Consider the following 72,089-nt stretch of genomic DNA (forward strand, 5'->3'; position numbering starts at 1 on the left):
AATCCTGTGAAATGACATCAACACATACTGGAGGAGTTACTGGCTAGCTACAAGTGGCTAACTTAGCTGACGAACTAACTGCACAGGTAGCAGCTCACATGACCAGAATGACACATTGATGAACCACCAAAGGCACACGCCATTTCTGTTTGAAAATTGAGAATGTTTTTCTTGCCCAAAGTCGACCATTAAAGCGAATTAATTAATTATTTGGGGGGACAGTCTACCTTTTCTGAATATTGGGGGGGGGACATGTCCCCCCATCCCCTGTGGCAATTTCGCTATGCTACCAAGGCCAAAAGTTCTTGGTGTGGTGTTTTCTAAAATGATTTTACAGCTGTCATTTCAACATAAGCTGTAGTTGAGGAAGTGTTATAAAAACCTACCCCCTTCTCTCTCTGAGCACCTCTCTCGCCCTCTCCCTCGGTCATTGCGCGGGTTGTGCGTAGGAGTGAACCCACAGTCTAGTGCTGACTAGGGTTTACAGAACATCTGCCAGCAGCACCAGTGTACCAGAGCGCAGCTGTCACCATTACTTAATCTGCATTGGTTTGCAGCAAAAAGCAAATTGAGCAAGACAACTCAACAGCGCTGAACCCCAGCGCCCTGTCCATCGATTCAGAACGGTCAGGGTGGACTTTGCCCACCATTTTCTGACACTTTTGGGGAATGCACTAAGAGGATACGCTATTTGGAACATGTTACTGGGAAAATTGGTACGGTAAGATTGTTGCATAATTGTTGTATTCTGAAATGTAGTCTTGAAATTCTTTGGATTTCTTTTGGGCAACCTGACTAAATGCTAAATGCGTCCTTGCAACATATTGATCAGTGTAGGGAAGAAATTGTATTTTGAATCGTATTGGCAGGCGTCCAGATCTTGCAAGCGAGCTATAAGAAACCGTATGTAATTATTCATTCTATGCATTAACATATTATCTTCAACGAAAATAAACAACTGATGAATAGCCAAATTGTCGGTAGGCTACATACAGTCTATAAATAGTGGCACACGCACTTGTTTACCCGGGCAATTAAACATGCTAATTGGCTAATGATTAATATTTTGTATAGTCATGTAAGGCTCCGTTATGTTCTATGACACATTATTTTTAATTGTCTTAATTGATGCCAGCTTTTATTTGAGAGTAAATGTTTCAACTGAAACTGAATAGGCCTATGTGTCAGATGTATCAGTTTAAGTGCAGCAGTTCAGATGAACTTGAAACAATATTGATGCAATCAATGAGTGACAGGAATCGTCTGTTCAGACTGATTAGCTTATATAATGAATCACATTCATTTAAGTCTTCTCTTAATTGTCACAGATATCAGCATCTTACTGAGATTTTCTTTGTATATATATACACAGAGTGGTCTAATCAGGGATCAAATCACAAAGATTGTAAACATAAAGGGCTTGTTTGGACAAATGTAAAATATTGTCTATATAACGTTGAAAAAGACAATAAACAGGGGGGTCGTTTTTAAAAAGCGATATTTGTGTATTAAATATTTTACCATGATAATCAAGTTATACATAAATTCAGCTTTTCTGTCCTCCAATAGAAAAACAAACCTCTCTTCAAACTTGGGGCGGCAGGTAGCTTAGTGGTTAAGAGCGTTGTGCCAGTAACCGAAAGGTCGCTGGTTCTAATCCCCGAGCCGACTAGATGAAATATCTGTCGATGTGCCCTTGAGCAAGGCACTTAACCCTAATTGCTCCTGTAAGTCGCTCTGGATAAGAGCGTCTGCTAAATGACATAAATGTAAACTTCAAACTGTGCTGCTTATGGAATAACAAAAGGCAACCACTAGTTGTGATGATTTTAAAGGAGTACTTCAAGCTAAAAAGTATTATGTTCCTCTCTTCAAGGATACTCTGGTTTGTTTGATCATATTTCAAGCTCAACACATACACTAGTAATAACAGAATATTTATCAATATGATGGCGCTATCATCAGACCTGAGTCAAATATAGGCTATAGGTCAAGTACTTTCAACTAGCCTATTTAAGGTGCACTTGATTTTGGGACTATTCCATTGGTTCCATTGTACAGTGTAGGCTAAATAATGCTAAGCTTGAGTATTTGAATGTAGTTGACATCAACCAGTATACAAATATCTAAGTTGTCACAGTACCTACCTATAACTGGTATTTTTTTACCAGTAAAAAAAAAAAGGATTTGGGGATTTGTTTGAATTAATCAGGTAGATTACCTAATGTTCTAGGCTTGACTCCTTGATTCTGATGTTGCGTGAACAGCTTTAGGATGACATCTATCTCTTATTCTCAGGTAGTTGTTCTCTTCGCACTCCTTACGGGATCCAGTGTTAGTGTGGCATATGTCTTTCAAGCAAGTCGACCTGGAGAAGATGCGGGATCTCCGCCACAAACCAAAAGTGAGACATGGATTGATGTGTTGACATCAGGCCTTTCCTGCTCTGACACTCAGTTGGCTAATAAGGGTTTTATTACAGTATAATAAAATAGAGAGTAATATAACCGTTTTGTCAATCAAAGATTGAAATTGTTTGTTGGCATCACCACTGTACCTTTTCTTCCATATTGCACCATTTTCTTGTACAGTAGGCTAATAGACTTACAGCAGTAACCCAATATTTAAGATTGACGTTACATTTTCTGCAGCCTGGTCACCTTTAGCCTTGGTCATTTGTGTTGTCATGATGCCATAGCCTATAATGTGAAACACACAAACTGTGTTTACCAGGCTACATTTTCAGTGCACTGAAGTGTTTGCTAGTGAGTATGCTGTCCATATTAGGACATATCCATGGAAGTTGTGTCAGTCACATGTTGGTGTGTCTCGTTAGCATTGTGCTAATTGTGTTCTCTTGTCCCTGCTATCTCAGACTCCCTGTGGGTTAGCTCAGCAGGATCATGTAAGGGCAGATGTTTTGAATTGGAGGAAGCTTTACCGCCAGGTTGCAGATGTGACAACTTGTGCAAAACCTACTACAGCTGCTGCTCAGATTTCGATGAGCACTGTTTAAAAACAGGTTGGTGTACCAGCTTGTCTTTGAACTGTTTTCTCGTACTGTATCTCTTACTGTGGTGCTATGGTTCAATTAAGGAATAAGGCCCGAGGGGGTGTGGTATATGGCTAATATACCACAGCTAACCATCCACTACTGTTGAAAAGAATTTACACCAAATTAAACAATGGCTGATATTGAATTTGCTTTCTGATTGATTGTGTGTGCATGAGTCATGACTATGGTTTTGTAGTAGCTAGTTATTGATGCTGAATACAGACTCTTACTGTATGTCCCTTCCCTGGTGCAGCGGGTGGCTTTGAGTGCAGTGAAGATCGCTGTGGGGAGACGAGAAACGATGACCACGCTTGCCACTGCTCAGAAGACTGTCTGTTGAGAGGAGACTGCTGCACCAACTACAAAGCTCTCTGCAAAGGTACACACTCAAACTAGGGATGTGTGAAAGGCTGTTGAAGAAAGTGAATTTAGGTCAGTTCATTCCGTATTGGACACCGAAGGGACCCAAATGGGAAGGTAGTCGGTTAGAAGGTAAAGTAGAATGTGGGCTTTGGGTTCTTGTTGTGCATTTTTCTTTTGGACTGCAGAAGTGCATTACTTTCACCTATGTTGTTTGCTCTACAATGAACCGATAAAAAGTGCAAGTTGTGAGTCTCTTATATACATAGTAACTTTCACATTCTACATCAGGAGTATTCAACTCTTTCACTACGAGGTCCAGAGCCTGCTGGTTTTCTGTTCTACCTAATCATTAATTGCACCCACCTGGTGTCCCTGATTAAAAGGGCAACCATGAAAATATGCAGTGAATCTGGCTTCGAGGTCCAGAGTTGAGTTTGAGGGTTCTACATGGCATACATGTATTATATTCTTCTCACACTCTGACAACCTTTAATAATCCAAATACTTTCAAAATGAAGAAGTGAAACTATTTATTTTGAATCAAATTCCAATGCACCGGCAACAGACTTTTGTAGACTTGCGCTGACTTTAACTTACATTTTTTTCCTATTGCAGGAGACGCTAAATGGGTGGACGGTGAGTGTGAGGAGATCACAGGCCCTGAATGTCCTGCAGGGTAAGGCTGAATCAAAAACTCAATAAATGTTATGAATGATTTTATCCTCAGAAACAGTGACAGTGGCTTTATGGTCTGGGGAAAAGGGCAGAAGCTGAGCAGCCAGCTCCAACTTGGACTGGAACCAGTAGCCCTGCGGGCACCTTTTGACCTAACACTACAAGGCCATATGGTTCCCATATAATTTGTGTAAACTAAAGAAGTGACATCACATCAACAGTTAATTTTCCATGACAACTTTTGAGTATTTTGACCTTTTTTCACAGTTTTATCCGCCCTCCTCTGATCATGCTGTCGGTGGATGGGTTCCGGGCCTCCTACATGAAGAAGGGCAAAGCGGTGATCCCCAACATGGAGAAACTGAGTAAGTCACTTCCACTCACATCCTGACACTAGATAGGCCATACTGTAGCTATACTCTTGTTGAAGGCAGAAAAAGTCAAGAACCCAAGCAACTTAGTTACATTGGAGAAAAAAAGTATTTAGTCAGCCACCAATTGTGCAAGTTCTCCCACTTAAAAAGATGAGAGAGGCCTGTAATTTTCATCATAGGTACACGTCAACTATGACAGACAAATTGAGAAAAGAAATCCAGAAAATCACATTATAGGATATTTAATGAATTTATTTGCAAATTATGGTGGAAAATAAGTATTTGGTCACCTACAAACAAGCAAGATTTCTGGCTCTCACAGACCTGTAACTTCTTCTTTAAGAGGCTCCTCTGTCCTCCACTCGTTACCTGTATTAATGGCACCTGTTTGAACTTGTTATCAGTATAAAAGACACCTGTCCACAACCTCAAACAGTCACACTCCAAACTCCACTATGGCCAAGACCAAAGAGCTGTCAAAGGACACCAGAAACAAAATTGTAGACCTGCACCAGGCTGGGAAGACTGAATATGCAATAGGTAAGCAGCTTGGTTTGAAGAAATCAACTGTGGGAGCAATTATTAGGAAATGGAAGACATACAAGACCACTGATAATCTCCCTCGATCTGGGGCTCCACGCAAGATCTCACCCCGTGGGGTCAAAATGATCACAAGAACGGTGAGCAAAAATCCCAGAACCACACGGGGGGACCTAGTGAATGACCTGCAGAGAGCTGGGACCAAAGTAACAAAGCCTACCATCAGTAACACACTACGCCGCCAGGGACTCAAATCCTGCAGTGCCAGACGTGTCCCCCCTGCTTAAGCCAGTACATGTCCAGGCCCGTCTGAAGTTTGCTAGAGTGCATTTGGATGATCCAGAAGAGGATTGGGAGAATGTCATATGGTCAGATGAAACCAAAATAGAACTTTTTGGTAAAAACTCAACTCGTCGTGTTTGGAGGACAAAGAATGCTGAGTTGCATCCAAAGAACACCATACCTACTGTGAAGCATGGGGGTGGAAACATCATGCTTTGGGGCTGTTTTTCTGCAAAGGGACCAGGACGACTGATCCGTGTAAAGGAAAGAATGAATGGGGCCATGTATCGTGAGATTTTGAGTGAAAATCTCCTTATGGATTTTTTTTCCTCATTTTGTCTGTCATAGTTGACGTGTACCTATGATGAAAATTACAGGCCTCTCTCATCTTTTTAAGTGGGAGAACTTGCACAATTGGTGGTTGACTAAATACTTTTTTTCCCCACTGTACATATCAATCAAATGTATTTCATAAAGTCCTTTTTACATCAGCAGTTGTCACAAAGTGCCTTACAGATACCCAGCCTAAACCCCAAAGCGCAAGTAATGCAGAGGCAGAAGCACAGTGGCTAGGAAAAACTCCCTAGAAGGCATACGGGTCTCTAGGAATAAAACAACCTCCTGCTCTACTCTACGCTACTCTACTCTACTCTACTCTGCTCTACTCTGCTCTACGCTACTCTGCTCTACTCTACTCTGCTCTACTCTACTCTGCTCTACTCTATTCTGCTCTACGCTACTCTGCTCTACTCTACTCTACGCTACTATTATGTTTTAGACCAGAATGGATGTGTTGAAGGGAGGTGCTTTCACTTTAGATTTCATGCATTGTGATGAAAGATTCTAGGCTACTGATACTATATTGATAATTTGCTAATTTCTTCCCATATAGGAACATGTGGCACTCATGCACCCTACATGCGACCAGTGTACCCCTCCAAAACCTTCCCCAATTTGTATACTCTTGCCACGGTATGGTTACTTATTCCAATGCATGTCCATATGAATATACCACTATTTTATTGAAACTTGAAATAAAATATGTTTTCAATTAGATGGTTTCCAATTTCCAAGTCATATGCATTGTAACAACATGTAACAACATTATAATAACATTGTAACAACTTTTAAACAGATCTTCGTCAATTATGTTTCTCTGGTATATCTATGAGTTGTGATTTTTTTCAAGGGGCTTTATCCCGAGTCTCATGGAATAGTGGGCAATTCCATGCATGACCCAGTGTTTGACGCCAACTTCAACCTGAGGGGGAGGGAGAAACTGAACCACCGCTGGTGGGGTGGCCAACCTGTGAGTGTATAGATACTGTCCAATTCTTCACACTTACACAGTTTTTAAACTTAGGGAAATACACTAATATGTTTGCAGAATCACAATGACATTTATATAGTGTAAGATAGCAACTTGGAGCAGCATCAAGTTGTTAGTAATGGATAAGATAATAAGTGAATGTGTTTTTTGCATAATGTATGCCTCATGTTTTATATCTGAGCTTGGAACATTGCCTGTTTCCCTGTATGTCTGTAGATCTGGATCACTGCAGAGAAGCAAGGGGTGAAGGCTGGCACCTTCTTCTGGCCATGGTGAGTTAACTTGGTGTTATGATTTAACTGGATAAGAACCCAAATGCAGACAAGTACACCAAGCCAGAGAAGTTTTAACAGGTTTATTTACAATGTTCAAAGTCCAGGTTTCCAAATATATGGGAAGAGCAAGTCCAGGTACAGGGAGGGTAACAGATCCAGATCAGGGCAGGTGTGGTACCGTAATGTCCTAGTGTCCGTGGTGAGTCCAAAAGAGAGGTCCGGTAATGGAGAGCAGGATGGTGGTGGCAGGAGTGAAGCGGAGGCAGGAGTCAGGTTCCAAATATATGGTCGTCTTGACTATGATCTGACGATGAGTGGTAAGTTTGACCGGGTCTTAAAGGCTGAGGTGATATGGTGAATGAGCTGCAGCTGGAACCCTGACTCCCGCACACCAGACTTCACTCCTGCAATCAAGGACAGACAGAGGGGAGGGAGAGAGCAGAGAGAGCTACCTATCAGCAGTAGGCCTAACAGTACCCCCCCTCTACGGACGCCACCTGGCGGCCGACGGGGTTTATCGGGATGTAACCTATGAAACTCTCGGACCAGATCAGGATCCACAATGAAGCTCCTGGGCACCCAGGAACGTTCCTCGGGACCATAACCCTCCCAATCCACCAGGTACTGGAAACCACGACCTCGGCGGCGAACATCCAGAAGTCGCCGGACAGTGTAGACCGGACCCCCACCCACGATCTTGGGCGGAGGAGGGGGACGAGAGGGCGGGCACAAAGGGCTAACCGACACAGGCTTAATCTGGGAAACATGAAAGGTGGAATGAACCCGTAGGGAGGCAGGAAGCTGTAGCTTAACCGCGCAGGGGTTAACAATAGACAGTATCTTGAACGGTCCTATAAAACGAGGCGCCATCTTCTTAGACTCCACCTTCAATGGAAGGTCCCGTGACTTCAGCCATACCTCTTGACCAGGAGAGTAACCGGGAGCCTGGGACCGGTGACGGTTGGCTTGCCTCTGCATGTACGCCGAAGCTCGGGACAGAGCTACCCTGGCCTTCCTCCAGACCTTGAAGCAGCGGCGCATGTGGGACTGCACCGAGGGTACCGCAAGTTCCCTCTCTTGGGAAAGGAACAGGGGAGGTTGATAACCCAGAGCACACAGAAAAGGAGACAAACCAGAGGAAGCGTTAGTCAAGGTGTTATGAGCATATTCCACCCAGGGGAGCATGGAGCTCCATGACCCAGGGTTAGACCCAGTGACACAGCGAAGAGCGGTCTCCATCTCCTGGTTCGCTCTCTCGGCTTGCCCGTTGGTCTGGGGGTGATATCCAGAGGACAGGCTGGATGTAATGCCCAAAGCTTTACAGAAAGCTTTCCACACCTGGGAGACAAACTGGGGACCCCTGTCAGAGACAATATCCGTGGGTAGACCATGAGAGCGGAACACATGTTCAACCAAAATATCAGCCGTCTCTCTGGCAGTGGGCAGTTTAGGTAGGGCCAAAAAATGAGCGAACTTAGAAAAACGATCAATCACCGTAAGAATGACAGTCTTACCAGATGAGGGGGAAGTCCAGTGACAAAATCCATAGCGATATGCGACCAGGGCCGGCTGGGTATAGGTAGAGGTCGTAGATGACCAGCGCTGGCCTGGGTGGAGTTTTTACTTCGTGCACATACCGTACAAGCAGCAATGAAGGCTCGAGTGTCCGCCTCCATCGTGGCCCACCAGAACTTCCGTCGCACAAAGTCAAGGGTCCGCGAAACTCCAGGGTGACAGGTAAGGGGAGACGAGTGAGCCCACTGAAGTACCTGGGAGCGAGCAGACTCAGGGACAAACATCCGGTTAGGAGGACCCCTCCCAGGGTCAGCTTGATGATGTTGAGCCTGTCTAACAATCCCCTCGATGTCACATGTGATGACTGCAATACTGCAGGTAGGAGGCAAAATGGGTTCAGGGTTACTACCAGTATCAACAGCCGAATGAACACGAGACAGGGCGTCAGGCTTGACGTTGCGTGACCCAGGACGGTAAGACAGAGAAAAATTGAATCTCCCAAAAAATAGTGCCCACCTGGCTTGACGGGGTTGAGCTGCTTCGCTGACTGGAGGTAAGCCAGATTCTTATGATCCGTCCAAACGATGAAGGGTTGTTCCGCCCCCTCCAACCAATGTCGCCACTCCTCGAGAGCCAGCTTAACGGCGAGCAGTTCACGATTTCCAACATCATAATTCCTCTCTGCCTGAGAAAGTTTCCTTGAGAGAAAAGCACAGGGATGCAGTTTGTTATCTTCAGGAGAACGTTGTGACAACACTGCACCTACCCCAGTGTCGGATGCATCCACCTCCACGACAAACTGGCGGTCGGGGTCCGGCTGCATCAGAATGGGAGCCGAGGCGAGCGATGTTTCAGTTCTTCGAACGCTGATTCGGCCCCTTCATTCCAAGCGAACGGTCGTGAGATGGAGGTGAGAGCGGTGAGTGGCGCCGCAATGCGGCTGTAGTCCTTGATGAACCTCCTATAGAAGTTCGCAAACCCCAGGAATCGTTGAAGTTGTTTGCGGGTAGAGGGAGCTGGCCAGTCCGTGACAGCAGAGATCTTAGCTGGGTCCATCCGCAGCTCCCCCTGAGCTATGATGTAACCCAAAAAGAGGTCTCAGACACATGAAATTCACATTTCTCCATCTTCACAAACAGTCTGTTCTCCAACAACCTTTGCAACACCTGGCGCACATGCAGTTCATGTTCCTGGGAGGACTCTGAGAAAATCAAGATATCATCCAGATAGACAAAAACAAACCGATTCAACATGTCCCGAAGGACATCATTGACTAGTGCCTGAAAAACAGCAGGGGCATTAGACAACCCAAAAGGCATAACCCGATACTCAAAATGTCCCAAGGGTGTGTTGAAGGCAGTCTTCCATTCATCACCCTTACGAATGCGCACCAGGTGATACGCATTTCGTAGATCCAGTTTCGTAAAGATGGTAGCACCATGAAGGAGGGGAAAAGCAGAATTAATCAAAGGCAGAGAATACTTGTTCTTAATGGTGATGTTGTTAAGTCCACGGTAATCAATACAGGGTCTGAGGGTCTTATCCTTCTTAGCAACAAAAAGAATCCCGCTCCTACAGGTGACGAGGAAGGACGCATAATACCTGCCGCCAAGGAGTCCCGAATGTAGTTCTCCATAGCCTCCGTCTCCGGCCGGGAGAGATTGTACAGGCGACTGCTGGGGATCGGGGCTCCTGGCTGGAGGTCAATGGCGCAGTCGTAAGGCCGGTGAGGAGGAAGAGAAGTAGCTCTGTGTTTGCAGAAAACGGATGCCAGGTCATGATACACGTCAGGAACAGCAGAAAGATCCATGGACTCCAGTGGAGGTTGAGGCACAGTACTGGCAGGAGTCTGAGCAGAACACAAACAATTCACATGACAAAATGTGCTCCATGAAACAATGCTACCTGTCACCCAATCAATGTGTGGATTGTGTTTTATGAGCCAGGGGATACCAAGGACCAGGGGAGTCTGTGGGCAGTCGATAATATGGAATTGAATGTTCTCCTGATGATTTCCCGACACTCTAAGACAAACAGGAACAGTCTGATGGGTAATGCGGGTCAACAATTGTCCATTTAGACCCTTAGCCTGCAGCGGACAGTCCATAGGAACAGTCTCCAAATCCATTTGTTGAGCCCACTCTCTATCCAAAAAGCTTTCGTCGGCACCAGAGTCAATCAGCGCACTAACAGAGAAATTCTGGGACTGCCACTGGAGGGATGCCTGGAGCAGAATGCGGGGAGAAGAGGAAGAATCCGCTGCTCGGCTCACCAAAACTTCTCCCATTAATGATGAGCCGGCCCTTTTCCCCGGACGAACTGGGCAGGAAGGAACGAAATGACCAGCTTCTCCACAATACAGGCAGACCCGAGCCTGAATACGACGTGCACGCTCCTCTGAGGACAACCGTGCACGACCCACCTCCATGGCTTCGGGTTCAGTGCTCCTCGTATCGACTCGGGAAGACACGGCTCTCTCCGTAGGGACGATGCAAGGAGGAGTTTGTTGATGACAGACAGGTTGCTTGGAACTAACACTCCTCTCCCGGCGGGCGCTCCCGAATCCGATTATCCAACCTGATAGTGAGTGAAATAAGATTATCCAGCGTAGGCGATTCATCATATGACACCAATTCATCTTTTAAGGTCTCAGACAAAGCATTGATGAACACTCCTTGTAATGCCTCGTCATTCCAACCACTCACTGCTGCTAAAGTCCGAAACTCCACTGCCATCTCCGCCACACTACGAGCCCCCTGCCGAAGAGAAAACAGCCGTTTCGCAGCCTCCTTGCCTCGTACGGGGTGGTCAAAACCTTCCTCATCTCCGTGGTGAAGGCAACGTAAGCGTTGCAAATGTCCGACTGACTCTCCCAGACCGCGGATCCCCAGGCACGAGCGGAACCGCTAGTAGAGTTGATAAGGTAGGCAATACGGGCTCTTTCTGAGGCGTAGGTGAGGGGCTGTTGTTCAAACACTAACGAGCATTGAGTCAAAAAATCGCCACAGGTTCCCATGTTCCCGTCATAGCGCTCTGGAGCAGGAACAAAAGGCTCTCTGATCTGGGCTGAAGGGGTAGTAAGGGCAGATACTTGATTGGAGAGTAATTGAACCTGATTAAGCAGCACCTGACTGTCCTCAGCAATCGTTTTAAACAGGGTATCATGTTGGCCAAGTAAAATGCCCTGATTGGCTATGGCAGTCCAAATTTGAGTGCACTCTGGGGTGGTATCCGAGCTACTGTCTGCTGGGTTCATGTTGGTCAGATCATACTGTTATGATTTAACTGGATAAGAACCCAAATGCAGACAAGTACACCAAGCCAGAGAAGTTTTAACAGGTTTATTTACAATGTTCAAAGTCCAGGTTTCCAAATATATGGGAAGAGCAAGTCCAGGTACAGGGAGGGTAACAGATCCAGATCAGGGCAGGTGTGGTACCGTAATGTCCTAGTGTCCGTGGTGAGTCCAAAAGAGAGGTCCGGTAATGGAGAGCAGGATGGTGGTGGCAGGAGTGAAGCGGAGGCAGGAGTCAGGTTCCAAATATATGGTCGTCTTGACTATGATCTGACGATGAGTGGTAAGTTTGACCGGGTCTTAAAGGCTGAGGTGATATGGTGAATGAGCTGCAGCTGGAACCCTGACTCCCGCACACCAGACTTCACTCCTGCAATCAAGGACAGACAGAGGGGAGGGAGAGAGCAGAGAGAGCTACCTATCAGCAGTAGGCCTAACACTTGGTCTCTTTGTCAATGACTATTTTGACCTTCAACTACTGTGGCCTGTTAGAGCAAAATGACACAACAAATAATTGATCAGTTGATTCAAAAACCAAGACCATTAATTATTTATGAAACATTAATACTGAGTGGTGAAACTGAATATATAGATGATGATAAGGCACAACATAAACACAAATAAGTTCTGATTTTACTTGTGAAATAATGCAAATAACTTGCATATCTATGACCTAATAATCACAAGGGGGTCATTGCTGCGGCACATCCTTACAAACAATACCCCCCACACAAGCAGACACATTGGCCATTGAGCATGGTAGCGTAGAGCCCAGTTTGTTTTGCTGGCGAGTTTCACTAATTAGCATACACACGTCAGACTGCCAGTCAAACACTTTGGTTGATATTTCTACGTTTTGACACCCTTTTTGTTTTTTGTGAAAAAATGTACCCCCATAACATGTAGTTATTCTAGAACTAAGTCATGAGATACTTGCAAGTATACTTGACTGACATGTCTGTGTCGTTGCAGGGTGATTCCACTAGAGAGGAGAATCCTGACCATCCTGCGATGGCTTAGTCTTCCTGACGATGAGAGGTTAGATATTCATCCCCAATGCTCATTAAATATGAACATCAACATGTGCCAACCTCACTTCCACCAATTTTCCCAACCAAATTTCCACAAAAGACTCAGAGATGGACTAAGCTACTCAGCCTTATAAGAGCGTTAATAGATACTTAATAGAGAATCAAGCTACTGTACTGTACTGAGGTCAGTGGTTGAGCTGTGTGTCTGTGTGCTGTCTTTAGGCCCTATGTGTACGCTGTCCACTCAGAGCAGCCTGACACGTTCGGACACAGACTGGGACCCTTCAGCAACGAGGTGAGCTCCTCTGATTGTCCCCAGTCCCGAATTGGTTCGACAGATAGAGAGCCACTGGTGGAGGAGATTAGGCCAGAGATGGTTGATGGTTGCTATGGGGCGGGGTGGGTGTTGTGAGGGGGGGGTCAAGTAAGAGCAACTCATCTTAAGGTGATAAAGCGCTAAGTCATGTTGCGGTCTCTAACTTTGGTGATATTTACGCATTAATACTGTAAATACAGGTAAAATGTTATCATGAACCACAACTGATAAATTCCAGAGATTACTTACTGTAGTAACCTTTGTGTGTTTTGTGTCTTATAGTTGGACAACCCCCTGAGGGAGATTGATAATGTCATTGGTCAGCTGATGAACGGCCTGAAGCAGATGAACCTACACCGCTGTGTCAACATCATCGTCGTTGGAGACCATGGTATGGAAGAACGGACCACAAGGACCACCATTTTGAATTGTATCTGCACTAGCCTATGTCTACTCTGGTTAACTGACCTAATAACACCAAAACATATTTCCCTGATGTCTTGATAACATTGTGAAAAAATACATATTTACCTTGTTGTAATCTTGTTATTTTGTTCCATGAGAAATGTTTACTAACCTTGGCTTATGCATAACTTGTCTCTTTCTGCCCCTAGGAATGGAGGAGGCCCACTGTGATAGGACTGAGTTCCTCAGCACCTATCCTCTGAACGTGGATGAGATCAATCTGATCCCTGGATCTCTTGGGAGAATCCGGGCCCGGGATCCCAAATCAACCACCTGTGAGTTACACAGTACTGTAAGGGAATGGACATAGCAGGCTAGATTCATGAACTAGAATGTGTTCAAACATCTTTCTTTCTTTCTAGTTTATATTTTCCTATGTATCTGTTTTACTTTTTTATGTTAACTTTTTTCAGATGACCCAAAAGTAGTTGTGGCAAATCTTACAGTAAGTACACATGAAAAATGAACAAAACAAAACAATGATTATGTTTTTGTTAGATATTTTGCTGGCTGTGTAGAACTTTCTGTAAGTCATCTACATGTGTGATCACAGAGTCCATGTAATGACCTTGTTTTACAGTGTAAAATGCCAACCCAGCACTTTAAGCCTTACTTGAAACAACACCTCCCAAAACGGCTTCACTACGCCAACAACCGCAGAATTGAGGATGTCCACTTACTCATGGAGAGAAAGTGGCACATTGCCAGGTATTGCATTTTTCTACAGTACTAGTACTATCAACTCAACTAGATTAAGTTAAAAAGCATTGTATGGAATTTGGGGACTAATTGGCATTTGTCTAAAACTTTTTATTTTGTATATTCTATGTGATGCAGGAAAGTGCCTGAAAACAGGAGGCATCCTGGGAGATGTGGTTTCTTTGGTGACCACGGATTTGACAATAAGATCACCAGTATGCGGGTAAACCACTGAAATTAAAATAACGTTTTCCAGATATTGTATTCTTAGCTGCTTGTGTTTACCTTGTTTCCAATGTTTGTTCCCTGTATAGACTATCTTTTTGGGCTACGGACCAAGCTTTATGTTCCAGACAAAAGTGGCAGAATTTGAAAATATCGAGTTGTACAATGTCATGTGCGGTACGATTTCTTTCTGTACTTAAGTGCTATTACGAGTTTATTTGTTGGCACCACCAATTACTCTGAAAACGATATTTACAATAAATATTTCATAACTAGGAAATATAAAGTTTCTGTGGAAACTTTGTTCCATACAAAATCAATCTCATATGCCCTTCTTTCTCAGACCTCCTGGGCTTGACCCCTGCCCCTAACAATGGAACCCATGGGAGTCTGAATGACATGCTGAAAGCCCCTCCTTTCACACCCACCATGCCAGAGGAAGTGACTGCTCCCACCAGCTCTGACACTACCTCAGCCACGACCTACGACCTGGGATGTAGCTGTGACAATGAGGTCAGTGGTGAGGTCATGAGTGGAAACCAACTCAAAGAGTTTTATAGAGTAACAGGTTTGGGGTCCATTCCATTTTAAACCCCTAAGGTCGATGTCCGCGCCCTCGCGGAAATCAAATTAGCATTAAAAAAATAAATCCCCAGAAAAGTCTGCCAGTTTAAGCTAGAGATATCCGTTTTTTTTTACATTGGATGCGTCTCAATCCACCGCATCCGCCTATGTTGCACCTCCACATCTGCAGTGAAAGGTGACAGAGCTAGAGCGGTGTTTGTCAGACCATGAGACGTCCTGAAAATCGGTCTTCTCACAAATTCGTATGTAGCGTCCGAACATTTGGCCCAAAAAATTGTCAAAGACTCCAGTCACCCAAATCATAGACTGTTCTCTCTGCTACCGCACGGCAAGCGGTACCGGAGCGCCAAGGCTCCTTAACAGCTTCTACTCCCAAGCCATAAGACTGCTGAACAATTAATCAAATGGCCATCTGGACTATTTGCATTGACACTGCTGCTACTCGCTGTTTATTATCTATGCATAGTCACTTTACCCCTACCTACATGTACAAATGACCTCGACTAACCTGTACCCCCGCACATTGACTCGGTTCCGGTACCCCCTGTATATAGCCTCGTTATTGTTATTTTATTGTGTTATTATTATAATTTTTTTTTTGTTTACATTAGTTTATTTAGTAAATATTTTCTTAACTCTATTTTCTTAAAACGGCATTGTTGGTTAAGGGCTTGTAAGTAAGCATTTCACGGTAAGGTCTACACCTGTTGTATTCGGCGCATGTGACAAATAAAATGTGATTTGATTTGATAAACTAATATGACCCCTCTGTGGAAAGGTGAGGCTCTCACGAACACGTACATGTCGGTTGTTCTGAAAGTCCCCTGGTACCAGTTGAAAAAATTAATGGAAGTATATATGGAGACTGTTAAGTGCCAAAAATAAGGGGTTAAACACATGTAAAAATAAAATAAAACATGTTTCCTGATCTTTGTCTTGGGTGGCAGGTAACCTAGCAGTTAAGAGCATTGGGACAGTAGATGAAAGGTTGCTGGTTCAAACCCCTGAGCTGACTAGGTGAAAAATCTGTCAATGTGTGTCACGATCGTCATGGAGAGACCAAGGCGCAGCGTTGCGGGTGAACATATTATATTTATTAAATGATCACACGATCAAAACAACAAACGAAAAACGTGACGTCTATGGTTAAACACACACCAACACGACAGAAGAAACCACCTAAACCAGACCAAGCAGCGTGTCCGTGGCAGCCTCGACTGGGTCAAGCCTAGTGAGGAGCAGAGAGGGTGGACTTGGGACCAGTTGAGGAGGAGCTTCGACTGGGTCAAGCCCATTGAGGAGCTGAATGGCGAGAGTTGGAGACAGAGGAGCGAGAGTTGGGCGAGAACGATGGAGGCCTGGCCCACGGGGAGGAGAGACCCCCAGAAATTTTTTAGGGGGGGGCTCACGACGTCGGGGCAGCAGGAGGCCACGATAGAGCGGTCCAGCGGGTTGGCAGAGGAGGCCGCCAGGTTACGGGAGTCACTGGTCACCAGGGGGAAGGAGGTTGTAGAGGCACGGCGAGAGGTACTGGCGTGTGTTGCCAGTCCGGTCCGGCCTGTTCCTGATCCTCAAGTAGGGCCAGTGGTGTGTGTTCCCAGTACGGTCCGGCCTGTTCCTGCCACTCCCACCAAGTCAGTGGTGCGTTTCGTCAGCCCGGCGCGGCCCGTTCCTGCTCCCCGCCCCAAGTCAGTGGTGCGCGTCGTCAGCCCGGTCTGGCCCATTCCTGCTCCCCGCACCAAGTCAGTGGTGCGCGTCGTCAGCCCGGTTCGGCCCATTCCTGTTCCCCGCACCAAGTCAGTGGTGCGCGTCGTCAGCCCGGTCCGGCCCATTCCTGCTCCCCGCACCAAGTCAGTGGTGCGCGTTGTCAGCCCGGTCCGGCCCATTCCTGCTCCCGCGCACCAAGTCAGTGGTGCGCGTCGTCAGCCCGGTCCGGCCCATTCCTGCTCCCCGCACCAAGTCAGGGGTGCGCCCGTCAGCCCGGTCCGGTCCATTCCTGCTCCCGCACCAAGGCAGTGGTGCGCCCGTCAGCCCGGCTCGGCCCGTTCCTGCTCCCCGCACCAAGTCAGTGGTGTGCTTCGTCAGCCCAGTCCGGCCTGTCCCTGCTCCACGCACCAAGCCTACGGTGTGCGTCGTCAGCCTGGTAAGGCCCGTTCCTCCTCCACGCACCAAGCCAGGGGTGCGCGTCGTCAGTCCAGCACAACCCGTGCCTGGGTCATGTCCGGAGCCGAATCCGCCGCCTAGGCGGAGTGCCCACCCGGTCCCTCCCCTGTGGGATTTAGTTGGCGCGGTCGGAGTCCGCGCCTTTAGGGGGGGTACTGTCACGCCCTGGCTCTGGGGACAATGTTATGTTGAGCCAGGGTGTGTAATTCTATGTTTGATTTTTCTATGTTGGTCTGAGTGACTCCCAATCAGAGGCAACGAGTGTCAGCTGGGTGTCTCTGATTGGGAGCCATATTTAACTGTCTGTCTTTCACGTTGTGTTTGTGGTTTCTTGTTCGTGTTGGTGTGTGTTTAACCATAGACGTCACGTTTTTCGTTTGTTGTTTTGATCGTGTGATCATTTAATAAATATAATATGTTCACCCGCAACGCTGCGCCTTGGTCTCTCCATGACGATCGTGACAATGTGCTCTTGAGCAAGGCACTTAACCCTAATTGCTTCTGTAAGTCACTCTGGATAAGAGCGTCTGCTAAATGACATAAATGTAAAAATATATATAGGACAGACACTTCAGAACAAACTTCCTTTTTAGTTTTTTGGGGGGACTATCTGTTTTTCCATGTATGGAATCTGTTATTCAGTGTGTTGGTATGGGCTAATAGCAGTAAGGCCCAAAATAATTTTTCATCAAATATTTGTAATTTTCTTTGTATACTTCAAGAGGTCTTAAAATTCAAAATCAAATAGCAAAATGACCCATGGCATGACCTTCTTAAAACAATTCCATATAGACAGGGCTTAGACTCTTGTGGGTTAATTCAGGTCATTTGGGAGCTATATTGAAATTCCAATTCCTTTCCATTTATTACAGCTAAATGACAGTCATCAATTATTGAAATCGCTTCTTAAAGGTCCAATGCAGTCGTTTAAAAAATCACATACGACTAATAAAACTTAAAACTTGTTTTAAATTAAAATGATAAAAAAGAAACAAAAATAGACTGTCTGGGAGTGGTCTGAGTGGAGAGGGGAAAACTGAAAACTAGCTGTTATTGGCAGAGATTTGGAACTCTCTTTCTTATTGGTCTATTAACTAATTTACCACCTCGTGATGTCACCAGGCAGGCAAAAACTCCATCCCACTAAAACGGGCTGAAATATCAGGCAGTCTTTTCAAACAGCTCTTACACTAAAAGGGCATTATCATAATTTTCACAATTTCACAGTATTATTCCAACCTCATAGTGTGGAAATATACTGTACACTGAACAAAAATATAAATGCGTTGTGTTGGTCCCATGTTTCATGAGCTGAAATGAAATATCCCAGAAATGTTCCATACGCACAAAAAGCTTATTTCTCTCAATTCTTTTGCACTAATTTGTTTACATCCCTCATAGTGAGCATTTACCTCTGCCAATATAATCCATCCACCTGACAGGTGTGGCATATGAAGAAAGCTGATTAAACAACCTGATCATTACACAGGCGCACCTTGTGCTGGGGACAATAAAAGGCCACTCTAAAATGTGCAGTTTTGTCACAACACAATGCCACAGATGTCTCAAGTTTTGAGGGAGCATGCAATTGGCATGCTGACTGCAGGAATGTCCACCAGAGTTGTTGCCAGAGAATTGAATGTTCATTTCTCTACCAACGTCGTTTTAGAGAATTTGGCAGTACGTCCAACCGGCCTCACAACCACAGACCACTTGTACGCCAGCCCAGGACCTCAATATCCGGTTTCTTCACTTACGGGATTATCTGAGACCAGCCACCCGGACAGCTGATGAAACTGTGGGTTTGCACAACCGAATAATTTCTGCACAAACTGTCAGAAACGTCTCAGGGAAGCTCATCTGCGTGCTCGTCGTCCTAACCAGAGTCTTGACCTGACTGCAGTTCTGCGACGTAACCGACTTCAGTTGGCAAATGCTCACCTTCGATGGCCACTGGCACGCTGGAGAAGTGTGCTCTTCACGGATGGTTTGCTGATGTCAACGTTGTGAACAGAGTGCACCATGGTGGCGTTGGGGTTATGGTATGTGCAGGCATAAGCTACAGACAACGAACACGATTGCATTTTATCGTTGGCAATATGAATGCGCAGAGATACCATGATGAGATCCTGAGGCCCATTGTCGCGCCATTCATCCGCCGCCATCACCTCATGTTGCAAGGGTCTGTACACAATTCCTGGAAGCTTAAAATGTCCCAGTTCTTCCATGGCCTGCAAACTCACCAGACATGTCACCCATTGAGTATTTTTGGGATGCTCTGGATCGACGTGTACGACAGCATGTTCCAGTTCCCACCAATATCCAGCAACTTCGCACAGCCATTGAAGAGGAGTGGGACAACATTCCACAGGCCACAATCAACAGCCTGATCAACTCTATGCAAAGGAGATGTCGCGCTGCATGAGGCAAATGGTGGTCACACCAGATACTGACTGGTTTTCTAATCCACGCCCCTACTTTTTTTTTGTGACCAACAGATGCATATCTGTATTCCCAGTCATGTGAAATCCATAGATTAGGGCCTAATGAATCTATTTCAATTGACTGATTTCCTTATATGAACTGTAACTCAGTAAAATCGTATACATTTATTTTTGTTCAGTGTATATAAAACACAGGAAAATCATGCTTTTGACTGCAATTGGATTTTAAGGTCTCTGTTCCTCTGTTACAGAACAAAGTAGAGGAGAACAATCAGAGATTCAGACCAGCAGCAGATGGTAAGTGTCAATCTTTTAGAGTGTATTCGGTTACAGTTTATTTAAAGTGATAGTTAACTTTTTTTGTAACTTTTTTTTTGCTTATTTTTCACTTACCTAGGGTGTTGTGGAGTAATCCAAATAATTAAAAGGTTTGTTTGCTGGTTATTTACCAAATTCCAGAATCTCCTGGCTAACAGTTTTAGAAAATGTGAAAGATTGTATCAGTTAGCGGCTCATTCAAAAATATTACAACTGGCCTAGTCTCTCGTGACAAGGTATGACATGAAACGCGAAAAATGCTAATATCGATGATATTGATTAGTGTTTTTAAACACTAATGGCCAGGTAAACAAAACAAAATCATGGATTGCGTTCTTACCTTGTCCATAAACTGCTCACAGGGTAAAGAAACTGTCATTTTGTAATTTGGGTGAACTATCTTTTTAACTATATTTAAACTCATACCCTGACTTTCCCACTTACTGAGTTTAGCATCCGCCTGACGTGTAACCTGTGGCACTGTGTGGCTTAACAGCTTTGCTTCCTCACTCACACGTCCGCTACTGGGATTGATCTTTTGTCCTCTGTATCCCAAACACCTGACCGCACTCTCGAATCACAATAGCCAGCAGCACCACCAAAATGCAAGCAATTCCATGACTCTGGTGGTGGTATTTTAAGCTGAGTGAGCTTTACCAACTCAACTTGGTTAAACTCGCCCCTCTCAGTCCACAGCAACCCCAGCCTTTGAGCTGAGCACACTGCAGATCCAGGGCACGGCACCACTGTAACTGGCGGCATGCTACTTGCTTAACAGCTTTGCTTGTCAGCTTTGCTTCCTAGCTCACAGGTCCACTACTGAAAGGGATTGATCTTGCGTCATTTGTCTCACAAATACACGTGACTGCCCTTTTGAAACACCTTAGCCAGCTGACCCACCGAAAAGCAATTGAATGGCACAGGTGGTGGTATTTCAAGCTGAAGAGTGAGCTTTTCCAACTCAACTCGGTTGCACCATGACAATGTGAATGTGATTGGTCGAGAACCCATAGTGCAGAGCGTTACACATTGTACACACTCCTGAGTTTCTCCAGCCAGCTCCAACACCTTATCCCCATGCTTTTGAATACACCAACTAATGCTAATGCTAATCCTAATACTAATGCTAATGCGCTAACTGATACAATTAGTTTCCACTAGCATTGCTACATCCCCAAAAAACACTAGCCAGGGAATTCTGGACCTTACTATTGAACCAGCTAAAGAACTTAGAACTTTGGATGAAACAACAACACTCAGGTAAGTCGAAAGCAAAAAAAACAAGTGTCCAGTTTTTTAACTGGCACTTCACCAGTTTTTAACCTTATACAGTGGGGAAAATAAGTATTTAGTCAGCCACCAATTGTGCAAGTTCTCCCACTTAAAAAGATGAGAGAGGTCTGTCATTTTCATCATAGGTACACGTCAACTATGACAGACAAATTGAGGAAAATAAATCCAGAAAATCACATTGTAGGATTTTTAATGAATTTATTTGCAAATTATGGTGGAAAATAAGTATTTGGTCACCTACAAACAAGCAAGATTTCTGGCTCTCACAGACCTGTAACTTCTTCTTTAAGAGGCTCCTCTGTCCTCCACTCGTTACCTGTATTAATGGCACCTGTTTGAACTTGTTATCAGTATAAAAGACACCTGTCCACAACCTCAAACAGTCACACTCCAAACTCCACAATGGCCAAGACCAAAGAGCTGTCAAAGGACACCAGAAACAAAATTGTAGACCTGCACCAGGCTGGGAAGACGGAATCTGCAATAGGTAAGCAGCTTGGTTTGAAGAAATCAACTGTGGGAGCAATTATTAGGAAATGGAAGACATACAAGACCACTGATAATCTCCCTCGATCTGGGGCTCCACGCAAGATCTCACCCCGTGGGGTCAAAATGATCACAAGAACGGTGAGCAAAAATCCCAGAACCACACGGGGGGACCTAGTGAATGACCTGCAGAGAGCTGGGACCAAAGTAACAAAGCCTACCATCAGTAACACACTACTCCGCCAGGGACTCAAATCCTGCATTGCCAGACGTGTCCCCCTGCTTAAGCCAGTACATGTCCAGGCCCGTCTGAAGTTTGCTAGAGTGCATTTGGATGATCCAGAAGAGGATTGGGAGAATGTCATATGGTCAGATGAAACCAAAATATAACGTTTTGGTAAAAACTCAACTCATCGTGTTTGGAGGACAAAGAATGCTGAGTTGCATCCAAAGAACACCATACCTACTGTGAAGCATGGGGGTGGAAACTTCATGCTTTGGGGCTGTTTTTCTGCAAAGGGACCAGGACGACTGATCCGTGTAAAGGAAAGAATGAATGGGGCCATGTATCATGAGATTTTGAGTGAAAACCTCCTTCCATCAGCAAGGGCATTGAAGATGAAACGTGGCTGGGTCTTTTAGCATGACAATGATCCCAAACACACCTCCCGGGCAACGAAGGAGTGGCTTCGTAAGAAGCATTTCAAGGTCCTGGAGTGGCCTAGCCAGTCTCCAGATCTCAACCCCATAGAAAATCTTTGGAGGGAGTTGAAAGTCCGTGTTGCCCAGCGACAGCCCCAAAACATCACTGCTCTAGAGGATATCTGCATGGAGGAATGGGCCAAAATACCAGCAACAGTTTGTGAAAACCTTGTGAAGACTTACAGAAAACGTTTGACCTGTGTCATTGCCAACAAGGGGTATATAACAAAGTATTGAGAAACTTTTGTTATTGACCAAATACTTATTTTCCACCATAATTTGCAAATAAACTCATAAAAAATCCTACAATGTGATTTTCTGGAATAGTTTTTCTCATTTTGTCTGTCATAGTTGACATGTACCTATGATGAAAATTACAGGCCTCTCTCATCTTTTTAAGTGGGAGAACTTGCACAATTGGTGGCTGACTAAATACTTTTTTTCCCCACTGTATTTGTTATCGCCAGCATCATATCAGTGTCTACATGTGAAAACATATTTTCTACATTCTGTAATAAAAAATATAAGAAGCCCCAGAAAATTGCAATATGCATGTAAAATGCAATATTCAGACAACATTGCAATATTTAGACAATATAAAATAAAAAGACTACTATACAGTGGGGAAAAAAAGTATTTAGTCAGCCACCAATTGTGCAAGTTCTCCCACTTAAAAAGATGAGAGAGGCCTGTAATTTTCATCATAGGTACACGTCAACTATGACAACAAATGAGATTTTTTCTCCAGAAAATCACATTGTAGGATTTTTAATGAATTTATTTGCAAATTATGGTGGAAAATAAGTATTTGGTCAATAACAAAAGTTTCTCAATACTTTGTTATATACCCTTTGTTGGCAATGACACAGGTCAAACGTTTTCTGTAAGTCTTCACAAGGTTTTCACACACTGTTGCTGGTATTTTGGCCCATTCCTCCATGCAGATCTCCTCTAGAGCAGTGATGTTTTGGGGCTGTCGCTGGGCAACACGGACTTTCAACTCCCTCCAAAGATTTTCTATGGGGTTGAGATCTGGAGACTGGCTAGGCCACTCCAGGACCTTGAAATGCTTCTTACGAAGCCACTCCTTCGTTGCCCGGGCGGTGTGTTTGGGATCATTGTGGTCCTCTGTAGCTCAGCTGGTAGAGCACGGCGCTTGTAACGCCAAGGTAGTGGGTTCGATCCCCGGGACCACCCATACACAAAAATGTATGCACGCACGACTGTAAGTCGCTTTGGATAAAAGCGTCTGCTAAATGGCATATTATTATTATTATTATTGTCATGCTGAAAGACCCAGCCACGTTTCATCTTCAATGCCCTTGCTGATGGAAGGAGGTTTTCACTCAAAATCTCACGATACATGGCCCCATTCATTCTTTCCTTTACACGGATCAGTCGTCCTGGTCCCTTTGCAGAAAAACAGCCCCAAAGCATGATGTTTCCACCCCCATGCTTCACAGTAGGTATGGTGTTCTTTGGATGCAACTCAGCATTCTTTGTCCTCCAAACACGACGAGTTGAGTTTTTACCAAAAAGTTCTATTTTGGTTTCATCTGACCATATGACATTCTCCCAATCCTCTTCTGGATCATCCAAATGCACTCTAGCAAACTTCAGACGGGCCTGGACATGTACTGGCTTAAGCAGGGGGACACGTCTGGCACTGCAGGATTTGAGTCCCTGGCGGCGTAGTGTGTTACTGATGGTAGGCTTTGTTACTTTGGTCCCAGCTCTCTGCAGGTCATTCACTAGGTCCCCCGTGTGGTTCTGGGATTTTTGCTCACCGTTCTTGTGATCATTTTGACCCCACGGGGTGAGATCTTGTGTGGAGCCCCAGATCGAGGGAGATTATCAGTGGTCTTGTATGTCTTCCATTTCCTAATAATTGCTCCCACAGTTTATTTCTTCAAACCAAGCTGCTTACCTATTGCAGATTCAGTCTTCCCAGCCTGGTGCAGGTGTACAATTTTGTTTCTGGTGTCCTTTGACAGCTCTTTGGTCTTGGCCATTGTGGAGTTTGAAATGTGACTGTTTGAGGTTGTGGACAGGTGTCTTTTATACTGATAACAAGTTCAAACAGGTGCCAATAATACAGGTAACGAGTGGAGGACAGAGGAGCCTCTTAAAGAAGAAGTTACAGGTCTGTGAGAGCCAGAAATCTTGCTTGTTTGTAGGTGACCAAATACTTATTTTCCACCATAATTTGCAAATAAATTCATAAAAAATCCTACAATGTGATTTTCTGGATTTATTTTCCTCAATTTGTCTGTCATAGTTGACGTGTACCTATGATGAAAATTACAGGCCTCTCTCATCTTTTTAAGTGGGTGTCACGATCGTCATAATGAGTGGACCAAGGCGCAGCGTGATATGCGTACATCTCTTTAATAGTGTACTAGCAACACGATACAAAATACAAAACAACAAAATGAAACGTGAAGTCCTCGGTCACATACACAAACCTACACGGAACAAGATCCCACAAAACACAAGTGCACAACAGGCTGCCTAAGTATGGTTCCCAATCAGAGACAACAAGCAACAGCTGATTCACGTTGCCTCTGATTGAGAACCACCCCGGCCAACATAGAAACACATAACCTAGAACAGAACATAGAAAACGAAACATAGACACTACACAAAGAAACTAACACCCTGGCTCAACATACAAGAGTCCCCAGAGCCAGGGCGTGACAGTACCCCCCCAAAGGCACGGACTGCGACCGCGCCAACATAAACCCAACAGGGGAGGGGCCGGGTGGGCATTCCACCTCGGAGGCGGATCCGGCTCCGGGCGTGACCACCACCCTCTAACAACCCCCCCGTAGCGCCCCTGGTCTGGTCTGGCCCCGCTGGCTGGAGCTGGACTGGACATCGGTGGCGCGGATTGCTTAGGCTCCGGTGTGGAGCAGCTGACCTGTACCTGACCAGGCACCGGTGAAACAGGCACGGGCTGTGCCGGACTGACGACGCGCACCACAGGCTTGGTGCGGAGAGCAGGAACGGGCCGGACCGGGCTGACGACGTGCACCATTGGCTTGGTGCGGGGAGCAGGGACGAGCCGGACCGGGCTGACGAAGCGCACCACTGGCTTGGTGCGGGGAGCAGGAACAGGCCGGACCGGGCTGACGACGCGCACCATTGGCTTGGTGCGGGGAGCAGGAATGGGCCGGACCGGGCTGACGAAGCGCACAACTGGCTTGGTACGGGGAGCAGGAACAGGCCGGGCCGGGCTGGCGACGCGCACCATAGGCTTGGTGCGGGGAGCAGGAACAGGCCGGGCCGGGCTGGCGACGCGCACCATTGGCTTGGTGCGGAGAGCAGGAACAGGCCGGGCCGGGCTGGCGACGTGCACCATTGGCTTGGTGCGGGGAGCAGGGACGGGCCGGACCGGGCTGACGAAGCGCACCACTGGCTTGGTGCGGGGAGCAGGGACAGGCCGGACCGGGCTGACGACGCGCACCATTGGCTTGGTGCGAGGGGCAGGAACAGGCCGGGCCGGGCTGGCGACGCGCACCACAGGCTTGGTGCGGGGAGCAGGAACAGGCCGGGCCGGGCTGGCGACGCGCACCATTGGCTTGGTGCGAGGGGCAGGAACAGGCCGGGCCGGGCTGGCGACGCGCACCATTGGCTTGGTGCGAGGGACAGGAACAGGCCGGGCCGGGCTGGCGACGCGCACCACAGGCTTGGTGCGAGGGGCAGGAACCGGCCGGGCCGGGCTAGCGACGCGCACCACAGGCTTGGTGCGAGGGGCAGGAACAGGCCGGTTCGGGCCGGGCTAGCGACGCGCACCACAGGCTTGGTGCGAGGGGCAGGAACAGGCCGGGCCGGGCTGGCAACCCGCTTCACAGGCTTGGTGCGAGGGACAGGAACAGGCCGGACCGTACTGGGAACACACATCACTGGCCTTGTGTGGGGATCAGGAACGGGCCGGACCGGACTGGTAACACACCTCAGTACCTCTCGCCGTGCCTCTACACTCTCCTTCCCTCTACTGACCAATGGCCCCCGTAACCTGGTGGCCTTCTCTCCTCGTCCACAAACTCGCCCTTTATCTGCCTCCAGCAGTCCCGTCGTCCATGCCGTGTGCCCCCCCAAAAAAATTTTTATTGGGGGTGCCTCTCGCCTGTCCGACGACGGCCCGGTTGGCGCCGCTTCTCCTCTCCTGCCTGGGTCTCCCCCTTCATCGCCCTCCGGTAACGGACGGCCTCCTCCTCCGTGATCTGCCCCCAACCGAGGAGGACATCCACTAACGTTACCTCCGGCGTTTGCTCCTGGACACGCTGCTTGGTCCTGTATTGGTGGGATCTTCTGTCACAATCGTCATAATGAGTGGACCAAGGCGCAGCGTGATATGCGTACATCTCTTTAATAGTGTACTAGCAACACGATACAAAATACAAAATACAAAACAATAATACGAAACGTGAAGTCCTCGGTCACATACACAAACCTACACGGAACAAGATCCCACAAAACACAAGTGCACAACAGGCTGCCTACGTAGAAACACATAACCTAGAACAGAACATAGAAAACGAAACATAGACACTACACAAAGAAACTAACACCCTGGCTCAACATACAAGAGTCCCCAGAGCCAGGGCGTGACAGTGGGAGAACTTGCACAATTGGTGGCTGACTAAATACTTTTTTTCCCTACTGTATATTCACATAGCCTAATGTAGAATTCAAATAAAAAAGTGACTGATTTTGAGCCCAGGTTAACTACTGCCCTACGTGCTTGATTAACTGGTATTTTCACAGACGCAACACACCTCCCCTTCGGTCGACCAGCGGTTCTTTTCCAAACGACGTATAGCCTCCTCCTCCACAGTGACTTCATCAGTGGATACAGTCAGGAGCTCTCCATGCCCCTATGGACGTCCTTCACAGTGCCCAAACAAGTAGGCTATTCATCACATGGACCACAACAAATGGAACTAGTAGTAGTAATTTAATGAGTCGATCCATATGATTTGAGAGCTTGTCCTCAGACCTGGGTCATGTTGATTCGTTGATCATTGGTTGCCGAACGGTTTTTGAATTGTGACCCACATAAGGCTTTTCTAGTTTTCTTGTTATCCACAGAATAGACACACACAAAAAGATCATAGCCACAGCCCAGTCTTTGGTCAGGGACTGGCAATGACCTACCAGTCGGTCCAGTGCCATCATTTGGGAAGCATTAGGTCATATCTTTCCAAAGCTCTTTTGAAATGTCTCTGTTTACTTGAGTGGTTGCAAGGAGTAGCATGTGTGAAAACAATTAGTACTCCTGTTGGGAGATCGTAAATGTTATTTTGGTCTTTGACTCAACTGGTTAATTGCATTTTATATTAAAATGAGCCTGGTTTTGTTTTATTGGGGGGAGAGAACCTGGATAGGTACTTGCGTAACACTAACCTAACAGAACCCTATACAGACCCAGACACGATACAGCACACAAATACCAACTAATGACATGGCCCCAATCACATACAGCAACACTGTATTGGGTGTTTGTTAACACTGGCTGTTTGTATACCGGTTTTCTCTCATTTCGCGATGGGATTTCACGATGTGTTACTAATGACAACATATTCCCTTCCAGGAAGAAGTCAAGCCCCTCCCTGAGCCTGAGCCAGTGATTGAGTGTGTGAGAGCAGACATGCGGGTCGCTCCAGAACACAGCCAGGCCTGCACCACATACAGCCAGCACACCGATGGCTCCTATGGCTTCCTCTATCCACCAGGTGGGTCGCACACTAGCCCACCCTTGGTCATGTTCATTAAGGCACACTGAAGCAAAACATTTTGCAATGCAAAACGAAAACAAGCATTTCTTATTGGACAAGTTCAGACAGTACCTCCTTTTTCACTCAGTTATGTGCTTAATGAAGAATACCCTGGTCTTGGGGAGCTACAGGGTATGGAGGTTTTTGTTCCAGGTCTAAATGGGAGGTAAATGAAAGTATATATTTGTATTTTTTATGCTAGAGCTGGCCATGTCTTCTGAATCAAAATATGATGCATCACTGATCACGAACACCGTTCCCATGTACCCTGCATTTAAAAGTGAGTATTAATGTATTTATATCTACTTATATGAATTTGAATATCTATACATCATTTATTTTTATTTTTATTTACACTGCTCAAAAAAATAAAGGGAACACTTAAACAACACATCCTAGATCTGAATGAATGAAATAATCTTATTAAATACTTTTTTCTTTACATAGTTGAATGTGCTGACAACAAAATCACACAAAAATTATCAATGGAAATCACATTTATCTGGATTTGGAGTCACCCTCAAAATTAAAGTGGAAAACCACACTACAGGCTGATCCAACTTTGATGTAATGTCCTTAAAACAAGTCAAAATGAGTCTCCTGAGGGATCTCCTCCCAGACCTGGACTAAAGCATCCGCCAACTCCTGGACAGTCTGTGGTGCAACGTGGCGTTGGTGGATGGAGCGAGACATGATGTCCCAGATGTGCTCAATTGGATTCAGGTCTGGGGAACGGGCGGTCCATAGCATCAATTGCAGGAACTGCTGACACACTCCAGCCACATGAGGTCTAGCATTGTCTTGCATTAGGAGGAACCCAGGGCCAACCGCACCAGCATATGGTCTCACAAGGGGTCTGAGGATCTCATCTCGGTACCTAATGGCAGTCAGGCTACCTCTGGCGAGCACATGGAGGGCTGTGCGGCCCCCCAAAGAAATGCCACCCCACACCATGACTGCCCCACCGCCAAACCGGTCATGCTGGAGGATGTTGCAGGCAGCAGAACGTTCTCCACGGCGTCTCCAGACTCTGTCACGTCTGTCACATGTGCTCAGTGTGAATCTGCTTTCATCTGTGAAGAGCACAGGGCGCCAGTGGCGAATTTGCCAATCTTGGTGTTCTCTGGCAAATGCCAAACGTCCTGCACGGTGTTGGGCTGTAAGCACAACCCCCACCTGTGGACGTCGGGCCCTCATACCACCCTCATGGAGTCTGTTTCTGACCGTTTGAGCAGACACATGCACATTTGTGGCCTGCTGGAGGTCATTTTGCAGGGCTCTGGCAGTGCTCCTCCTGCTCCTCCTTGCACAAAAGCGGAGGTAGCGGTCCTGCTGCTGGGTTGTTGCCCTCCTACAGCCTCCTCCACGTCTCCTGATGTACTGGCCTGTCTCCTGGTAGTGCCTCCATGCTCTGGACACTACACTGACAGACACAGCAAACCTTCTTGCCACAGCTCGCATTGATGTGCCATCCTGGATGAGCTGCACTACCTGAGCCACTTGTGTGGTTTGTAGACTCCGTCTCATGCTACCACTAGAGTGAAAGCACCGCCAGCATTCAAAAGTGACCAAAACATCAGCCAGGAAGCATAGGAACTGAGAAGTGGTCTGTGGTCACCACCTGCAGAACCACTCCTTTATTGGGGGTGTCTTGCTAATTGCCTATAATTTCCACCTGTTGTCTATTCCATTTGCACAACAGCATGTGAAATGTATTGTCAATCAGTGTTGCTTCCTAAGTGGACAGTTTGATTTCACAGAAGTGTGATTGACTTACATTGTGTTGTTTAAGTGTTCCCTTTATTTTTTTGAGCAGTGTATATTTTTCCAACTCCTTTGAAAATACTGGTTCAAATACTTCATAAATCTGTCACTGCGTTTTGTTAAGAAGGTTGTTGTTATACTGTAGGTCCTCAAAGGATATCATTGTTGCTCACTTTCAGTTTTTCTCTGGTAGATGCTTCCTTCCAAAGCTATTACAGTTACAAATCATATAGTACATGTGGCCCTCTGGACTCTTGTGTTGCATCTTTGCTTGGACCGCCCATTCTGATGTGTGGAGGGAGAGGTGGGAGGAGGAGTGAGGAGTGAGGAGGGAGGCTAGTCGGATGACCTCAGGTCTGGGAGAGAAGGGACAGGCTGACACCCATTGTCCCCCCCACCCCACACACACACACACACATACAAAGACAGCCTCAGTCCAGGCCAGTGAAGCCTGGTGTGGTGAAAGACTGTAGAAAAGGATGTGAAGGGCAGTTCCCTTGTCTGGGGACTTTTAGTGTGGGAAATGACTTTTACTTCCTCTTGAAGGAATTAGCATCAAGATCAGACCAGCAGCCTTTGACTTTTGAAATGCTTATAAGGTGCCCTGCCATAATTCAAATGCTGCAATAGCACATTAATAACGTTTATTCACAAAATGCTATACACAGATGCAGTATAGAGAGCATTTTTCAAGGCTGGATATAAGCATTCATTTCAGTTCATGACCTAAACGCATTCATGCAACAGGTAATTTACACAATGTTACAAAACATTTGATTTGGTTCTCCAATTGTTGATTGTCTTGTTCCCTTGTTCTCTTTTCCCTTAAACTCTGCAGAAGTATGGAGCTACCTCCAGGGGACTCTTCTCAAGCGCTATGCAGAGGAGAATAACGGAATAAACGTGGTCACCGGTCCCATCTTTGACAACAACTACGATGGCCTCCGGGACACCACTGTGAAAATCAAAGAGTAAGGGCTCAGATACCCCAGTAGTGGTTGCTGGCCGAGAGTACTTAGCACCTCTGAAAGTAACTTGCGAACCGAGTGCGTACCGATTTTACACCGATTTTACATCTACAGCGGGTAGTCCCTAAAACATGATCGGCAGATGAACGCTATATCCACATTTGGTGCGATGTGTGCAAGCCTTAAGTGTGACAGACTAAATTGATGGGTCATGTGAAGGAAATGCTATAACAACCCCCCAGCCACACCTAGCTAAGTGGATGGGTCATTATTGTCTAGACATGTACACATGTTCATGAAATACAATAGATGGCCTTAATCACCCCCAGACACACCTGGCTAACTTGATGGGTCATGTAATCATCTGGCGAAGTGGAGTCTTTTGTCTAGACATGTAGCTAGCTAGCTAAACAATGAACCGGCATAATACCAACTCGTACTACTACCAATACAAACATGGTCATAGCTGTAGTATGAATCTGCAGGTAGCTAAAGCTAAATAGGTTCAATGTTAGCTAGCTAACATTAGACTATAACTAGCAATGCAAATTGTTTTCTGATTCGAATAATATTACTACACAGATCATACACGTAATGTTAGCTAGCGAGCCAACAAGCTAACGTTCGCTAGCTAGCTAACAGTACGCTTTAACTTGCAAGGAAAACTACTTTTTGACAAAATTAGAAACGTATAATATCTGAAAATGCAGCTAGACTCTTACATGGATGAACGCTTCATGGCAGACTGGAACCATTTAACTATTTTGTTTGTTTGTAGCTACATCTTGTTTGGCCAGCGTTATGTCAAGTCACTCCGGTTCACACTGACGTGGTGTGTGCAGAAAGTAGCCCATCACTTTTCCAACTGATCTGTCGATAGCGCCTGCTAAATTCAGTGCATCAATGTTGTTGAGAAAAGTAGCAAAACTTTTATAACTAACGTTATATCTTTCAAAAATGGCGCGGTAGAAAGGACTCTCAACACATACTGAGCAGCTCACGTTATATACAGAAGCATGCTACATGGCAGACCAATCCAAACTCATCTCCCGGCATGTCCAGCCCATTCATTATCTCAGCCAATCATGGCTAGCGGGAAGGTTCCTGTCTTTTTCCGTGGCTAAACCAACTAGGCTCGTAATTTAACACTTTTATTCGTATTTACGGATGGAATACAAGTTTGTTATTAAAGCACATGAAAGTTCACATGTTCCAGAAGGCATTTCTGCCAAAAAACGCATTTTGATAAAAAATAAATGTTTACGTTCAAATGCCTCTCCTGTGAAGTGCGACATACGCCTAGTTTCCTGAAACGACTCACATATCGCAATATTATTTTGGGACGATATTATATCGATATTTGACTCTAAGTGTTGATTTTGCTACTGTAGTTAGCGTTAGCTAGCGCTAGTCGGCTGTACCTGCTCCAAAGCTCCAGTATTTTTCAACCTATAGTTTGTTCTCCGTCTTCTTTTTAAATAGTGTGCCAACATGTTTTCAGCCCTTTCAATTCCCTGACTGATCAAAATGTGTTTTCTCATGCTCTCTCTTGTGTCTCTGCAGCAGACATATGGCGATCAATATGTTCATAACATCAAATCGCAATAAAATCGCAGTATCGAATCGCAATACATATAGTATCGTGAGGATCTTGAGAATCACAAAACATATCGTAACGGCACCTAAGTATCGTGATAATATCGTATCGTGAGGTCCCTAGCAATTCCCAGCCCTAGTGACAGGTCAAGATGATGCCCTTTGACCTGTGTTTGTAAGATGTTACAAACAAAGGGGATCATGTTTTGTGTTATTGTATTTTTATGTTCAAATAGTTATGGCTGTTCAATTGGAGTGATCTGGATTCATTTGGATGTATTTTGTTTTTTTTACTGGCTGGTATAATTACCTTTGAGATCTCCTTTCCCCCAGCAGCGATGCGTGGGTAAAATCAATGGGGAAGCCAAGCCAGGCAAATATTTTTTTTGCGTTGTTTTCTCTATAACCCATTAGAAATACATTTATATGGCACCTTTATAGCTGATATAAGGCCAAGAAGCCATAGCCTACATTGTTTCACAGACAGTTCCAAAGTACAAGTGTCACACAGTGGCAGAATAAATTCAACCACATACATTTGTGTTTCATCACAGCTAAAACCGGAGAGTAACTTTTGTCCTGTTTTAAGTCCACAAAGATAATATTGCATGCAACAAACAGTTACATGACCTACACAGCATGGTCAAATTCAAGTTAAAGTTATTTGGAAAAGTTAATTTCACCATCGGTTTGCTCAAGTTATAATAACATTCTTACTAAAATGTTTCTGAAGCAGCAAGATTAAAATAGCCTAATGGGAAATACAACTACAATGCACTTCAACTTTGACATGTTGTAGGCTAACTTTAGGGAGAAGCCCCCGGAATACTGATGTTAACTTGTGGTAACCCCAAGATGTGCATTAAAACAGACTCGGAGCGCTCTAACTATTGATTCAGGACCACGGAGAGTTACCGGAGAGCGCAGCCTCCACTATCAGCACCTCCAGTTGGACAGTGCCTCTCTGGCGGAGGCAGCATCTCAACGAGCACATTCACACTGACTCATCACAATAATATATGCAAGTTAGAATAAACCTGGGTAGAATAAATGCCCACAGTCTAGACTAGATAAATAGTTAAGTATTACCATCTTGCGGCGAAGATGGAAGCAAACATGAAATAAACCGAGCTAAAACAATGAATAACATGGTACACAAATTACAAGCATTTAGACATTTAAACAACAACATTTCAACAACATCAAGTATATGCCTAGTCTAATACAATGGAACTTTAAAAACACATGTTGACTCACCCTACTTGTTGACTCACCTTCCTCTCTTTCATGCTGGCAAAATGGTAAATGACTATGTCATACAGTACTCCACTGGACTTAAGTTCATGCAGCACACAAGTTTCCATTGACATTTCTGCCAAATGCGTGAGTCTCTCTTGTTCACAGCTATTGTGGCGCAGCTATTGTGGCGCAGTGGTCTAAGGCACTGCATCGCAGTGGTAACTGTGTCACTAGAGATCCTGGTTCGAATCCAGGCTCTGTCGCAGCCGGCCGCGACCGGGAGACTCATGGGCGGCGCACAATTGGCCCAGCGTCGTCCAGGGTAGGGGAGGGAATGGCCGGCCGGGATGTAGCTCAGTTGATAGAGCATGGCGTTTGCAACGCCAGGGTTGTGGGTTCGATTCCCACGGGGGGCCAGTATAAAAAAAAAAAATATATATATATATATATATATGTATTCACTAACTGTAAGTCGCTCTGGATAAGAGCGTCTGCTAAATGACTAAAAAATGTAAATGTAAAAATTATGTAGGTAGGTTTTAATCCTTTTCAGACAGGAAAATGACCTTTCAGCTGATGTACTTGTAACAGGGATGGTGAGCATCAGTTTCAGGAGCTTGCATACCTCAGGTAAAGTGGTGGTCAGGTAATTTTTCACGAGTGATTGCAGCAGCTCACCTGGTGGTTTGTGGAAGGAGGCATCAGCATAGACTACCTACAGCTAATTTTTCAACCTCTGGTTGTCAAAGAAAGGGTACGTCTGGAACAGCTGTGTGAGTACTCTGTCAGGAAATCCCTCTTGCTTGGAGTACTCGGGAAATGACCCATGATCAAGAACACAGAAGAAGTCGAGGCTCTTCATGTCAGCAAACCTCTGGGTCATGTGTAGTATGATTCCATAGAGTATTTTGAAGTACAGTTGTTGGTATCTGTCCAGGAAGCCTGGGTCATTGTCAGCGTTGTCCCGGTGGTTGAGTCCCTGCTCATAGTCATCCCAGCCACGGCTGAGTCTTTTGCGTCTTTCATCTTCCATTCCATCAATCTGGATAGTGTTGTCATATATCCTTTGAAACTTCGCATCACTTCTAATGGCTTTCAATGCATTCAGTGTACTATCAACCCATACACAATAATGTCTTACATCAAGAGATTTGCTCTGCAGGGCCTGAAACAGCAGTTCTGTGAGTCCAAAAATGGCCTTGAAAACACCAAGTAAAAAAGTGAACATGAACTCCTTCAGTTTCTGTTTCAGAGCACTGCTCTGGGCAATTTAATCTTTATCCCAGCCGGGCTCAGTAATGATCCGATCAAAAACAATGTCCAATGATCTCTGGCCTTGGTGCACAGCATGCACTGCTCTACTTTTGAAGTTCCAACGAGTGGCACAGCCTCAGTAAGCATGGCTGTCTTTTTGCATGACCAGCTAAAAAGGTTAATAAAAATAATAATAATTAGCATCTTGAATATTGCTTGTCCCCTTTGCTAAAACTAAGTTTAGTTTGTGGGCATAACAATAAATGAACAGCGCATATTGACAGTGGGTTTTCATGAGTGCCTGAACCCCACCTCGCTGCCCACTCATGCAGCTTGCCCCGTCGTAAGTCTGGCAGATGAGTTTGGCTGCTGGGTTGTATTTGTCGATAGTTTCCATTACAACGGTGATCGCCTCTGCGTTTCTCTCTGCGCTCACATCGAAAAACCCCAGGAATCTCTCACATATAACACCCTTATCATTGACATAGCGTGCTATGATTGTCAATTGAATTTGCAGGATATGTCTGTGGTGTCATCCACCTTGACTGGTCTCACTGTCAATTTCACTTTGTATCATGTCTGCGATGCTATGAATGATGTCCTTTTGTATGGTGTTTGACATACAGTGGGGAAAAAAAGTATTTAGTCAGCCACCAATTGTGCAAGTTCTCCCACTTAAAAAGATGAGAGAGGCCTGTAATTTTCATCATAGGTACACGTCAACTATGACAGACAAAATGAGGGAAAAAAATCCAGAAAATCACATTGTAGAATCTTTAATGAATTTATTTGCAAATTATGGTGGAAAATAAGTATTTGGTCAATAACAAAAGTTTCTCAATACTTTGTTATATACCCTTTGTTGGCAATGACACAGGTCAAACGTTTTCTGTAAGTCTTCACAAGGTTTTCACACACTGTTGCTGGTATTTTGGCCCATTCCTCCATGCAGATCTCCTCTAGAGCAGTGATGTTTTGGGGCTGTCGCTGGACAACACGGACTTTCAACTCCCTCCAAAGATTTTCTATGGGGTTGAGATCTGGAGACTGGCTAGGCCACTCCAGGACCTTGAAATGCTTCTTACGAAGCCACTCCTCCGTTGCCCGGGCGGTGTGTTTGGGATCATTGTCATGCTGAAAGACCCAGCCACGTTTCATCTTCAATGCCCTTGCTGATGGAAGGAGGTTTTCACTCAAAATCTCACGATACATGGCCCCATTCATTCTTTCCTTTACACGGATCAGTCGTCCTGGTCCCTTTGCAGAAAAACAGCCCCAAAGCATGATGTTTCCAACCCCATGCTTCACAGTAGGTATGGTGTTATTTGGATGCAACTCAGCATTCTTTGTCCTCCAAACATGACGAGTTGAGTTTTTACCAAAAAGTTATATTTTGGTTTCATCTGACCATATGACATTCTCCCAATCCTCTTCTGGATCATCCAAATGCACTTCAGACGGGCCTGGACATGTACTGGCTTAAGCAGGGGGGACACGTCTCGCACTGCAGGATTTGAGTCCCTGGCGGCGTAGTGTGTTACTGATGGTTGGCTTTGTTACTTTGGTCCCAGCTCTCTGCAGGTCATTCACTAGGTCCCCCCGTGTGGTTCTGGGATTTTTGCTCACCGTTCTTGTGATCATTTTGACCCCACGGGGTGAGATCTTGCGTGGAGCCCCAGATCGAGGGAGATTATCAGTGGTCTTGTATGTCTTCCATTTCCTAATAATTGCTCCCACAGTTGATTTCTTCAAACCAAGCTGCTTACCTATTGCAGATTCAGTCTTCCCAGCCTGGTGCAGGTCTACAATTTTGTTTTTGGTGTCCTTTGACAGCTCTTTGGTCTTGGCCATTGTGAAGTTTGGAGTGTGACTGTTTGAGGTTGTGGACAGGTGTATTTTATACTGATAACAAGTTCAAACAGGTGCCATTAATACAGGTAACGAGTGGAGGACAGAGGAGCCTCTGAAAGAAGAAGTTACAGGTCTGTGAGAGCCAGAAATCTTGCTTGTTTGTAGGTGACCAAATACTTATTTTCCACCATAATTTGCAAATACATTCATTAAAAATCCTACAATGTGATTTTCTGGATTTTTTTTCTTCTCATTTTGTCTGTCATAGTTGACGTGTACCTATGATGAAAATTACAGGCCTCTCTCATCTTTTTAAGTGGGAGAACTTGCACAATTGGTGGCTGACTAAATACTTTTTTTCCCCACTGTACCTGGCTTCCCTTGGCGTCCATGAATACATGCCACTGCTTTGACCGAAATAATGAGTGTCACAAGCATAACCACCAGGATAAATGTATGGGCTTGTCCTCCTAACTAGTGGAGGAATAGGTTACTGAATATGGTACTGACACCCATCCATTTTAGTAGCAATTGAAGTTCAGATAAATGGGAAAGTACTGTAATATACATATGCATACATACATTTGGGGGTGATATTTCATAAATTATAGCATCTGAATTCTGGAATTGTTCAGAGCCAATTCTTCTGATTGTAACCGCTGTGTTTGTTTAATAAGACCGACCAGGTCCGGTTCCTCTGGTCATGATTGTTTAGTTTTGTGTCTACACCTGTGTGTGTTTCTGTGTGTGTGTGTGTCAAATCAAATCAAATTGTATTTGTCACATGTTTTGTAAACAACAGGTGTAAACAACAATGCAGAGAGAAAAAATTCGAAATAATATAAAAATAATAACACGAGGAATAAATACACAATGAGTAACGATAACTTGGCTACATACACGGGGTACCAGTACCGAGTCGATGTGCATGGGGTACGAGGTAATTGAGGTAGATATGTACATATAGGTAGGGGTAATGTGACTAGGCAACAGGATAGATAATAAACAGTAACAGCAGCGTATGTGATGAGTGAAAATAGTTAGTACAAAAAGGGTCAATGCAGATAGTCTGAGTAGCTATTGGTTAACTATTTAACTAACTGTTTAGCAGTCTTATGGCTTGGGGGTAGAAGCTGTTCAGGGTCCTATTGGTTCCAGACCTGGTGCATCAGTACCGCTTGTCGTGCGGTAGCAGAGTGAACAGTCTGACTTGGGTGGCTGGAGTCTTTGACAATTTTTAGGGTCTTCCTCTGACACCACCTGGTATAGAGGTCCTGGATGGCAGGGAGCTCGGCACTACCCTCTGTAGCGCATTGTGGTCGGATGCCAAGCACTTACCAACCAAGTTGTGATGCAGCCAGTCAAGATGCTCTCAATAGTGCAGCCGTATAACGTTTTTAGGATCTGAGGGCCCATGCCGAATTGTTGTGCCCTCTTCACGGCTGTGTCGGTGTGTGTGGACCATGATTATTCCTTAGTGATGTGGAGGGGACTAAGCATGCACCGCTGAGGGGCCCACGTGTTGAGGTCAGTGTTGCGGATGTGTTGTTGCCTACCCTCACCACCTGGGAGTGGCCCTTCATGAAGTCCAGGACCTAGTTGCAAAGGGAGGTGTTTAATCCCAGGGTCCTTAGTTAAGTGATAAACTTGGAGGGCACTATGGTGTTGAATGCTGAGCCGTAGTCAATGAACAGCATTCTCACGTAGGTGTTCCTTTTGTCCAGGTGGGAAAGGGCAGTGTGGCGTGCAATAGAGATTGCGTCATCTGTGGATCTGTTGGGGTAGTATGTAAATTGGACTGGGTCCAGGGTGTCTGAGATGATGGTATTGATGTGAGCCATGACCAGCCGTTTAAAGCATTAAATGGGGCGATAGTCATTTAGACAGGTTACCTTGGCGTTCTTGGGCACAGGGACTATGGTGGTCTGCTAACCTGTTTAAAGGTCTTACTCACATTGGCTACGGAGAGCGTGATCACACAGTCGTCCAGAACAGCTGGTGCTCTCATGCATGGTTCAGTGTTGGTAGCCTCGAAGCGAACATACAGTTGAAGTCAGAAGTTTAGATTTAAACTCAGTTTTTCACAATTCCTGACATTTAATCCTAGTAAAAATTCCCTGTTTTAGGTCAGTTAGGATCACCACTTTATTTTAAGAATGTGAAATGTCAGAATAATAGTAGAGAGAATGATTTATTTCAGCTTTTATTTATTTCATCACATTCCCAGTGGGTCAGAAGTTTACATACACTAAATTAGTATTTGGTAGCATTGGCTTTAAATTGTTTCACTTGGGTCAAACGTTTCGGGTAGCCTTCCACAAGCTTCCCACAATAAGTTGGGTGAATTTTGTCCCATTCCTCCTGACAGAGCTGGTGTAACTGAGTCAGGTTTGTAGGCCTCCTTGCTCGCACACACTTTTTCAGTTCTGCCCACAAATGTTCTATAGGATTGAGGTCAGGGCTTTGTGATGGCCACTCCAATACCTTGACTTTGTTGTCCTTAAGCCATTTTGCCACAACTTTAGAAGTATGCTTGGGGTCATTGTCCATTTGGAAGACCCATTTGCGACCAAGCTTTAACTTCCTGACTGATGTCTTGAGATGTTGCTTCAATATATCCACATAATTTTCCTTCCTCATGATGCCATCTATTTTGTGAAGTGCACCAGTTCCTCCTGCAGCAAAGCACCCCCACAGCATGATGCTGCCACCCCCGTGCTTCAAGGTTGGGATGGTGTTCTTCGGCTTGCAAGCCACCCACTTTTTCCTCCAAACATAACAATGGTCATTATGGACAAACAGTTCTATTTTTGTTTCATCAGACCAGAGGACATTTCTCCAAAAAGTACGATCTTTGTCCCCATGTGCAGTTGCAAACCGTAGTCTGGCTTTTTTATGGCAGTTTTGGAGCAGTGGCTTCTTCCTTGCTGAGCGGCCTTTCAGGTTATGTCGATATAGGACTCGTTTTACTGTGGATATAGATACTTTTGTACCTGTTTCCTCCAGCATCTTCACAAGGTCCTATGCTGTTGTTCTGGGATTGATTTTCACTTTTCGCACCAAAGTACGTTCATCTCTAGGAGACAGAACGCGTCTCCTTCCTGAGCGGTATGACGGCTGCGCTGTCCCATGGTGTTTATACTTGCGTACTATTGTTTGTACAGATGAACGTGGTATCTTCAGGCGTTTGGAAATTGCTCCCATGGATGAACCAGACATGTGGAGGTCTACAATATTTTTTCTGAGGTCTTGCTGAATTATTTTGATTTGCCCATGATGTCAAGCAAAGGGGGGGTGTATGTGTGTGGCTGTTTGTGTGTGGGTGTGGGTGTTTGTGCGTGCCTGTATCTTCATTAAAGTGAGCGCTATGTGACTGTGACCCCCAGGTACGCCGGAGTCTCGGCTCCGGTCCCCACCCACTACTACGTAGTGATCACCAACTGTCAGGATGTCAACCAGACGGCTGAGGTGTGTGACGGCCCCCTCAATATCTTCTCCTTCCTCCTACCCCACCGTTCAGACAATGACGAGAGCTGCAAGGTAATTCTCTCACCACATGGGGGCTATTCTGCCCTGGTATTGCGTTCCCGTGCAAAACTAGACAGATAGCTAACAACTGAGTCTTCAATAAAACTTCCAAGGCGTGACTTTTCTTGAACGAATGTATTGAAAACGTTTATGTTGTGAAACTGCAAATACAGAAAATAATATACTTTAGTATTCAATTCACATTGACATACTGTAGCTGTACATTATACATTTCAAGTTGAAAGTTGCATAAATACAAAGCAAGTGCCAAGTTACCATATATCTGGCATGACGACAACTAAATAGATAATTACTCTATGAGTAACAACTAGCCAACTCCTTTCATTACTCTAATAATGTACAAACACCTCTGTACAATAATAAAGCATATTACACTAGAAACAGTAACAACTATAGTATGTTTTACACTTCTTTTACATGACGCATGAGCAAACTAATACAGCTAACGGCATCCATGAAAGTCAATGCAATTTGCGTGAGTAAATGTAACCAATTAACTTTGATAAGTAAGCAATTCTGTCAATAACAATATTATCATCACTTGCAATATGCTTGAATTGAACTTACAAACAAATATTTTCCGAGGCTGAAGCGTAACAATAAATAGTTGCACTGAAAGAACTGTACAGTAACGTTGTTTCTAGCTGCTTGTCTGCGTGCATAATGACAACTTTACTTCCGGGTTTTCGTCCATAATTCTAAGTACCAGAAAGCTCCACTAGGGGGCGCTAAACACCATGGAACACAATGAAAGTCACTCTTAATCACTATAATAAAATAATCTGTTACCTTCTAACAAGATGGCAGCACACTCCCGCCTGGTATAATGAGATTGTGCCACTATGAAATCAAATATTTTGCCTCTAGGATGCTTCAGAAAGAAGAACAACAATCTCTGAGATTGGTCTCAGAAACACCTTTAGCAATCCCTTGCTTGACAACCTTTTAGTTCTACTTTCCTGACCTTTCCGTCAGTACTGGGAAAGGTTTTGACCACAAGTCCGACTGGCCAGTCATTTCTGTGCGTCTGACTGTCTTTCAATAAGACATCATCTCCCACTTTCACATTTGGCTTTTCTGCTGTCCATTTTCTGCGTCTCTGCAGTGTTGTCAGGTACTCCTGTCTCCACCTTTTCCAAAAAGTGTCAGCGAGACACTGGACTTGCTTCCACTGTTTTCCATGAAGATCGTTCATGTGGAAATATCCAGAAGGGGCTGAGGTAGCGTTGGTCTTTTGTGTCAGTAACATTGAGGGTGTAAGAATGGCAGGCATGTCAGGATCGGTTGACACTGACACTAGGGGTCTCGCATTGATTATTGCCATAACTTCAGACATAAGAGTGCTCAAGACCTCATGTGTGAGACGCAGTGGAGCCCGTCTGAAACAGCATAGCATCAAGGATACGTCTGGCAACCCCAATGAGTCTCTCCCAAGAACCACCCATATGAGACGAGTGTGGGGGATTAAATATCCAAGTACATCCCTTGTCTGAGAGGTATTTAGTCAACTCTGAGTCATTTGTGTCGATTCCCAGTTCCCTGCAGGCACCTATAAAGTTTGTACCTCGATCAGATCGTAGCACTTTTGCTGGACCGCGGATAGAGAAAAAACGCCTCAGCGCGTTGATGAAGCTGGATGTGGACATGGATTCGATGAGCTCAATATGGACTGCTCTAGTAGACATACATGTAAAGAGTACCGCCCAGCGCTTGGAGTCTGCACTACCACCTCTAGTGCGACGAGTTATGACATTCCATGGTCCAAACACATCAAGTCCAACACTGGTGAATGGTGGCTCTGATGTGAGTCTGTCTGCAGGTAAGTCCGCCATCTTTTGGTCAACTGACTTTCCCTCTAACCTTACGGCAGGTGACACACTTGTGGATGATACCAGAGACCAGATGTTTGCTCCCAATAATCCAGAAGCCTGCTGCTCGAATAGCTCCATCTGAAAAATGACGGCCCTGGTGAGCCACTTGCTCGTGATAATGTCTTACCAGCAGAGTGGCGACATGATGCGTCCGTAGGATGATGAGAGGATGTTTTTCGTCTTGTGACAGGTCGGCAGAGGATAATCGGCCTCCCACCCTCAGCAACCCATCCTCATCAATCACTGGGTTCAGCTTTTTGAGTGTACTTTGTTTTGGTAACTCCTTTCCTTTCTCAAGGCATTTGAATTCCTCTTTGAAGGCTTAATGTTGCACACAGTGAATGATTGCTGTTTTGGCTTGTGACAACTCACTTGTACTGCATGGTTTTTTACACTGATGCCAGCCTCTGCAGTTGTTGTCGTCCGCACTTTTGTGAAAGGATCTGGCAACATGAATGAGTCGTGCTGTGGCTCGATTGAGAGCTTTCCAGTTCGAGAACCTCTCAAAGCGATGAGAGCCGAATTGAGCTCCAGAAACCTTAGTGACGAAGGCAGTGACATCTGGCCGAATCTCTGCGTCTGCGTCAGGCTCTACAAGGTCGAAAATTGATGGTCTCAGACTCACTTGAGTTTGCTTGAGCCAGAAAAGGGGGACCTGAGAACCAACTGGTGTGCTTTAAGAGTGCGGCTCGTATGGGCCTGGTTGCATGGTCTGCTGGATTGCTGTCAGTGTTTACAGTTGTGCTTGGATCTCTCGAGTGCCCTGTAGAGAGAGAAATGTGTTGCTGAGCTACGCTGCTGTAGTTCTCTTTCACCTGGATGATGTCAGGGCAAGGGCTCAGATAGGACGTCGACCATTTTGAAGTATGTTTGTCCTGAACACGTTAACACTGGCTGGTCGGTGAGCCGTTCCCAGACAAACTTCACCCACGATGACCCACCCGAGGCCGAGTCGCTGTGCATAAGGAGTGTCGTGGGGCCCATTGATTTGTTCTCGTACCTTGTGTACCCTTAAGATGTCTCGTCCTAAGAGCAGGAGGATGGGAGCGTCTGGGTCCACAGCTGGAATTTTGTCCGCCACTGGTTGCAGATGGGGATGATAATGCGCAATGTCTGGGGAGGGAATCTCCATTCTATCGTCTGGCATCATGTCACACTCTATCAGAGTAGGGAGAGTGAGCTGCTTGTGTCCGTCTATAGACTCCACCATGAAGTTGACGGCTCTCCTGCCTGAAGTCTCTGTTACCCCAGAACAGGTCTTCATGGTGTATGGAGCAGAGTTGTCATTGATGTTGAAGAGATTGAAAAACTCTGTCTTGGCCAGAGATTTGTTGCTCTGTTCATCAAGCACTGCATACATTTTGACAGCTTCTCTCTCTTTTCCCAGCTGGATAAGCTTTGACTAGGCATATTTTTGAACATGATCTTGGATTGGCTGCCTCACCACAGATCTCGGTACACTTTGAGGTGACTGATAGAAGAGCATCTTCACCTTGCTCCCCGCCATGCTCTTTCTCTGCTGTAGCGGTGTCTATCGTTGAAGGAGCTGGACCTGGATGCAGAGCAGCAAGATGTCTGTCGCTGTCACACTCGGAGCACTTGATTGACACCTTACAGTCTTTAGCTCTGTGCTGAGTTGACCCACAACATCGGAAACAAATGCCATTCTCTTTGAGATATGATTTGCGCTCATCTAGAGTTTTGAATCTAAACCCGCGACACTTTTTAAGAGGATGAGGCTTGTTATGTATTGGACAGTGATGGTCAGGGCTTTCAACCTTTGTCTTACTGGGTTTGGTTTGGTGGTCTGAGGGCTCAGATGACACATCTGTTTTGTGTACAGTCACAGGTGTCTTGCTGCTGTACCTGACAGGTTTCTCACTTTTCACAGACACCTGGGTAGTTGAGGTGTAGAGGGTGAAGCTGGGGTCGTTTCTAATTTTCGCCTGGTTCCTGATGAATTTCGAGAAAAACGAGAATGGTGGGAATGCTACCCGATAGTCCTCCTTGTATTTGGATCCCTGTGCTATCCATTTCTCTTGTAAACTGAATGGAAGTTTCTCTACTATAGGGTTTTACCCCACGAGATGTGTCCAGATAAGCGAGGCCTGGAAGGTACCCTTCTTCTTTAGCACACTCCAGTTCGAGAAGAATGTCACCCAGTTCTCTTAGTTTGTGATTGTCTTTGTTAGACAGTTTTGGAAATTCATCAATTTTCTTTAACAGTGCATTCTCGATCACTTCGGGTGTACCATAGCACTCTTTTAGTCGTTGCCAGACCATGTTAAGCTCTGCTGTTGCATTGAGAATATAGACAGATCTAATTCTCTTTGCTTGCTCAGACGACTCTGCCCCTAGCCACTTGGTAATTAGATCTAACTCTTCCCTGGCTGATAGATTCAAGTCTCTGGTCGCATTGAGAAAAGATGCTTTCCATGCCCAATAATTTTCAGGACGATCATCAAACTTCAGGAGTCCGGAACTCACCATCTCACGGCGCAGGAGGTACTTGGTGAGTTCTGGTGCCACTTGTGACTCAGGGAAGCCTTGTGTCGGTGACTGGAAGTGGGTCTGTTTTCCCTTTCCACCATGCTGCTTTTCATTTCTTTTGTACCGAGAGTCTCTGCTCATGCTCCGTTGTTTGCTACTTTCTGGATTGTGGCCTGTAGCTGGGTCAACACTAAGCTCTTGTGTCTCTACTTCAAATGGCATTTCAGCAAAGTAGGGCCTAGCATGTTGTTGCACATACTCACAAGTACGTTGGACTGGACTTAAGGGCTGTGTCCCTGTGTTGAGTTCTCTGTGGAGCTCTCTGCGTTCAGACTCTACAGCTTCTTCAAAGGCTATAGCTTCAGCCAACGCAGCAGCAGCTGTTCTCTCAACTTGGAGAACATATAAACTTGCATCCAGTTCCGCTTTTTGTTTCATCATAGAAGCTTCCTTTTCAGCATAGGAGACTCTAGCACGCGCTACGTCCGCCTTGGCACGTGCTTTGATGGCTGCATAACTTGCCGTTGAGGATCTGCTTGACTGTTTTGATGACCTTGATCTTGTTGACTGAGACTTGGTCTCAATGTGCTGAAGAGGCTCCTCCATCTCTCTTACTCGCTCCTCTTCCTCTTTCTGTCGAACACTTGCCTCTGGTTGCTGCATCGTAGACTGCTGGTCATCCCTAGGATCAGAGGCTTTGTTGGCTAATGAACGTAGAATCATAACCACCACGTGCGATTATTCTTGTGCTTGAGCCCGCCGTGATGATGTTTTTTCACTATTCTGCCCTGGTATTGCGTTCCCGTGCAAAACTAGACAGATAGCTAACAACTGAGTCTTCAATAAAACTTCCAAGGCGTGACTTTTCTTGAACGAATGTATTGAAAACGTTTATGTTGTGAAACTGCAAATACAGAAAATAATATACTTTAGTATTCAATTCACATTGACATACTGTAGCTGTACATTATACATTTCAAGTTGAAAGTTGCATAAATACAAAGCAAGTGCCAAGTTACCATATATCTGGCATGACGACAACTAAATAGATAATTACTCTATGAGTAACAACTAGCCAACTCCTTTCATTACTCTAATAATGTACAAACACCTCTGTACAATAATAAAGCATATTACACTAGAAACAGTAACAAACTATAGTATGTTTTACACTTCTTTTACATGACGCATGAGCAAACTAATACAGCTAACGGCATCCATGAAAGTCAATGCAATTTGCGTGAGTAAATGTAACCAATTAACTTTGATAAGTAAGCAATTCTGTCAATAACAATATTATCATCACTTGCAATATGCTTGAATTGAACTTACAAACAAATATTTTCCGAGGCTGAAGCGTAACAATAAATAGTTGCACTGAAAGAACTGTACAGTAACGTTGTTTCTAGCTGCTTGTCTGCGTGCATAATGACAACTTTACTTCCGGGTTTTCGTCCATAATTCTAAGTACCAGAAAGCTCCACTAGGGGGCGCTAAACACCATGGAACACAATGAAAGTCACTCTTAATCACTATAATAAAATAATCTGTTACCTTCTAACAAGATGGCAGCACAGGGGCACTATGTATATGACTCTCTCTCTGCTTGAAGAAGCCTACATTAGAAATGTAAGTTAACTGCAGATCTAGGATCAGGTTTTCCTACCGCCACCCCTTACCGTAACCATGAGATGGATGAAATAGTATCTGACCCTGTATGAGTGGTTATGTGTAACTTGGCACTGGCTCCACCATTCTTTCCCATGGCTGGGCCTCTCTAAAGCAACACTTAAAGTTGCTTTAGACACAGTGCACAACCCATAAAAATAGAATCCAACCACTACATTTTTGTCAGAGCGCGTGTTTATTTCACAGAACGATACCATATAATTTACAAGCTATTTACTTAGAAATTACATGGCAAAAGATGGTGAACTAATTCAACTAACGTTATTCCCTTGACAACTTCTTGGCACCACATGGTACTTTCATGCTAATTAATACTTCAAAAGTCTTACATCATTGAATCGTCCTCTGTAGCTCAATTGGTAGAGCATGGCGCTTGTAACGCCAGGGTAGTGGGTTCGATCCCCGGGACCACCCATACGTAAAAATGTATGCACGCATGACTGTAAGTTGCTTTGGATGAAAGCGTCTGCTAAATGGCATATTATTATTATTATTATTATTATTATTTCAAGGGAACAGTTAAATGGTGTAGTGGATGTACTTAGTTCATTCCAGTGCACAGTCCTTGAGTCAACTCTGCATCTAACAACCTTTACCACAGTTTCTTATGTTCAGACTTCCATTCATGGGACATCACTTGCCCTACTGAATTATTGGAGTGACCTTTAGAATGAATACAGATGACCATCTCTGTAGGCTACTTGTCACTCTTCTCACTAACCTTTTGCTGCACAAACTCATAAAGGGCCTGATTCAGGGCCGAGATAAGCATTCACAACTCTGACCTTCGCGTTAATGACTTAAACAATATGCAGATTACACATTAAGTTTGAAACTGAATTTCTTTGCAGTTTGATTAGGATGTATTCAACTTTGTATTGTCAGCAGAAGATGGCATTTATTGCAGCCTTCTGTGTCAGTTCAAATTTCACAATACAGTGCCTTCGGAAAGTATTCAGACCCCTTGACTTTTTCCAAATGTTGTTACGTTACAGCCTTATTCTAAAATTGATTAAATAAAAAAATTGCCTCAGCAATCTACACACGATACCCCATAATCACAAAGCGAAAACAGGTTTTTAGAAATATAAAAAACAGAAATACCTTATTTACATAAGTATTCAGACCCTTTGCTATGAGACTCGAAATTGAGCTCAGGTGCATCCTGTTTCAATTGATCATCCTTGAGATGTTTCTACAACTGGATTGGAGTCCACCTGTGGTAAATTGAATTGATTGGGCATGATTTGGAAAGGCACACACCTGTCTATACAGTGAGGGACAAAAGTATTTGATCCCCTGCTGATTTTGTTCATTTGCCCACTGACAAAGAAATGATCAGTCTATAATTTTAATGGTAGGTTTATTTGAACAGTGAGAGACAGAATAACAACAAAAAAATTCAGAAAAACGCATGTCAAAAATGTTATAAATTGATTTGCATTTTAATGAGGGAAATAAGTATTTGACCCCCTCTCAATCAGAAAGATTTCTGGCTCCCAGGTGTCTTTTATACAGGTAACGAGCTGAGATTAGAAGCACACTCTTAAAGGGAGTGCTCCTAATCTCAGTTTGTTACCTGTATAAAAGACACCTGTCCACAGAAGCAATCAATCAATCAGATTCCAAACTCTCCACCATGGCCAAGACCAAAGAGCTCTCCAAGGATGTCAGGGACAAGATTGTAGACCTACACAAGGCTGGAATGGGCTACAAGACCATCGCCAATCAGCTTGGTGAGAAGGTGACAACAGTTGGTGTGATTATTCGCAAATGGAAGAAACACAAAATAACTGTCAATCTCCCTCGGCCTGGGGCTCCTTGCAAGATCTCACCTCGTGGAGTTGCAATGATCATGAGAACGGTGAGGAATCAGCCCAGAACTACACGGGAGGGTCTTGTCAATGATCTCAAGGCAGCTGGGACCATAGACACCAAGAAAACAATTGGTAACACACTACGCCGTGAAGAACTGAAATCCTGCAGCGCCCGCAAGGTCCCCCTGCTCAAGAAAGCACATATACAGGGCCATCTGAAGTTTGCCAATGAACATCTGAATGATTCAGAGGAGAACTGGGTGAAAGTGTTGTGGTCAGATGAGACCAAAATCAAGCTCTTTGGTATCAACTCAACTCGCCGTGTTTGGAGGAGGAGGAATGCTGCCTATGACCCCAAGAACACCATCCCCACCGTCAAACATGGAGGTGGAAACATTATGCTTTGGGGGTGTTTTTCTGCTAAGGGGACAGGACAACTTAACCGCATCAAAGGGACGATGGATGGGGCCATGTACCGTCAAATCTTGGGTGAGAACCTCCTTCCCTCAGCCAGCGCATTGAAAATGGGTCGTGGATGGGTATTCCAGCATGACAATGACCCAAAACACACGGCCAAGGCAACAAAGGAGTGGCTCAAGAAGAAGCACATTAAGGTCCTGGAGTGGCCTAGCCAGTCTCCAGACCTTAATCCCATAGAAAATCTGTGGAGGGAGCTGAAGGTTCGAGTTGCCAAACGTCAGCCTCGAAACCTTAATGACTTGGAGAAGATCTGCAAAGGGGAGTGGAACAAAATCCCTCCTGAAATGTGTGCAAACCTGGTGGCCAACTACAAGAAACGTCTGACCTCTGTGATTGCCAACAAGGGTTTTGCCACCAAGTACTAAGTAATGTTTTGCAGAGGGGTCAAATACTTATTTCCCTAATTAAAATGTGAATCAATTTATTACATTTTCTACATGCGTTTTTCTGGATTTTTTTGTTGTTATTCTGTCTCTCACTGTTCAAATAAACCTACCATTAAAATGATAGACTGATCATTTCTTTGTAAGTGGGCAAACATACAAAATCAGCAGGGGATCAAATACTTTTTTCCATAACTGTATAAGGTTCCACAGTTGACAGTGCACGTCAGAGCAAAAACCAAGCCATGAGTCCAAAGGAATTGTCCGTAGAGCTCCGAGACAGGATTGTATCGAGGCACAGATCTGGAGAAGGGTACCAAAACATTTCTGCAGCATTGAAGGTCCCCAAGAACACAGTGGCCTCAATCATTCATAAATGGAAGAAGTTTGGAACCACCAAGACTCTTCCTAGAGCTGGCTGCCCGGCCAAACTGAGCAATCGGGGGAGAAGGGCCTTGGTCAGGGAGGTGACCAAGAACCCGATGATCACTCTGACAGAGCTCCAGAGTTCCTTTGTGGAGATGGGAGAACCTTCCAGAAGGACAACCATCTCTGCAGCACTCCACCAATCAGGCCTTTATGGTAGAGTGGCCAGACTGAAGCCACTCCTCAGTAAAAGGGACATGACAGCCCGCTTGGAGTTTGCCAATAGGCACCTAAAGACTCTCAGTCCATAAGAAACAAGATTCTCTGGTCTGATAAAACCAAGATTGAAGATGAATGCCAAGCGTCACGTCTGGCGGAAACCTGGCACCATCCCTACGGTGAAGCATGGTGGTGGCAGCATCATGCTGTGGGGATGTTTTTCAGTGGCAGGGACTGAGAGACTAGTCAGGATCGAGGCAAAGATGAACGGAGCAAAATACAGAGAGATCCTTAATGAAAACCTACTCCAGAGCACTCAGGACCTCAGACTGGGGCGAAGGTTCACCTTCCAACAGGACAATGACCCTAAGCACACAGCCAAGACAACACAGGAGTGGCTTTGGGACAAGTCTCTGAATGTCCTTGAGTGGCCCAGCCAGAGCCCGGACTTGAACCCGATCGAACATCTCTGGAGGGACCTGAAAATAGCTGTGCAGCAACGCTCCCCATCCAACCTGACAGAGCTTGAGAGGATCTGCAGAGAAGAATGGGAGAAACTCCCCAAATACAGGTGTGCCAAGCTTGTAGCGTCATTCTCAAGAAGACTCGAGGCTGTAATCGCTGCCAAAGGTGCTAAAGTAAAGGGTAAAGTAAAGAGTAAAGGGTCTGAATACTTATGTAAATATAATATTTCAGTTGTTTATTTTTAATACATTTGCAAACATTTCTAAAAACCTGTTTTTGCTTTGCCATTATGGGGTATTGTGTGTAGATTGATGAGGGGAAAAAAACAAGTTAATCAATTTTAGAATAAGGCTGTAACGTCACAAAATGTGGAAAAAGTCAAGTGGTCTGAATACTTTCCGAATGCACTGTATGTTATTTTACGAATTCCCTGCCGTTGACAGTTTTTTTGTTGTACAGTATAGTCATTTAGCAGACGTTCTTATCCAGAGCAACTTACAGGAGCAATTACATTTACATTTTAGTCATTTAGCAGACGCTCTTATCCAGAGCGACTTACAGTTAGTGAGTGCATAATTATTATAATGTTTTATTTTTTTTGTTCATACTGGCCCCCAACCCTGGCGTTGCAAACGCCATGCTCTACCAACTGAGCTACATCCCTGCCGGCCATTCCTTCCCCTATCCTGGACGACGCAGGGCCAATTTTGCGCAGCCCCATGGGTCTCCCGGTCGCGGCCGGCTACGACAGAGCCTGGATTCGAACCAGGATCTCTAGTGGCCCAGCTAGCACTGCGCTGCAGTGCCTTAGACTACTGCGCCACTCGGGTTAAGTGCCATGCGCCAATTAGGGTTAAGTGCCGTGCTCAAGGGCACATCGACAGATTTTCCACCTCATCGGCTCGGGGATTGGTAACCTAGCGCTTAACCACTAGGCTACCAATTGTGGATTTCAAAATGGAGTGCTATGATAACAAATATATCTTGTTCACTATGTGTAAGCGTCATACTGGAATGAACAATAATTTCTGCATTGACCCTCTGGTCTCATGATGATAATGATAATTACCTTTTATTGTATACTCTTGAGGCTGTATAGGTCTACTGTTTGAACCATTGGTATTTCATTAGTACTACTGTTTATGAGCATGATCACTTATCTGTTTGTGACCTTTACTAAACGTACTGTAATTGCTAATCTGAGGCTACATGACCATCACCAATTATCCCACGGTATCAGTTTATGACCGTGACCTCTTGTCTATCTGTGTAGAACCATGACCGTGTCTTGTGACGGTCATATATGTCACGCCCTGGCTCTGGGACTCTGTTATGTTGAGCCAGGGTGTGTGGTTTCTATGTGTTTTGTGTGCTAGGGTGATTGTCTAGTTCGTTTGTTTCTATGTTGGCCGGTGTGGTTCTCAATCAGAGGCAACGTGAATCAGCTGTTGCTTGTTGTCTCTGATTGGGAACCATATTTAGGTAGCCTGTTTTTCCACAGTGTTTGTGGGATCTTGTTCCGTATGGTTTGTATTGTAACCAAGGACTTCACGTTTCGTATCGTTTGTTGTTTTGTTCGTGTGATCATCTCTAATAAAAAAGTATGTTCACTTATCACGCTGCGCATTGGTCCACTTCCTCCGACGTTCGTGACAGAAGATCCCACCATCACTGGACCAAGCAGCGTGTCCAGGAGCCAACGCCAGAGAGGGCTCTAAAGGATATCAACCTCGACTGGGTCAAGCCGCGGGAGGAGGAGAGAGGCTGGACTTTGGAGCAGAGGAGCGAGAGTCTGGCGAGAGCCATGGAGGCCTGGCCCACGGGGAGGAGAGACGCCCAGACATTTTTTAGGGGGGGGGGGGCTCACGCCGTGGACGACGGGGCAGCAGGAGGCCGGGATAGAGTGGTTCAGCGGGTTGGCAAAGGAGGCCGCCAGGTTACGGGAGTCACTGGTCACCAGGGGGAAGGAGAATGTAGAGGCACGGCGAGAGTTACTGGGGTGTGTTGCCAGTCCAGTCCGGCCCGTTCCTGATCCCCGCGTAGGGCCAGTGGTGTGTGTCCCCAGTACGGTCCGGCTTGTTCCTGTCCCTCGCACCGAGCCTGTGGTGCGCGTCGCCAGCCCGGTCCGGCATGTTCCTGCCCCTCGCACCGAGCCTGTGGTGCGCGTCGCCAGCCCGGTCCGGCATGTTCCTGCCCCTCGCACCAAGCCTGTGGTGCGCGTCGTCAGCCCGGTCCAGCCTGTTCCTGCTCCCCGCACCAAGCCAGTGGTGCGCTTCGTCAGCCCGGTTCGGCCCGTCCCTGCTCCCCGCACCAAGCCTGTGGTGCGCGTCGTCAGCCCGGTCCGGCCTGTTCCTGCCCCTCGCACCGAGCCTGTGGTGCGCGTCGCCAGCCCGGTCCGGCATGTTCCTGCCCCTCGCACCAAGCCTGTGGTGCGCGTCGTCAGCCCGGTCCGGCCTGTTCCTGCTTCCCGCACCAAGCCAGTGGTGCGCTTCGTCAGCCCGGTTCGGCCCGTCCCTGCTCCCCGCACCAAGCCAATGGTGTGCGTCGTCAGCCCGGTCCGGCCTGTTCCTGCTCCCCGCACCAAGCCAATGGTGCGCTTCGTCAGCCCGGTTCGGCCCGTCCCTGCTCCCCGCACCAAGCCAATGGTGCGCGTCGTCAGCCCGATCCGGCCCGTCCCTGCTCCCCGCACCGAGCCTGTGGTGCGCGTCGTCAGTCCGGCACAGCCCGTGCCTGTTTCCACCGGTGCCTGGTCCGGCACCGGTCAACTGCTCCACTCCGGAGCTAGAGCAATCCGCTCCACCAGTGTTCAGTCCAGCTCCGGCCAGCAGGGCCAGATCGGACCAGGGGCGCTTTGGGGGGTTGGTTGGAGGGTGGGGGTCAAGCCCGGAGCCGGAACCGCCTCCGAGGAGGAATGCCCACCCGGCCCTCCCATGTTCGGTTTATGTTTGGCGCGGTCGCAGTCCGCGCCTTTGGGGGGGGTCCTGTCACGCCCTGGCTCTGGGACTCTGTTATGTTGAGCCAGGGTGTGTGGTTTCTATGTGTTTTGTGTGCTAGGGTGATTGTCTAGTTCGTTTGTTTCTATGTTGGCCGGTGTGGTTCTCAATCAGAGGCAACGTGAATCAGCTGTTGCTTGTTGTCTCTGATTGGGAACCATATTTAGGTAGCCTGTTTTTCCACAGTGTTTGTGGGATCTTGTTCCGTATGGTTTGTATTGTAACCAAGGACTTCACGTTTCGTATCGTTTGTTGTTTTGTTCGTGTGATCATCTCTAATAAAAAAGTATGTTCACTTATCACGCTGCGCATTGGTCCACTTCCTCCGACGTTCGTGACAATATAGTGAGTTTTCTATGAATGCAGCTAGTTTATTTTTTGGTAACGTCATTGTAATTTCCGCTCTTTCGAAATTGATGACCGTGTAACTCTGTGTGTAGTCTTTTGAAATGCTTTCTATAAATAATACAAAGAGATTGAATGAGCCAGGCGATGATCATAATAATGTCAGATTTACATATGATTTATATGTAACATACATACATAAACATTTCATCTTGACTTGTGGTGGTCCTGCAGAGCTCAGAGGACGAGTCACAGTGGGTGGAGGAGCTGCTGAAGCTGCACACAGCGCGGGTCAGAGACGTGGAGATCCTCACAGGCCTGGACATGTACCGCTCCACCACCCTGAACTACACCCAGACCCTCTCCCTCAAGACCTACCTGCACACCTTTGAGAGTGACACCTAAAACAGACACACACAAACTCACTCTCACTGTATCTATGTATCGTTTTCCCTCTCTTCTCAATCTTGTTACTGTGTTTTACTTCCCCTCTCTGTCTCTCCCCTCTCTGTACCAATTACTATCTATCTCTCTCTCTATCTCTCTCTCTCTCTCTCTCTCCTCTCTCTCTCTCTCTCTCTCTCTCTCTCTCTCTCTCTCTCTCTCTCTCTCTCTCTCTCTCTCTCTCTCTCTCTCTCTCTCTCTCTCTCTCTCTCTCTCTCTCTCTCTCTCTCTCTCTCTCTCGTACATCTCTGATCTTTAGGTGTATATTTGTATACAATTTGTCATATTTATTAGGTAGAAGATAATAATGCTACCACTTAGTCACACTAATCCAGAGAGCTCTTGTGTTTGAAAAATAGAAGTGGAATTAGACTTTTGTTGTGTGTGGTTTGAGAGAAAGTGTTGTGTCGTGAATGGAGTGTTTGGGGAAGTGGAGTAATGGGTTGAATTAGGTAATGGGCACTTTTGGTTGCAGGAAGATGATTTCATATCTCTTAAAGTCGCACAGTGATGATGTACTATAGCCTGAAGTATCTATGTAATTGGTGTGAAGACTTTATTGCCACCTCCTACACCTACATAAGGTTTACATAAGGATGACATAGCAAATGTTATAAACAGTTGAGGCATCAATGACAACTTGCTGTAATACTTTATTGGTGACACAAAGTGTTGTTCAGGTTAGCTAACAGGCTAGTGCATTGGTGTTATAGGTGTTATACGTGCTAAGTCAGTTGTTATAAGCTCTTATAACTGTGTTATACCAACTTTAACAACTGGTATATGATGTTAATGACAGTGTTACGTAGGCCTTATGACAGTGGAGTCAAGTGCAATGTTTGGCATTGAGCGTACTGTACTAAATCTATTACTGATGACGGCCCTGCTTGCAGCACACTTAACTCAGTCAAAGTCATACAGATTCATCACAATTAGTAATCATTTTCATGTCATTTAATACAAGCTCCATTGAGGGCCTCAAATGGTTGATATACTGTATGTTGATGGTATCTGGTTATGTTTTCCCTTCTAAATTGTGTATTACAGTTTTTCTCGATTGCTAAGACACATTTCTTGAAACCTTAACCCATTTTCTCAAAACTTTCAACACAAAACCAAATCTTCAAACTACATTCACAAAACCCCTGACTCTTCTGGCAAAATCAAACAATTGCCTCAAAACCATTTAATCTGTGCTCAAAATCAAACAATGCTTTCAGATCATACACACAGCCAGTCAATATATAAACACTACAGAGCGTTCATTAGACACTACATCAAAAAATGGAGAACACAGCGTCCAGGGCATGTAGTTACACCATTAAAATAAAAAAATTATATAGTAAACACATTTTGCAATTACAGTTTTTTACGATTGCTTACACACTAAAACTAAACTTTTCCCACAATTAGCAAAACCTTACACTCAAGGAGCAAAACACAAGGCTAGATTTGCACAACTGTAAGCACATTGTCAGCTTCACACTATTTGCAAAACATTACACACAGTGATTTGCAAAACACTAAACACACTTGTATTCATCAGAAACAGAAGTATATCATGATGTCACTTCCTTGCAATTCCAAAGCACTGACTGTGAAATTACCACACCTATGAGCCAATCTGTTAAACACAGCCATCAGGTGCACAAACACATGATTGCTAAATTGTAGACACGCCAATCAGGTTTAAGCACTATAAAAATGCAGCAGGTAGGTTCACCTGCCTTCAACCAAAATGGAAGGAGTCAGAAGAAGAGTGAGGGTGAGAGGAGGAGTACACAGAGGAGGAGAAGGAGGTAGAGGAAGAGGCAGAGGCCGAGCCAGAGGTCGAGGAAGACCTGAAGCAGGAGGAGAACGTGCACAAAGAAGAAGAGGACCAAACTTATCAAATGACATTCGTGCAACACTAGTGGACCATGTTGTGAACCACAGATTGACGCTGAGGGAGGCTGGACTGAGAGTTCAGCCAAATCTTAGCAGATATACAGTGGCATCTGTTATAAGGACTTTTCGACAGGAAAACAGGTAAAATAAGATCTTTCTACAGTTACAGTAATCAGCCGCTTATTGTATGCACCATATCAGCACTTGTGATACCCCTTCCTGTGACATTGTACAGTAAGTTACATGTATTATTCTCTACATAGGATTGAGGGTCGGGAACGACAAGGAGGAAGGGGGCCCATATTCACGCAAGAACAAGAGAGAGAGATTATATACATGGTTTTGGCCAATAATACTATCAGGCTCAGAGAACTACAAGCCAACATTATCGGTGACCATGCCATTTTCAATCATATCCATCAGGTCTCTCAGTCAACACTGGCACGCATCCTGAAAATACATCAGGTTCAAATGAAACAACTTTATCGAGTGCCTTTTGAGCGGAATTCAGAGAGGGTCAAACGGCAGCGGCATGAGTATGTGGAGGTTTGTATTGTTCACTTTAGCACTGTGATGTTGCATACTGCACACATGACTTTTTTACATTGACTGTATACTAGACCTATCCTGAACCACACAATCTTGTCTTTCACTGTATTTCAGAGAGTTTTGCGGATGGATGCTGAGGAAATCCTGAATGAATTCATAGACAGTGGGGGAAAAAAGTATTTAGTCAGCCACCAATTGTGATGAGAGAGGCCTGTAATTTTCATCATAGGTACACGTCAACTATGACAGACAAAATGAGGGAAAAAAATCCAGAAAATCACATTGTAGGATTTTTAATGAATTTATTTGCAAATTATGGTGGAAAATAAGTATTTGGTCAATAACAAAAGTTTCTCAATACTTTGTTATATACCCTTTGTTGGCAATGACACAGGTCAAATGTTTTCTGTAAGTCTTCATAAGGTTTTCACACACTGTTGCTGGTATTTTGGCCCATTCCTCCATGCAGATCTCCTCTAGAGCAGTGATGTTTTGGGGCTGTCGCTGGGCAACACAGACTTTCAACTCCCTCCAAAGATTTTCTATGGGGTTGAGATCTGGAGACTGGCTAGGCCACTCCAGGACCTTGAAATCCTTCTTACGAAGCCACTCCTTCGTTGCCCGGGCGGTGTGTTTGGGATCATTGTCATGCTGAAGGACCCAGCCACGTTTCATCTTCAATGCCCTTGCTGATGGAAGGAGGTTTTCACTCAAAATCTCACGATACATGGCCCCATTCATTCTTTCCTTTACACGGATCAGTCGTCCTGGTCCCTTTGCAGAAAAACAGCCCCAAAGCATGATGTTTCCACCCCCATGCTTCACAGTAGGTATGGTGTTCTTTGAATGCAACTCAGCATTCTTTGTCCTCCAAACACGACGAGTTGAGTTTTTACCAAAAAGTTCTATTTTGGTTTCATCTGACCATATGAAATTCTCCCAATCCTCTTCTGGATCATCCAAATGCACTCTAGCAAACTTCAGACGGGCCTGGATATGTACTGGCTTAAGCAGGGGGACACGTCTGGCACTGCAGGATTTGAGTCGCTGGCGGCGTAGTGTGTTTCTGATGGTAGGCTTTGTTACTTTGGTCCCAGCTCTCTGCAGGTCATTCACTATGTCCCCCCGTGTGGTTCTGGGATTTTTGCTCACCGTTCTTGTGATCATTTTGACCCCACGGGGTGAGATCTTGCGTGGAGCCCCAGATCGAGGGAGATTATCAGTGGTCTTGTATGTCTTGCATTTCCTAATAATTGCTCCCACAGTTGATTTCTTCAAACCAAGCTGCTTACCTATTGCAGATTCAGTCTTCCCAGCCTGGTGCAGGTCTACAATTTTGTTTCTGGTGTCCTTTGACAGCTCTTTGGTCTTGGCCATTGTGGAGTTTGGAGTGTGACTGTTTGAGGTTGTGGACAGGTGTCTTTTATACTGATAACAAGTTCAAACAGGTGCCATTACAGTTTTTTTTGATTGCTTAAGCACGATTTTCAAAACAGGGCCCGTGTTTTCAAAACACTACACACAATTAGCACAACCACACACCCAATTAGCAAAACACTACAGATCCTTTGCAAAATTAAACACTCTTGTAAAAACTATACACTTCTTTTTAAAAACCACACTTTGTTACCATATGAAACACACACGTTTCACATTACTATACTCTGTTTGCACGAGTTACACTCTGCTGTGATAAACCAAAAACACTTTTAGCACTTCTACTTCCCTATGATTAGAGTAGGCTACTATCAACAAAGTACAAATATAATGTAAATTCACCAAACACTACACAAGACCAATGTTGCAGACTGAAGAAACTCATTTATTTCTCAACACGCCCAAAATGTTGACATGGAGATTCATAATACTGTAACCAAACGTCACTTTACGTATTGTAAGTTCAAATTTAAAAAAAAAAAATAACTAGACATTGTCTCTTCGCCTAGCTGGATCTGGCCAGAGAATTTCATCAACATCGCAGGCAATGTTGTCATTAGCAAGACACCTTGGAAAGAAACGTCTTGAATGACGAATCCATCCTTGCATTGCTGCTACCTCCATCTGGTCACAGGCCTCCTCCATGGCTTGGATGAGGGGTACCTCAGCCTGGAGACGGAGATCATATACCTTCCACCGCCATGCCGAGAAAAACTATTCTATAGGGTTGAGGAATGGAGAGTATGGTGGAAGATATAGGACGGTGAAATGTGGATGTTGCTGAAACCAGTTCTGAACCAGAGCAGAGCGGTGGAAAGACACATTGTCCCAGACAACAATGTATTGCATATGATCGATTTGATTTGCTGCTGTTATGTTGTGCAATTGGTCCAAGAATGTAAGTATGAGTGCTGTGTTGTAAGGGCCCATATGGGCATGGCGGTGGAGGACCCCATTCTGTGTAATGGCTGCACAGAGTGTTATATTACCCCCACGTTGCCCTGGGACATTGACTATAGCCCTGTGGCCAATGATGTTTCTTCCCCTCCTTCGTGTTCTCGTCAGGTTGAACCCAGCCTCATCTACGTAAATGAACTCATGCTGGATCTCCTCTCCATCCATTCGTAAAACTCTCTGAAAAACAGTGTCAGGCAAAATTGTGTAGTTCAGTGTAGATCTAGTATACATATTACAGTACAGTAAAAGATTATGAGACAGTATGCAAGATCACACTGCTAAAGTGAATACATACCTCTGCATAATCATGCCGCAGTCATTTCACCCTTTCGAATTGCGCTCGAAAGGCACTCGATAAATTTGCTTCATTTGAATATGTTTTTTTTTAGGATGCGTGCCAGTGTTGATGTTGAGACCTGATGGATATCGTTGAAAATGGCGTGGTTATTGACAATGTTAGCTTGGAGCTGCTTGAGTGTTATAGCATTGTTGGCCAAAACCATGTTTACTATCTCCCTCTCTTGCTGTTCTGTGAACATAGGAGGCCTTCCCCCTTGTCGTCCCTGACCCTCAATCCTATGTAGAAAAAAAAACAGTATACAATAGTACAGTAATTTCACAGGAAAAGGTAACAGAAGTGCTGATAGTGCATAGAATATAGTACTGTAAGCAGTTACTGAAACCGTGCAGATGTTTTTGATATGATGATATTTTTACAATACCTATTTTCCAGTCGAAATGTTCTCATCACACTTGCCACTGTATATCGGCTTAGATTTGGCTGTACTCGCAGTCCAGCCTCCCTCAGCGTCAGGCCGTGGTTGACAATGTGGTCAACCAGTGTTGCGCGGATCTCATTTGTCAGATTCGGTCCTCTTTGAGCACCTTCTTGTCTTCCTCTTCCTCTTCCTCTTCCTCTTCCTCCCCTTCCTCCTCCTCCTCGTCCTCCTCCTCGTCCTCCTCGTTCTCCTCGTCCTCCTCGTTCTCCTCGTTCTCTTCCTCGTTCTCCTCGTTCTCCTCCTCGTTCTCCTCGTCCTCCTCGTTCTCCTCGTTCTCCTCCTCGTCCTCCTCGTTCTCCTCGTCCTCCTCCTCGTTCTCCTCGTCGTCCTCCTCCTCCTCCTCCTCCTCGTCTTACTCTTTCTCTGACTCTTTCCATTGTGCTTGAAGACCGATGAACTCACCTGCTGCTTTTTATAGTGCTTATACACCTGATTGGTGTGTCTACAATTAAGCAAACGAGTGTTTGCACACCTGATGACTGTGTTGAACCAATTGGTTGGACGGTGTGGTAATTTGACAGTCAGTGCTTTGGTATTGCAAGGACGTGACTTCATGATAGATTTTTGTGTGTAATGTATGTTAACTGTGTTTAGTGTTTTGCAAATCACTGTGTGTAGAGTTTTGCAACAAGTGTAAGGTTGACAATGTGCTTATAGTTGTGCAAATATGGGCTGATGTTTTGCTTCTTGAGTGTAAGGTTTTGCTAATAGTGTACTACTTTTAATTTTAGTGTGTAAGCAATCCAAAAAAACTGTAATACAAGTAACGAGTGGAGGACAGAGGAGCCTCTTAAAGAAGAAGTTACAGGTCTGTGAGATCCAGAAATCTTGCTTGTTTGTAGGTGACCAAATACTTATTTTCCACCATAATTTGCAAATAAATTCATAAAAAATCCAACAATGTGATTTTCTGGATTTTTTTTTCTCAATTTGTCTGTCATAGTTGACGTGTACCTATGATGAAAATTACAGGCCTCTCTCATCTTTTTAAGTGGGAGAACTTGCACAATTGGTGGCTGACTAAATACTTTTTCCCCCCACTGTATATTGATGAGGCAGGGTTCAACCTCACAAAAGCAAGAAGGAGAGGCAGAAATATCATTGGCCACAGGGCTATAATCAATGTCCCAGGGCAAGGTGGGGGTAACATCACCCTTTGCGCTGCCATTTCACAGCATGGGGTTCTCCTCCGGCATGCCAAAATGGGCCCTTACAACACACCTCACATTCTTGCATTTTTGGACCGATTGCACCACATCGTCACAGCAGGTAATGAAATGCACCAGATGCAATACACTGTCATCTGGGACAATGTGTCATTCCACCGTTCTGCTTTGGTCCAGAACTGGTTTCAACACCATCCACAGTTGACAGTACTATACCTTCCACCATACTCTCCATTTCTAAACCCTATCGAAGAGTTTTTCTCTGCATGGCGGTGGAAGGTTTACGATCTCCAGCCCCAGGCTCAGGGACCCCTCATTCAGGCCATGGAGGACGCCTATGACCAAGTCGACGCCGCAGCTGTGCAAGGATGGATTCGACATTCAAGACGGTTCTTCCCGCGTTGTCTTGCTAATGAGGATATTGCTTGTGATGTTGATGAAATTCTCTGGCCAGATCCAGCTAGGCGAAGAGATAATGTATAGTATGTTTACTGTAGTATTTTCTGTACAATATTGTCCGTTTTTTTCAGATTATTTTTTATGTTTGTTGTTGTTGTTATTTACTGTAATTGTAACCTGTACTGGATACAGTATTTTACATTTGTTTGCTGAGCTAACAGTGTTATGCACACTACTGTAGTAGCATGAAAACTGGGACATGTTTTGTTGTGATTCTCCATGTTGACATGTTGACTGATTTGGGTATATGGAGAGAAATAAATGATATTTTCCTCAGTCTGCAGCATTGGTCTTGTGTAGTGTTTGGATAGTTGCACTTTCTCTGTGTACTTCATTTACAGTACTCTAATCACTGAGAATTAGACTTGCTAAAAGTGTTTTAGGTTAGCAACAGCAGTGTGTAACTGGTTCAAAAAGATTGAAGTCATGTGAAATGTTTGTGTTTCGTATGGAAACAAAATATTGTTTTTATGAAGTCGTGTATAGTTTTGACAAAAGTGTTCCATTTTGCAAATTATCTGAAGTGTTGTGCTACTTTGGTGTAGGGTTGTGCTAATTGTGTGTAGTGTTTTGACAAACCGGGCCCTGTTTTCAAAATTGTGCTTAAACAATTGAAAAAACTGTAAAACAAAAGGTATAGTAATCACAACTTAGTAAAGTGAATATATTGTATACTGTAAGTACTGCAAGTAATAAAGTATTGAATGTCTGTATATTCAGCACTTGCATAAAAATACAGTAGTCCAACTGCAAAAGCCCAAAGAACAAAGAAAACTCTAAATGAAAAGCACATTACAGTACACTCAAAAATGTTGTGCAACTGCGAAATCAAAGTTAATGAGAGATTCATTCTGCCTCAGCATCACGTCTTTGTGCTGGTTCCGGCCAGAGGACTTCGTCCACATCACAGGCAACGTTGTCCCTTGCCAGGCAACGGGGGAAAAACCCTCTGGTGTGCCGGATCCAGCCTTGACAACACTCCACTCCACACCTATGTCACCACAGGCCAATTCCATTGCCTGTAAGAGATTTCCCCTGGTATATGGATTTCGGTCATAGACCTTCCACCGCCACGCAGAGAAAAACTATTCTATTGGGTTGAGGAAAGGGCTGTATGGTGGAAGGCAAACATTTATGAATCGCTGGTTGATGTTGAACCACTCGCGTATCCGGACACCACGGTGAAAGCTGACATTGTCCCAAACCACGACATAGACAGGATGCACTGCCTGCTGATGATCCTGCTGCTCACGCTCAAACAAAACATCCCGAAGACCACCCAGAAATGTAAGAAGATGTTCAGTGTTATATGGCCCCAGGGTTGCATGACGGTGGAGAACCCCACGATTACTTATGGCTGCACAAAGGGTGACATTGCCACCACGCTGGCCAGGGACTTCCACAATGGCACGTTGGCCAATTATGTTCCTGCCTCTCCTTCTCCTCTTCGCCAGATTGAACCCTGCTTCATCTACAAAAATGTATTCATGTGGCCTTTCCATGGAATCCAATTCAAACACTCTCTATATATAAAAATATATAAATAAGTAGTTTAGTAAGTGATACAGAAAGACAGACTTCTGCAATAGTACATTTGTATGCACTCCTGATTTACATACACTACAATATAGTGCAGTTTACAGTAACAGTAGGCTAGTAGCATAGCATTGTACTGTAAGCATCAGCGCTGAAAGTGTCTGAGTGTACACTTACTTGCACATACTGAAATCGTAGATCTTTGACCCTTTCTGAGTTGCGCTCAAAGGGTACTCTGTACACTTGCTTCATGCGTACCCTGTTGCGCTGGAGGACACGGTCAATGGTAGATAGGCTGACACTGTTGATTCCTTCAAAGTTTACATTGTGTTCAACAACTCTTTGCTGTATTTCATGCGGTCGGATGGCATTGTTTTGAAGGACCATATCAACAATGAGAGCCTTTTGCTGTTGGGAGAACATAGCAGGCCTTCCACACTCATGTGGTAGTCTTGCAATTCTACAAAAAGGGAAAATGCACTTACAAACATATACATACAGTAAAAATAGTAATGGACATTACTTCTATACGTAAAATATTGTATGGTAAGAAAATTATTCTTTTTTTCCCCAGTCCCCTTTCTATTGACAAAGTGATGTACTTGTATACAGTCAACTTTCAATGACCAAAATAAAAAGAAACAATTACCTGTTCTCTTCTCTGAATGTCCTGATTATGGTGGCCACAGAGAATTTGTTCAAATTGGGTTGTACTCTTTGTCCTGCTTCCCTCATTGTCATTCCATGAACAACAACATGGTCTATCACAGTTGCTTGAATTTCTTCTGAAATTACTGTTCTTGGTCTTGCTCTTCCTCGTACTCTTCCTCCTCGTCCACCACCTCTTACACGTACTCTTCCTCCTCTGCCTCTCAGATTGTTTCCATCCATTGTTGGTATCAACATTCAACGCACCTGTGCCACCTGTGCACTCTGATTAACAATTTAGGATTGTTAATGTTTTTAACTCAGTTTTTAAACCCTACGATAGAGGTAAATGCAGAACGCGGCTTGAGCATGGAGATTATTTGGTATACTAGTAAGAAGGGGTTTCCATATTTTGTCTGCGAGTGTTAGCAACTGGGTCTCGCTGAACGTGAAAGAGCTTTAAGTGTAATAATGGGTTAAATGAGGTGTAAACAGATCACTAGTTGATGTGAAAACAGAGGATGTCAAAAGGCTGGTGAATGTTATCGGTGTGAAATGGCTAGCTAGTTAGCGGTGAGAGCTAGTGGGGTTTCATTTGGTGACATAACTTGCTATGCGACAGGGAAGTAGTTGTTTAACTTGCTTTGCAAGGATTGCGGATTTTGTGGAGCGACGGGTAATGGTGTTTCGATGGTAAATGTTGTTGATATGTGTAGAGCGTCCCTGGTTCGAGCCCAGGAAGGGACAGAAAGCAAATATTTTACATTGATGCTATTGACCTAGATTACTAGATGAATTGATAACATTACGTCAAAGGAATTGTCTTACCAGCACATAGCGAATAGTATAACATAGTAATTAAAGTTGCATATCGGTGAATAGATGTTTTATTTGTTTTGACTATAACTTCACAATAATTTATATATTGTTGAGGTACCGTTATATGGAAAGTTAGCGATAGAGAATAATAGATATTGTTGTCACGGTTTCGGCCGAGGCTGCTCCTCCTCCTGGTTCGGGCAGGCTTCGGCGGTCGTCGTCCCCGGAGTACTAGCTGCCACCGATCTATGTTTCATGTTCGTTTGGTTTTGTCTTTATGTTGTACACCTGTGTCTTGTTAGTCCTCGTTAGTGTCCTATTTAGTTCTCGTTGGTTGTGTTTGTCTTTGTGTGTGATTGCTCTTCTGTTTTCGTGTTGGAGCTACGTACTTCCCTCCAGTGTTTTGGAGAGGTTTTTCGCACATGTTAGTGCGCCGTTTGTTTGACGCCTGTGTGCGCCGTGATTTCGCCTTCGGGCTTATTGTGCTTATTTTCTACGTGAATATTGCACTAAAGTCTTTTGGGCTGAGCTTCTGCGTCCTGCGCTTGATTCATGCACCACACCCACCTTCAGCACCCCTTGACAATTGTAGAGGGTTTACAAAGTAAGTAAGTTAATTGGGTGATGAAACGCGTTGAATTGATGTTGAATTGGATTGTTTAATAAGACTGGCATTAAAATAATTATTAATATTTAGGTGAATGAAAATATGTTATTAGGTAGTAGTGCTTTGTGGAGAAAATTTACTAATGACATGATTTTGTAAGAGGGTGAAAGGAAGTAGTGATAGTTGGGCTATATTGACATATGTAGGAAGCATTGGGATGATATGAAGAACATGTCTAGATGGTTGAATATGGAACGTTATTTGATCATTGGTAATTATTATTATTAAATTCTATAGTTTGTTTAAACAACATGTTATGCAGTTATGCAGACAGTTCATTAATTCTAAAAACTATAATCTGTTTATGGTACGTTGAACAATGGGATATAGTTGTTACTATTAGGATGATGGATTAAGTAAACATTTTTTGTATGTTATGAAGTTATTAAACAATAGGTTTATATTTTAAAACATCAATGCAACAGGTTGCGATGATTAAATGAATAGAAAGGGGTTATAGGTTTATATTAGAAGGTGTAGTGAACTTAATGAAACATGGTATTATCTAGTGTTTTGTGAGTGGGCGTTTTTCTTTTTTTCCCAGGATTGATGGAAGTCTACTATAGCATTATGTTAAGGGAAGAGTAGGAGACAACGTATCTCACATTTTTTAAATAGATGCATGGGATAAAATATCACGTCTTACTTACACGGAGTACGTGATTGTATTGGCTAATGACTGAAATATGACATTTACAGGGGTGACAGGAACAATAGAAGGGGAAACAGATTTTCCTATGTTGTTGATCAAGTAAACGATAATGGATCATTTGATATGGGATCACATGGAGCAGATTTAGGGGTTCAATAATCATTGTGAGATTTAAAGAGGATATGATCTGAAGGGTAATCAATTAAACATAATCATTGTATACTTGAGGAATTTTGAGTGGTTATCATCTTTTGAGAGATTTTATATAATCTTTTTATGGAGTAGTTATGAGGAATTAGATTGATACAAACGATTATTGATGAGATAGGACTGTGTATATCTGTATCATGTTTTGTGTGTACTTACTATTTTTGGATTACTGATTGTAATTGAATGTTAACAAAATGTATAATTTCTCTTCCAGGAGAAAGGGGATTTGCTTATCTCATTGGAATGTTGCCCAGGGCTAGAGGGAGCAGTTTAGTGAAGTTGGGCAGTATTAGGACGTAAAAGGGAGCTACCAAATTAAGTAAGGCCTGGCTATTTTTGTTTGTTGTTTTTCAATTGGGTTTTTCAAATAAAACACAACACACCTAGTAGGATGTTTATAAAGGGTCTTTATTTTGATTTTAGGGGTTTTTCAACAGGTCAAAGGTGATAAGTCTTAAAGGAGCACACACAGTGAATTTTATGAAGTATTTTTTTTCTTTTTTGACTGAGTTTTGGGTATACATGATTTCTTATGAGAAGAAATGTCATGAGGAATTAATGTACACTTGAGATAAGTAACATTTATGAAATGTTTTGAATGTTGGTAATGTTTAGTATACTATTGGATGGAACAATTCGTTGAAGGATTTCAATGACCTCTGAACTCTGTTTTGACTTTCTAGTGTGACTTGATCATCCACACTGGTAATTCTAAAGACAATGAGAAGAGGACTTTAAGATAGTTTATTTTACCGAGTTGAGGGTAATTTATAAAACTGAAAATTGTGAAGAAGTTTATAATTTGGTAATAATATATGTGATTCGAACCATAAAATAACAAGAGAGAGAGAGCTTTCCCTGAATGAGGGATACCTGTTGCTAGTAAATTGTACTAATCTTGGATTACTTTGCGGGATAGAAGTAAATTAAGGTATTACGTTGTCATTTTAATTAAATTTATTATTATGGTTTAATAGGCAATGTTGGTGTTTTGTTTTTGAAAGCATGAATCACGTTGTGACTCGTGTTCAGAAAAGGGGGTAGTAATGATGGTAAGAGGATTTATTGGTACATTTGAATATTGTAGTAAGAATATGAGCAGTAGTAATTAATGTGTTATGGGTTAGATTTAATGTTTTAGGGAAAAATGTATTTGTGGTATAAGGTAGAATGTAGTGGAGGCATGTCTATGGAAACTAGTGACTATAACATTTTACATTTACATTTTCGTCATTTAGAAGACACTCTTATCCAGAGCGATTTTTTTTTTTTTTTGGGGGGTGGTGATAGGATTACTTTATCCTATCCCAGGTATTCCATAAAGAGGTGGGGTTTCAAGTGTCTCCGGAAGGTGGTGAGTGACTCCGCTGTCCTGGCGTCGTGAGGGAGCTTGTCCCACCATTGGGGTGCCAGAGCAGCGAACAGATTTGACTGGGCTGAGCGGGAACTGTGCTTCTGCAGAGGTAGGGGGGCCAGCAGGCCAGAGGTGGATGAATGCAATGCCCTCGTTTGGGTGTAGGGACTGATCAGAGCCTGAAGGTACGGAGGTGCCGTTCCCCTCACAGCTCCGTAGGTAAGCACCATGGTCTTGTAGCAGATGCGAGCTTCAACTGGAAGCCAGTGGAGTGTGCGGAGGAGCGGGGTGACGTCAGAGAACTTGGGAAGGTTGAACACCAGACGGGCTGCAGCGTTCTGGATGAGTTGTAGGGGTTTAATGGCACAGGCAGGGAGCCCAGCCAACAGCGAGTTGCAGTAATCCAGACGGGAGATGACAAGTGCCTGGATTAGGACCTGTGCCGCTTCCTGTGTGAGGCAGGGTCGTACTCTGCGAATGTTGTAGAGCATGAACCTACAGGATCGGGTCACCACCTTGATGTTAGCGGAGAACGACAGGGTGTTGTCCAGGGTCACGCCAAGGCTCTTTGCACTCTGGGAGGAGGACACAACGAAGTTGTCAACCGTGATGGCGAGATCATGGAACGGGCAGTCCTTCCCCGGGAGGAAGAGCAGCTCCGTCTTGCCGAGGTTCAGCTTGAGGTGGTGATCCGTCATCCACACTGATATGTCTGCCAGACATGCAGAGATGCGATTCGCCACCTGGTTATCAGAAGGGGGAAAGGAGAAGATTAATTGTGTGTCGTCTGCGTAGCAATGATAGAAGAGACCATGTGAGGATATGACAGAGCCAAGTGACTTGGTGTATAGCGAGAATAGGAGAGGGCCTAGAACTGAGCCCTGGGGGACACCAGTGGTGAGCGCACGTGGTGCGGAGACAGATTCTCGCCACGCCACCTGGTAGGAGCGACCTGTCAGGTAGGACGCAATCCAAGAGTGAGCCGCGCCGGAGATGCCCAACTCGGAGAGGGTGGAGAGGAGGATCTGATGGTTCACAGTATCAAAGGCAGCAGATAGGTCTAGAAGGACGAGAGCAGAGGAGAGAGAGTTAGCTTTAGCAGTGCGGAGAGCCTCCGTGACACAGAGAAGAGCAGTCTCAGTTGAATGACCAGTCTTGAAACCTGACTGGTTTGGATCAAGAAGGTCATTCTGAGAGAGATAGCAAGAGAGTTGGCTAAAGACGGCACGCTCAAGAGTTTTGGAGAGAAAAGAAAGAAGGCATACTGGTCTGTAGTTGTTGACATCGGAGGGATCGAATGTAGGTTTTTTGAGAAAGGGTGCAACTCTCGCTCTCTTGAAGACGGAAGGGACATAGCCAGCGGTCAAGGATGAGTTGATGAGCGAGGTGAGGTAAGGGAGAAGGTCTCCGGAAATGGTCTGGAGAAGAGAGGAGGGGATAAGGTCAAGCGGGCAGGTTGTTGGGCGGCCGGCCGTCACAAGTCGCAAGATTTCATCTGGAGAGAGAGGGGAGAAAGTGTCATTTGACTTAACAAACGAGGATCGGATGTCGTCAACCTTCTTTTCAAAATGGTTGACGAAGTCATCCACAGAGAGGGGGGATTCAGCAGGGAGGAGAAGGTGGCAAAGAGCTTCCTAGGGTTAGAGGTAGATGCTTGGAATTTAGAGTGGTTGAAAGTGGCTTTAGCAGCAGAAACAGAGGAAGAAAATGTAGAGAGGAGGGAGTGAAAAGATGCCAGGTCCGCAGGGAGTCTAGTTTTCCTCCATTTCCGCTCGGCTGCCCGGAGCCCTGTTCTGTGAGCTCGCAATGAGTCGTCAAGCCACGGAGCAGGAGGGGAGGACCGAGCCGGCCGGGAGGATAGGGGACATAGAGAGTCAAAGGATGCAGAAAGGGAGGAGAGGAGGGTTGAGGAGGCAGAATCAGGAGATTGGAGGGAGAAGGATTTAGCAGAGGGAAGAGATGATAGGATGGAAGAGGAGAGAGTAGCGGGAGAGAGAGAGCGAAGGTTGCGATGGCGCATTACCATCTAAGTAGGGGCAGAGTGAGTAGTGTTGGAGGAGAGCGAGAGAGAAAAGGATACAAAGTAGTGGTCGGAGACTTGGAGGGGAGTTGCAGTGAGCTTAGTAGAAGAACAGCATCTAGTAAAGATGAGGTCAAGCGTATTGCCTGCCTTGTGAGTAGGGGGGGACGGTGAGAGGGTGAGGTCAAAAGAGGAGAGGAGTGGAAAGAAGGAGGCAGAGAGAAATGAGTCAAAGGTAGACGTAGGGAGGTTAAAGTCACCAAGAACTGTGAGGGGTGAACCATCCTCAGGAAAGGAACTTATCAAGGCGTCAAGCTCATTGATGAACTCTCCAAGGGAACCTGGAGGGCGATAAATGATAAGGATGTTAAGCTTGAATGGGCTAGTGACTGTGACAGCATGGAATTCAAATGAGGAGATAGACAGATGGGTCAGAGGAGAAAGAGAGAATGTCCACTTGGGAGAGATGAGGATTCCTGTGCCACCACCCCGCTGACCAGATGCTCTCGGGGTATGCGAGAACACATGGTCAGACGAGGAGAGAGCAGTAGGAGTAGCAGTGTTTTCTGTGGTAATCCATGTTTCCGTCAGCTCCAAGAAGTCGAGGGACTGGAGGGTAGCATAGGCTGAGATGAACTCTGCCTTGTTGGCCGCAGAATGGCAGTTCCAGAGGCTGCCGGAGACCTGGAACTCCACGTGGGTCGTGCGTGCAGGGACCACCAGGTTAGAGTGGCAGCAGCCACGCGGTGTGAGGCATTTGTATAGCCTGTGCGGAGAGGAGAGAACAGGGATAGACAGACGCATAGTTGACAGGCTACAGAAAATGGCTACAATAATGCAAAGGAGATCAGAATGAAATTAACTAAACATCTAGGAAAGCGAGAGAGCGGGGCCTCCCTCACTTACGTTTCACTGAAACACTCAAATAGAACTCTCCCAACTTCCACTTTAGAAATTATAATTGTTGTAAACTACAGCGGTTCAATGTTTTCTAGGAATAGACTAACTTAGTTTATTCAGGAAGCTAACTTGGTACAGTATTCTTCAGTGAAAACCGTCCAGGGCACCGAATCCTATGACGCCATAGCCAACTAGTATGCCAGGCTCCAATAACACGGTTTAGCACCAATACTTGGTTACAACAAACCACCAGTGTGTTAACACGCCAAGCAGATCATTCGTGTCCGTGTCTAACGTTGTGTAAAGTTTTGGGTTAGTTTTGACAGTTTGAGTGAGTCCGTCGTCAACTTATTCAGCCAGTTAGTTAGCTAGAATAGTTAGCATACTAGCTAGCCATTGCTCTCTGCCAACGAAAAAAACCCTCCTCCCACGGCACAAACACACAGAGAGAGCCAAGCTAATGTCAACTAGTCACCCATGTCCCGAATTCCCTTGACCGACTCTGGTTACCAGTATGTAAAAACAAAACACAAATGTAGGTTATAACTTACCCTTAGTAGCTACTGTTAGCCAGTTAAGTGCAAAGCTAGCCACTGAATCGATTCAGCCAGTTCACGTCTGTTTGCTAGGTCGTTCCAGCTATTGTCTAGTTAGCTATCCAGGTAGCAACAAGCTAGCTACATTTCCAGTACAGTAGCTACTAATTACCTAACGTTAACACTTCAGATAACGAGGTTAGAAAAACAGCTGAATGGTAGGCAGCTAGCTGGCATAATTACAGGTACCCTTAAGTGTGAAATAACATTGGAAACAACTATCCACAGTTGCTAATAGTTACCAGTAGCTACCCGCTAGCTAGTCCAGGTAGTGGGTTAGCTAGCCTCGTGCTTCACCGGGCTCAGCCGAATACAATACTTACCTACAATAATTACCTACAATAACCTACGATAACCTACGATAACTACCTAGATAAACTACCTACAATACCTAACTACAATCTAAATACATGGTTTAAGCTTTACTCGACACCATATAAGCCAAGTTTACCTCCCGCCAGAGAGAGACACAACCGCACCCGACGACCTTCACAAGATGCAAAAATGTGCACTTCCTAATCTAAAAGGCTTATCAGGACTGATAAGAAGACAGGATGAAGTAGCATGCTGTGTCTCACCTAAACAATGTTCTGAAGATTTTTTTCCAAAAGGTGAAGGCTTCTCTGCCAGACCTACCAGGAGAATCTGGACATTTTCTGTGCATGGGAGACTGTGTGGCAGTAGAGGATTACAGAGTGAATCTTGAATCCATATTGGTGCGATGCAAGAAGGACGCTACACAGAGCGATGTGAATAGAAATGGGGAAGTATATTAGAGCAATTGGTATTAAGAATAATTGTTAAAACATAATAATTTGTCATATGGTCAATGATTGTATGGATTTATTGGATTAGAAATGTAATCAATTAAACTGTTATGTTTGTCTTCTAGTGAGATAAATACAGATGGTGTCTTGATGCATAGCAGGGATAATTTGGCCTAGCATGGTGTGAACCTAAATAAATAAAAGTAACAAACTATGAACCGACTGAAGATGAATATCAGAGGCGTTGAAGATGTTTTTGTAAAATACCACTTCTACGTGCAACTGGTCTACAACAACCAATCGAAGATATCAAAGGATTTTCTCATGTTAGTATCTCGAAGGAGTGGGAAAGGAGTCTACCATTGAGTGAGAATGGAGAAAGATATGTTCAAATGCAAAAAAAAATATGTTGTGGGCATAATGGTTGGCAAATGGACAAGACAATAAGGTTGTGGAGTTGGTGGTGACTCGAATGAGACATTGAAGTTGTGACATTGTCATGGGCAAGTCATTTTAAAATGTGAAGAGGTCTGAAGAACATAATGAAGAGACGCCAGAAGATTTAAGTGCCGGGAGAAATAAAGGGGTTGCTTAGCTGTGTTGATAATAAAATTGGGTTTATCTAAATGTGATAATTTGGGTAGTAGGTATACACTGCTAAATTAATAGTATTGAGAATGCATTGAGATAAT

At 44.7% G+C, this 72,089-nt stretch overlaps 1 protein-coding gene across 2 annotated transcripts; it reads left to right on the top strand.

Annotated features, from left to right (window-relative positions):
- Positions 1-418: 418 nt before the first annotated feature.
- Positions 419-54,107, top strand: LOC121585775 (ectonucleotide pyrophosphatase/phosphodiesterase family member 2). Of its 2 annotated transcripts, none has more exons than XM_045226383.1 (25): positions 419-716; positions 2,299-2,404; positions 2,867-3,022; positions 3,309-3,434; positions 4,034-4,094; positions 4,361-4,458; positions 6,182-6,261; positions 6,479-6,598; positions 6,836-6,891; positions 12,677-12,742; positions 12,958-13,030; positions 13,334-13,442; positions 13,666-13,791; positions 13,930-13,961; positions 14,097-14,224; positions 14,354-14,438; positions 14,530-14,617; positions 14,784-14,953; positions 19,884-19,929; positions 27,202-27,341; positions 28,028-28,169; positions 28,414-28,491; positions 30,814-30,946; positions 40,270-40,423; positions 53,785-54,107. In XM_045226383.1, the coding sequence occupies exons 1-25, from the start codon at positions 699-701 to the stop codon at positions 53,953-53,955; spliced, it is 2,562 nt and encodes an 853-aa protein (XP_045082318.1). In that variant the 5' UTR covers positions 419-698; the 3' UTR covers positions 53,956-54,107. The 2 variants fall into 2 exon arrangements, with proteins under 2 accessions (XP_045082318.1, XP_045082319.1); XM_045226384.1 differs by having other exon boundaries at positions 2,876-3,022.
- The last annotated feature ends 17,982 nt before the right edge of the window (positions 54,108-72,089 follow it).

Source organism: Coregonus clupeaformis, chromosome 17 (genome assembly GCF_020615455.1).
Source record: "Coregonus clupeaformis isolate EN_2021a chromosome 17, ASM2061545v1, whole genome shotgun sequence".
Lineage (NCBI taxonomy): Eukaryota > Metazoa > Chordata > Actinopteri > Salmoniformes > Salmonidae > Coregonus > Coregonus clupeaformis.

Coding starts and splice junctions, on each gene's coding strand:
- LOC121585775 (XM_045226383.1), top strand. Junction 6,262..6,478: donor ATTTGTATACTCTTGCCACG/GTATGGTTACTT, acceptor ATTTTTTTCAAG/GGGCTTTATCCCGAGTCTCA. Junction 6,599..6,835: donor GCTGGTGGGGTGGCCAACCT/GTGAGTGTATAG, acceptor GTATGTCTGTAG/ATCTGGATCACTGCAGAGAA.